Genomic DNA, 72,089 nt, shown 5'->3' with positions numbered 1-72,089 from the left:
TGTGCAGAAGTCACGCTCCTCTGTAATACTAGTCATGCACCAAAGTGTTGATCCACTGAAGGTACCCACTCCTCCCCAAATCTCTCCCTCTCAGTAGAAGAACTGGGAACACTACTGGTGCCACCTTCGGTGCCACCTCCCATGCCACACTGCTGGTAAAAAAAGAAAAAAACACATCTCTTTTTTTCCAAAAACCTATTATGCTGTACTCTTGATCAAGCCATGTATGTATAGTCCCTCGTGCAGGGGCTGTGATCTAAAACCAAATTAAAAACCTCTAACCTTAGTGGCAAATTTCATAAGCATCAGCAAAGACAACAGTACATTAAATATGATCTTAATTTGTGACATGCCTTTGAAGCTATGCTACATGCTGAGAATGCTGACACATGTAAGTGGCATGTTCTATGCCCTTATCGGGACTGCTTTGCATTCAAAATGAACCTCCAATCTGTCTCAGATAGAGAACCCAAATCAAAACCAAGTCATATTGCTGATGCAAATTATCAGGGTAGGAAAGCTTAAAACTGCAAGAGATTTGCCTCAAAGTAAGTAAAACAAATTCCCATTCTTTATTTTTAATGCATTTTGAGCTCTCTTGAAAGATTCCCAACTAGAATTTCCAGACATCTCCTGTTTACTCTCATGTTGCCCATACGCTTGACAATACGAAGTCAAAATTTCTTTCTATGACTCATCACTGCAGCCAAGCTGAACCAAAATCATCAGTTCTAATTATGACAGGTATGTTCTTTGCTGTTGATATGTCTTTTTGTCTATTTGCGTTTCCGTTGAAGCCACTGGTGAGAATGCTATTTATTTAGTTAACTTTCTAGAGATCATTCCATTTGTATAAATGCAATTAACTTCAATCTGGACTGGTTTTACCTACAGAATGTACTAAAACATTATTTATCTAATGACCTTTCTTCATCATGACCAACTTGAGAATGTAATCTGTGTATCATTCTTTATTGTGCTATCATTTCTCTTGAATTCTGCTTATTAAGTTTTATTGCTATGCTTTCATGTTTTCAAGGTTACAAAATAAAATGGTCCTGCACTAACAAACTTCTTTCTAACCTGATGGCTATATACAGAGAAAACAGGATACAATGTTAACCAGACATAAGTATGATATTGATCTCATTGGATTAGTATAAATTTTTACTGCTTTCCTAGGAATTATTTTGGATTTCCACCCATGATAAGTAAAATCTGATCAAGAATATCTGTATAGCCCAACTGTCCTGTATGCTGCCCACACCTCGATGGCAAAAAAATCACTACTTTCGTAAAAGTTAATATAAAAAAAGAAGAAGATGAAGTCTTTTTTTATGTAAGATTAGAAACCTTACACTATAAGGAGATAAATGAAGACTGAAGTGAGCCACTTTCTGTGTGGGAAGGGGATGAGGTGATGCCAAACATGGACCGATTCTAGCAGCCCTAGTCCACTTTTAACACCACTGGGGCAAAGCAGGGCAACTAAAACAAAGCAAAATTTTCAGGATTTCTAGGAAGTTTTAGGACTCAGAACCATACAGACCAGGTGAAAGATTCCCCATAGCCTTCTGCAAAGGAGGCAGCTACTGCAGGATCTCAGTTACACAAACATATCCCTCTTTAAAAAGGCCTGGGGTGGAGCTAGGAAATTATAGACCAGTTTGACCTTGGTGGCAAGATCAAGGACCTTAGGCAAGATCCTAAAGATATTAATAAGAGATGAGATCACAAGGAACACAGTCTGCGCAAAGGGGTTAAAGGACATAATCTACTTGGATTTCCAAAAAGTACTTGACATAAAACTTCAAAGTAGATTAATGCACAACGGTAGCAAGAGAAACAGAGGAGGTGTCATCCTTGAATGAATAATGATACAATCTGCAGCTACACTCTCAGAGGATGTAAGTTACAAAGCCGGATTCATTTGACATATAGGCTGCAGATGTACTACTAACACACATAAAGGCTAATTTGCTGTTCCAATGCTGCTGGTCTCTTAAAGTTACAGTGGGCACATTTTGATCTCAGTTTCACTACTGAAGGAGAAGAACTGCTCAAGGTCCAATGACAAGATCTACCCTAGGCAACTTGCCTTGTCTTAGTGTGTTTCTTGTATTTTGTTAGAGCCAGGTTTTTTTGAATGTTACTCCCCCTCCCTAGTATATTGCACCATTTTTTTACTTTAATGCCTCATCAGCACAGGTGGACTGTTTGCCAGCACAGATTTACTGCGCAAGGCTATATATATTCATATATAATATCATATACTCCTGTTGAACTAAATTATTTTGATTTGTCAGTATTGCTTTGAATTTACAACAGTGTAGATAACAGCACTTTTGCAGCACTAAGTTCTTTCATGGTCACTGTCAGGAATCCAATTCCTTATCCTTTGCATGTTTACATCAATACAAATTCAGGGCAAACCAAAGAAAGCTGTTCCACAAAAATTCTAGCAATAAAAAGGATTAAATATGTTTTTTTTTGGCCAGATCACCTGAAAAGTCAACTGCATCAATCACAAGAGAGAATTTGGCTTATGTAGCTTATTTACTGCTAACCCCTTGTAAAGTCAAAAGGAAGTTCCAACCATTTACAAGCTGACATATATAAAACATGAATCCACTGGGATGTTGTAAATCTGCTTTGGAAACCTTGTCAACATCAACAGCTCAGGCTAATATCAGCAACTGCTGCGATAGTTGTTCAGAACAGTCATTCCTTTTTCCAAGCGTGAATCTGAAATGGCAAGACAAAGCTGATGCTTGCACTCGTGTTGTTCCTTCAGTTGGTTATATTTATCCCATTACTATTGGAGAGCTTGGCAGTTAGCTGAAGCACTGTGATGAACCAGTTATTGATAGCAGGGAAGCCAGCTCTGTTCCAGATTTGTCATGTGGACATGATGCTGTGTGCAGTGGGCTGCAATATCAATGAAAGGATCAGAAACAAGTCAGCTGATCACTGACGATTCAGTCACTAAAAGCTACCACACATCCACTACCTAAACTCTCCTGACAGCAAGGAGCAATCATACTGCATACTTCTGGAATTAGGAGAGACTGCCAGCAGGAAAAGGTCCAGAAGTGTGTATACCAAAGCAATGATGAATCTCCAAGTGCAGCTGGGTAACTGAGAATGAAATTTGACTCAAATCTGTTGACAGCCATGCATGTACAAGTCACGATGCCATTCAGATGTGCTGTGTGGTGAGTTTGTTTTATTTTGGTAATAGTGATGTTGCTTCAAAAAATGGTTTAAATTTGTTTTGGACTCTATCAGTACTTGGCAGTAAAAAAGTTCTACTAAGTTCTCTCTACATCATAGAGAGAATATAAACCCAGGTCTCTGATTTGGCAAACCTGTACAACCTGGGCTGGGAAAAATGCCTGTTTCAGCTATTTACATCTAACTTTTTGCTAATGATGTTCCCCTTTTGTTGTATCTCTGTCAGCTGAGAATTTCACACATCCCTTCCCAAATGGAAGAAAAAGCAAAAGAAATAATGTACAGATCATGTTTCTTGTCCATGCCACAAATTTATTGTAAAACTCATCATAGGCAGCTTTAGGGCTTATAGTCCATGACCCTTTCTCGTGGATGAAAGGCACTATAAAAAAAGAACCTTAGCTTTTATTTTTAATTATGTCTCCAATTTTGTCAGAATAGTCACAAGCTGTTAAAAATCAAAAGAAAAGAATCTAGTTGCCAAGGGACTCCTGGAGATGACAAATAAACACAAAACAATCTTTCCTCCCTGCAAACATTTAAAATCACCAAGGGAGATGTCTCTCTCCCACTATGTATTGGAGGCTGGTATTTCAGCCTCTTCCTTTTCACTGGAAGCCTTAACTAATTTCCTGGCTAAGGAACACCTTCAACCTCAGCGCCTTCTTGACTGATACTTCGAAGTTTCAGGTGGGTTAGAAAGAACATGGAAAGAAATGTGTGCACAAACTAATGTGGCAGGGGAACTTAGAAGATGTAACTATGATACTTAAGGGGGACACAATTGCTTCACTACACTAACAAAAGAAACCCAAATTCATGGATTCCCTAAAGCAGAGAGAAAATTACCACTGGACAAAGAAATGGCACAACATTCATCTATGATGATCTATCCTAAGACAGAAAAAATGAGAAAAGCCAGAAAGAATAAGGATTACTGAAATGATACATGAATATCTAATGTGTGAGGAGTCATCTCACATGCCAGGAGCTGGCATAGAGTGTAAGACATTTTTGGAGAGTCATGGCTGAAACAATTTTGTTTTCCCATGCATGAATGGTCTTTTGTACTCTTCTGGACAACACAGTTCACCTCAACGAGTTATCAAAAATATAACCAAAAGTGATTTTTGACCCCATCATAAAAGCATTTTACATTGGTGCCAAGTTCTGCTGAGTTTTATTTTTTCTCACATGGATTCTGAATTTTATACAGTTATGACTTCAAATCCTTGAACCCTGTGGGCTGGAGCAAGCAGACCAAATCAACCCAGAATCCAGACAGCACAGAGGCAGCATGAAAATACTTCTGTCCACTTTATTCTCTGCTGGAGCCTCACGCAAGTCTAAATACAGAATATGGCCCATCGTTCTACAGGACTTGTATTAGAATTGTTAACAAAACTGATGTTCACTTAGGAAATATGTTCTTACCAAGAATATTTCTGATAAACATGAAGACAGGAACAATGTAAATATGTTACCATGAGAACTACTTTCTTTTCTGCACTCACAATTTTATCAGAAAATGGCTGCTAAATAATTTACTTATAATTTTTTAATTAAAATTATAAAGCTGCATTTTTTTTCTCATGTAACACATTACAACACAGTGGCTGCTCATTATTTAAAATAAGTTCAGCTGAACCAAATCTGCACTCTGATTTAGATTCATGCAGCACCCTGGCAATAAAACTACCACAACTTAAGAGGTGTAGTGAGAGACATTTCTTTTCTTCAAAGAATGTACAGAAGTCCATGATGGGGAAAAGCGTCAATATTCTGTGCTTTCTGTAAAGCCGTGGAAAAAGATACACATGACTAACAGATCCCTCTGTCTTCATGGACATTTGCTTCCTTTTGCTAGGAAGTAATGACCATGGAATTGCTCCCTTTTGGTGTGCTATCCATAAATTGAGGGCTGTGTTGCTGCACTGAAGATTTAGCCCTAAGGGTAATGTGTTTTCTAAGTCCTACAGAGAATTTCGGTGACCAAAGTGTCCTCAAATAAAGCTGTGATTCTCTCTGAATCCATCTGTTTAGCCTTGTGACTAATTGAGCACCTCACAAAATGGAGGCAACTGAGGAAAGGCGGTATGAACTAGGCATGCAAATTAAATTGTTACAAAGATATGTGTTTAACAACTTTAGATAAAATGAATCACATTACTATGAAAAATTATAGGCTGCACAATTACACAGACTAAAGATGCTTCTAATTACCCAGTGTTAATTATCTACTTAAAGTACTTTGTGGAGGATGAAAGAATAGGAGGTCTGTTAGGAACTACATTACCCCTCTTTATTGTTCAAGAAGAAATCATAGTATATGAGCTGTCTGTTTTAAATGAACACTTGGAGAGCAAAACAAAGGTGGTTTGCATCTCAGAGATCAAAAGTCTCAATACAATTATATTTTATCTGTACTGACAAAATCACATGTAAGAAAAAATACAAACTGCCTCACAATTTCTAGGCCAAATTCAGGCCTTGGTGACACGTATTATGAATGCTCTGGTGTCACTGAAGATGCAGAGACATAACTGAGGCAGGTACTTTTCACATTATTATAGGGAAAACACCCTGTGTGGTTATTTTTTAGTGTTAAATGGCTATATAATGCCACTATTGCAGCCCAGAATGTCTCCTATACTTTGACCCTCCTCTTCAGCATTACAAATTATGAAATGTAATGCAAGGCAGTAAGTGCTTACATGCAATCACATGTGCTCCTGGCAGGAACAACAGTTTGCACAGGAGTGGGGATTTCTATACCGTGGCAGTAGTGTAACATAGAAACATAAATGACCAAAGATGAGACACAGAGCAAGTTATACATATAACAAAGAGATTAGACTGGAACTACCATTTTGATTCTAATTACAAAGCTCATTCTGCAAACACTTACCTAAACTGAGCTGACAAAGCTGTCATTTCAGTTAGGACTCTAGGTTATCATACTGCATGCATTATGGCAAAACGACAGTGATCTAAACAGACCTAATTATAGACTTTTCCTGTTCTTTGGCTACATGGAATCAAACTTTAAACAATTTAGCCTTTGGTAACCTTGACCTGGAAAGCAACTGCTGTTTTGGACTATTAACAATCTTTAATGAGTGCATTGCTGCTCTTGTAAGGGATTCTGGGCAGTTGGTTTCAGGAGCATTAGTCTGCAATAGTAAAAATCTAGATAAGACTCTCAGCTTTTACTGACAACTGAGAGAACTGAAATGCAAATGCAAATTGATGGTGTTTCTCTGACGTCTGGGGATCCTGTCATTAACAACTAAAAACCACACAACAGTGAAAATTTGCATTGGAGAAAGCCCAGCAAAAAAAAAAAATCACCTATAGGAAGAAAAATATGCATGCTTAATTCTCTTTCAACTATGCCTTCCTCTTGATTCTCAGATATCAAGGGTCTGAGCCTATGTACACCAACTCAGGGGAAAATCTTCCAGCTACATTAGGTTATAAGTGTGCACCTTAAAAAAAATCTAAAAATAAGACCAGCTGTGGTGGATTAAAGAGTTAATTTCTATACACAACATACTTTTTCTATAATGCCTTGAAAAATAAAAATAATCAATACTGGTTCCATATGAGTATTGCCCCAAAATCTGCCTCATCCTTCAACAAAACCAAACCAAACAACAAATCACACAGATTTGGCAAGTCCTTGCAAGCTTACTGACTTTGGTAACATTTTTGTCTGAGTGAAGCTGCAGGGCTGACAGAATTCAATAGCACAAGCTCACTCCTGGAACCGTACCAGCTCCCTCTACGTACACCTTGGCAGACACATCTTCTGGCTGAAAGGCTGCAACAAGATAGGAAACAGAAGCAGTAAAAATCAGCCTCAGCCTCCCCTGTGCTGATGGGTCCCAGATGATTTATGTCGTTGCTAAGAAAGGCACAGGGCCAGGAGTCCTGCAAACTCTCCACTCTGGGGGATACTAGTGGAGTTTTATCTACACTTTGAATCTGGCTGCCTTCCCATGCAAACGATGCATAAGGATTAGCTTCTGTGCCAAAGTAAGGGCAAATAATTTTGGCTTGACTTGAATGCTAACAAGTAGCAGACCCTCTGTAAGTGACGTTTTGAAGGTAATTTTAAAAAGCAGATATTTCTTTAAATTTCAATGTTCTTTCTAATGATTGTAAAACTGAATGGCTTTCATTTGAAGCCAGATACAATGTAGCCTGCTAACTCTGGGTGACAGTTTTGAAGTGGGGTCCTTTTTTCCAAGGATGAATATTCCAGCTGTTATACTGCTGAAAGTTTATTTCCAAAGACATATGTCGACTCTGAAACAAAACATTTTCTTGGGGACAAGGCAGATGAAAAACACTTTCCATACCTGTAGACTGCTTAAAGCACAGTCTGCAACAGTAATGCTATCAGCCCGTCTGATGTGCATAATGTAACACACATAAAGAACATGGTGTTTTATTGCCATAAAGGATCTTGTGAGTCCCCTGTGGCAACATAAATTAAAAATAGACAGCTATCTGTGTTTAGAAATGCATAGATACATCATTTTACATATCCTTGAAAATGTGTGTAAAGCAAACAATTCTGGGGAGAGCTGAAAAAATAGGCTTCGTTATATGGATACTATCATTCTGATTAATGACAAGAGAAATATTCACCCCAATTTTTTTACTGTGTCACCTAGATCACTGATATTATTTCTCTCAAATATGGACTATTAATTTTTAATTCTCTATTAATCTCAGTGTAATAGTAAACATTTTCCTTCTTTCTAACGTGCACTCACTGTGTTTACTATTATGTTGGCACAGACTTTGACGCAAAGGAAAATACATTGTTTGGAAAGGACATTCCATTTCTCCAGTGGAAAGATGCATGTCAGATGAAATGCTATTTAAAAGGTATTAGTTCCCTGAGTTATGTCTCTCTGCTACTCAGCATTTATCTTATTTTTTCTTTTTTCTCCCTTCTCCCCTGTGAACTTTGCCTGGCTTTTCAAACTACTGGCCTAAAGAAAACCACCCACTCTGATTTTGCCTGGTCATACAACTCAGGAGAATTGTTAAAATTCTCTTTCCTTTCTTCTGCTTGTTCTTATTCTTGCAGTACCTGACAGAAGGTTAATGAGAACTTGTTCCCATGCTCTGCTAACTTGTGTAAAGAAAAATATAACAGCTGAACTGGGACAGCCTTGAATAGTACAGAACAAAAGTACCTAAGTTAAGTCTTACATACAAAACCAACAGCAGTAAGTTCTTCCTTGTCTTCAGTGATTCTACTTTTCATTAAGAAGAATAATGGTGGACTAAGTTTGAGGAATGTTTAGCTTTAAAGAGAGCAGAAGGTGTTGAATCTTTATTACGAGTGTCTCAGTGAAGATGCTTTTCCATAAACTAGTTGAATTTCCTAAAAGTGATCTTATTCAATGTTAATCTAATTCTGCCTTGTGACAGCACTATTTGTTTCCAGTTGTCATATGCTTTAACTACATCCTTTTACTAGCTTTTCCCAAACAAACAGTGGTAGGTGGATCAAACCAGAATCACAGAATCCCAAGGGTTGGAAGGGACCTCGAAAGATCATCTAGTCCATCCCCCCTGCAAGAGCAGGGTAACCTAGAGTACATCACACAGGAACTTGTCCAAACGGGCCTTGAATATCTCCAACGTAGGAGACTCCACAACCCCCCTGGGCAACCTGTTCCAGTGCTCTGTCACTCTTACAATAAAGAAGTTATTCCTGATGTTAACGTGGAACCTCCTATGCTCCAGTTTACACCCATTGTTCCTTGTCCTACCACTGGATATCACTGAAAAAAGCCTAGCTCCATCATCCTGACACCCACCCTTTACCTATTTACATAACTACTTGATGCTATGTGGCTTGATTCATTGATTGCTTTGAAGTTATTATCAAGCAATATGTAATAGCTAGCAAAAGGACTTCAGCAGTGAGACAAATATAAGGAGAAGTAAAGACTTTTTTTTTTTGCATCAGCTGTCGCCACGTTTCACTTCAGTCATGGTAAACCACACTGGAAGTTTTAGAAGCAGCTGCTACTATTGACCACAACATCAGGTAGAAAGAAGGGGCAATATTTTTCAGCTAGCTGGAGATGAAAGAAGTCCTGCTTGGAAACTATTGCAACTCAGCAAATAAGTTTACTAACAACTGAAACATTACATATGACCTGATGTGACTCTGACAAATAGAAGCTATGTGCCCCTGGTCTACATGAGACATATTTGTAGCTAACTCCGCAAAATCTTGTGGTTTCATACAATAGCCTGCAGTGCCATAGTCTGCAGAAGGACACAGTACTACAAGCACTAAAATCATATTGTGCACAGTCCTTGGGAACAACCAATACTGTCTCATGCTCTGCTCTGGCCTTAGATTATCGTTAGACCTTTACAAAATCCACAGATGTCACAGGCTGCTTGCTTCCCCAAAATATTTTAGTAACACTGAAACTAAACATTCCATAATGGGCTATAAAATACAATCAAATCAACCACAGAATGAGATCTGTTGTAGGAGTAGGATCCCATGTAAGTATTTGGCTTTTATTAATATCCTGCAGCATGGTTGCAACTTCCCATAGTATTACAGAATGGTTTGAAAATAATTTTCTATCATAGCTGTGTATCTTCCCAGGAATATAACAAAGATATCAAAAGGAAGTATTTGCATCCCAGTCAAAACACACTGCTCCTCCTCTCTGGAAACACCCAGAGAGTTTTAACACTCTTTATGCTTCTCTTGCCCAACAGATATGAGTTGGAAAGCAAGAAAGAATCTAAGAAATATTTGATCCTGAGACAGTAGTGCTTTTTCTATGCTGTACAGAACTTTAATGCATTCCCTTGAGAACAGGTATTTCATTTTTACAGATGGGTTTTTTCTGACCCAATCATTCTGACTGCTCTTACTAGCAACCATATCTGATGCGATGTGGTAATCTGCTATGTGCCTGTATTCCTGTTCACAGGATAAGCTGGCACTGAGGGATAACTGGGCCGCTGACAGCATGTGATGATGACTTTAGACAAGTAGTCAGTACAGTTCAAAAGTACTAACACCCTTTCAAATGCCACATCTCACTGAAATATCTGGGAACTGGAAATACCATCCTGGTAGATCTGACTATAGGAACTGTGGCAAAAAAATGTTACTCTCATCTTCAACATACTGCAAAACCGAAGTTAAGAAACATGATCTTCTATCAACATACTTTACAAATGTATGTCTTTTACCCCTAAGGTTTTCAAAATCCTTAAAAAGCAATTTTACAAATCACATATCAACCTAGGCATATGTATATAACACATGTAGATGGTAATGGCAAAATGGACTTACACCACAGACATTGTGTCCACTGCGGAAGTAGAGCCACACCTAAGATAAAAAAGGACAGCTAATTTTATAGAATACAGTAGTCCCACACAATAGCACTGGCACAGAAGGAGCAAATGACGTCATTCATTTAAATTCCTGCAACCACAAGGAAACTCCGGGTATTTAGAAACCGGAATTTACCAGAGCACCAAAGGTAATTGTAATAAAAAATACCCAGAAAGGAATCAATTATATTTATCACCCAAAAGATAAATATGGTCTTCATGTTGCTGTAGAAAACAAACCCTATGACAAATACTCTTTGAATTGTATTATTAAAGCCTCTGAATGCTAACAAGAAATATGTATACTCATAAAAGCATACATGCAAGTATGTCTTTTCACTTCCCTCACACCACATATCCCCACTCACTCACACACCACAACACTTACTCTGTATGTTACTAGTGATTTAATTCAGCACTCTTTCAGCACCAAGTAGCTCTACTGACGACTATGCCAGGGCTGCAGCAGTGAAGTTGACTGTGAAGGAGTACTTTAAACTTTCCCTAAGTTTTTAAGGATGCTTATGGAGAACCTGCATGCCTGTAGAATCTAGTTCTTCCAAGTCAAAGCCTAAAGAAGTGTAAAGCAGCAAACTTAGTTACGGAAAATACAAAGAGAAAAATGGGGACTTCTCTATAGCTTTTGTTCCAGGAGAGTGAAAGCCAACGAAAAGATGCATGCCCCATATTAGCTCTACTGCTCTTCCCAGTGTCTGCACTGTACTCTGTGTCAGAAGACCATTCCCCAAAATCAGCAGAGTTCTGTCCCAGCTTGCTAGACAAACTCACAGAACTTGAGAGGTACAAAGGTACACCTTTGAGAACATTCTAGTGTATATACAGATGTGATCATTTTGTTTTATGTCTGAGGAAGTGTCATGGTTTAAGCCCAGGTCATAGATCAGAACCACGCAGTCTTCTCCCCCCCCACCTTTCTTCCCTCCTCCCACTCCCGGAGGAATGGTGAGGAGAACCGAAAGAATGTAACTCCCACAGGTTGAGACAAGAACAGTCCAGTAACTAAGGTATAATACAAATCACTACTGCTACCACCAATAATAATAATGAAAACGGAAATAACAAGGGAAGAGAATACAACACCTCACCACCCACCGACCAATAATACCGAGCCACACCAAGCAGAGAACTGGCTGTTCCAGGTAACTCCCAGTTACATCCTGGGCATGATGTGCTGTGGTATGGAATACCTCTTTGGCTAGTTTGGGTCAGGTGTCCTGTCTCTGCTTCATCCTGTCTTCCCCTCCTCCCTGGCAGGGAATAAGACTCACAAAGTCCTTGGTCAGACTGCACATTTGAGCCACAACTAAAAACATTGGTGTTATCAGCGCTGTTCCCAGACTGAAAGTCAAAACCACAGCACTTCACCAGCTACTAAGAAGGATTAAAAATGACAGCTATTGCTGAACCCAGGACAGGAAGAGAACAGAAAAGATAACAGTGAGGGACAATGCCTTCTCACTACCGGCCCTACATGCATGTTTATTCACACACCAATAGGTTCCTCAGACTACACTAAACAGCCCTTCAGAGGGTGTGACAACTGACAGATGCTTGGAGATGCACTTCAGAAGGCAGAAAACATTCCACCATAAGACAAAAAAAAAATAACATTTTTTGAATGCTCTTACGAGTATTTTCTATTTTCTCAGAGGTTTATTTTGACTTCTCAACTTCAGTATTGCTGTGTTTACCTGCAAGTCCATTGTATTGAAAAATCATGGCAGTCAGGTGAAGTTCCTGACGATGACTGGAAAAAGTGTAATATAACACCCATTTTCAAGAAAGAAAATAGATAACCAAGGGAACTGCAAATCAGTCAATCTCGCCTCTGTGCCTGGCAAAATCTTGCAGCAGATTCTACTGGAAGGCATGCTAAGGCACCTGAAAAACAACAAGGTGCCTGGTGACAGCCAGCATGGCTTCACTAAGGGATGATCAGGGGGCTGGAGCACCTCCCATATGAAGACAGGCTGAGAAAGTTGGGGTTGTTCAGCCTGGAGAAGAGAAGGCTGCGTGGAGACCTCGTAGCAGCCTTCCAGTATTTGAAGGGGGCCTACAGGGATGCTGGGGAGGGACTATTCATTAGGGACTGTAGTGATAGGACAAGGGGTAACGGGTTAAAACTTAAACAGCAGAGGTTTAGATTGGATATAAGAAAGAAATTCTTTACTGTTAGGGTGGTGAGGTACTGGAATGGGTTGCCCACGGAAGTTGTGAATGCTCCATCCCTGTCAGTGTTCAAGGCCAGGTTGGATGAAGCCTTGGGTGACATGGTTTAGTGTGAGGTGTCCCTGCCCATAGCACGGGGGTTGCAACTGGATGATCTTAAGGTTCCTTCCAACCCTAACTATTCTATGATTCCAAGTTCTAAGATATCTTCATTTTGAGCTCAAGTTCTTGATCCATGATACCAGTTAAAGCAATAAACATTTTATACTATTTTCTCAGTCACACACTGACAGTAATTTGGAATTGAAACATAACCAGGATACCCAGTAAAGTCAAACAGCTTTACCGCAAAAGTACAAAGGCTGATGCCCAGGACCAAAAAGTTTTGACTCAATTTGGAATCTAGCAGATGAACTGTGATCTATAAATTGTTTTTTAGGGCACAGAATTTGCCTTAAGATGAGGAAAGGCCAAGAATACATTCCTTACAATATAATGAAAGACAGAGAAATGAGGTGGTCTTATAAATCAGTGGTATAGGAATGATTAAGGAATAGCTAGATGGCTTGAGAATTTTAAACTGATGTATCAGGACTAAAAGTTTCTATTTAATTTTGTAGCCAGAATTAAAATTGTTATACAAAGGATATCCTTCACTGTGAGTTCTATAGGCTTTCACTTAAATAACCCTGCTTAGACCCTTAAGTCTGCAAGTTCTTGTACACAAGTGAACTACGACAGCAGTCCATAGGATTTTGACACTAACACAGGGTATTATCACAGGCCTAGAGGTTACTCTGTTTAGAAGTCATCCCAAGAGAAAATTATCTTCGACATGGAAAATGCTAAGAAAAAAATGGCACCGCTTTACCCTGGGCATACGTTCCTGGCTTTATTACAATTATATCAATTACTTCAAGTACACAAAGACAAAAAAAATGTTACTTCTTTTTGTAACTAAAACTATGACAAATGGATTTATACTCTGTTCTATTTTATGCACCATCAAATAGGTGTATTTCAGTGACAAAACACACATTATTGACCACAGTGTAATAGGGAGAAAGAACTCTGACTTTTTAGATTCAAGACTTAGTTTACAGTGCCTACATTTTAACAAGCTGCACTTTTGATTTCTATCTAGAATTAACTCACTACAGGACCTATTCAGACAGAAAACATACAGACTACCAGAGGGCCGTTTTATCAAGATACTTTCCTGGCTGCAATTCTTAGGAACAAACATGCATAAAATTGCTTTCTTCCAAAATAGGAAACTGGGTCTCTTAGATTGCTGTTCATAAAGAAAAAAGGGGAGCAGAAATAACTACATTTTCATTATGCTTAAAATGAATGTAGCATAAAATTTAAATCTCAACCTGAGGCCTTTTAAAGACAGACAGTAATAACTGCCATGAGCATTAAATTTAAAAAAGTAAAATTTAAAAAAATCACAAAAAAGCCAAGGGCATTTTCATCAAGAAGTTATTACAGAACCAGAGTCAACATTTAATTCCACTCGACTCTGAGATACTGTCTGAGCTGCAAGTACAGAAGTCTAGTTTTCGAGCTTTCCAATTCATATATTGCATTTTTTTTTAATACAGAAAAAAGGGTATTTTAGAGCACTGTCTGATACACTGGCTCCCACACAGCTGTCCAAGAACTGCCCTGATTACTCTGTGCCAGCTCTCCTTGTTTCAGCTGCTAAGTCCCATTAGAATCAGCTAAAAATACCTCAAACACTTTCCTAATACTACTTTTCCATAAAACCAATTGTTGTAGTTGTCATGGATAAGAGAAGAGAGAAGAACTGGATCAGCAATAAAATGAACTCCTTTCAGAGATGTGTTCAGCAAAGTTAAAACACATGCAGTCTTTGATTTCTGGGGTTATCAGGCACCTAATACCCATAGGATTTTCTTCCTAAATTCTTTAGCAGAGCACTGTCTCTGCTGTGATTAACTGTGAAGTTTCAAGACTGCTTAATTTGCCAGAAGCACAATCCTGCTCTCAAATCTGTGACTAGCTAAGGGCAGACAAAAATACGAAGTCCCTGCAATTTCTGTTGCAATGCTCTGCTTTGAAAGTGCAATGAGTGCAGATAAATGAAGCAATTGCTAGATGACAGTCTTCCATTACAGCCTATTGCAGAGGATTACAGTGGAAAAGCATCCTTTCCAAACAAAAGAAACAAAATAAACCAACTGGCTGCTGATGAACTGAAATGGACCCATGGAGCTCACTGACATGATTCTGCACTGGTTAGCCAATACAAGCTGGAGTTGCAGTACAGAGGGTTTAGAGGGAGACAGTGAAAAACAGTAGAGGAAAGCCTTGACTCAGATGTTGATTTGAACGATTTGGAACCAACAAATGCTAGGATAAATTAAGCCAGTAATTGGATAACATGAAACACGCTGAACAAGCCAGGGCCAGTATGTGTAATCCAGGGCACAGAATGTCTCATGTGCATAAGGCTCAAAAGCCATACAAAGGGCTGTTTCTCATATTTTAAGAAAGTGAGAGACTAGAGCTATTGGAACTATTCACTGGGTCTAAAAGCATGCATTTATATTTGGAAATTATGGGGCTTTCCTGGGAATGTGCACTTCGGTATCTTGATATTAATTGCAATCACAGGATAAGAATCAGTCTCTGTTAGATAACAGTATTGTTGAACTGAGATCCTGTTTACTTCTGGTTTTGCATCTTGCCTCTCCAGAAATGCTGGTCATGCTTGGCTTGTTTCTGATATAGGGATTAGGATACAGGAATTCCTTAATTAACTTCACGCAATCCCTGACCCAGGAGCCAAGGCTTCTGCATACAGAAGATGACAGGGAGAGTCAGTAATGGCAATACAAGATCACCCATTCACTTCCCTGTTCTCTACCAGAGAGACTGAAGGTGGTTACAGGATCTCTGCAACTGCTCTGATTAATTTCAGTGCAATGGAGTTCCTATGGTTCTGAAGAACAGCAGTTAAGCGAGAAAATAATCCACGAGACAGGTGCCAGCTAGACAAAAATTTTCGAACACAAAAAAATAGGCAACCTGTGACAGTATTTGACCACTTTCATTATACCAATTTCTTCCTCATGTCCAGCCTGAATCTCCCCTCCTTTCTTTTAAAACCATCACCTCTCATCCTATCGCAACAGACCATAAGAAAGTCTGCTCCCATCTTTCACATGGCTGCTTTTCCAGCATTGGAAGGCGGCAAATGAAGTGTCCGCACAACATACTGCAGATAATAATACTCGGAAGTTTCCGTAACCGCCTAACCACGCTCAGGAGGCGGCTTCTGCCAAGGGGGCAGCCCTCACAAGGGTGCTAGCTCCCGTTCGCTGCCTCTCGCTCCCGGATCCCCGGTGCTCACTTGGTCTCCGAACCTTATTTCCCCACTCGCCAGCACCTCTGCGCAGCACCACGGGAGCCACCCCCTACCTCTCTGAAACCGACTAACGGGAACCTTTATTAAGCGCGCTGAGGAAAAGCTCCCAGTGTAGGAGCTGCTAGAAGAAAGAATACAAGGGACTCCACCGACTCAGCACCGCCTCCTCCCCACACACATACACACTCCCTCACCACAACGCTGCCTCCGTTCCAAACTCCACACCCCCCCCGCCGCCAAGTCTCGCGAGGACGTGGCCAAGCGTCGCTCGCGGGCCGCGCCATATCGGATCCTGGTCGGCGCAGGCCGGGCTCCTCCCCCCGGCGCGCGCCCGGCGGCCTCAGCGCCCCGCACTGAGCGTGCGGCGCAGCCCGGCGATCCCGGAAGCGCTTTTCGGCCGCGCGGCGCGCTCCAGGACCCCCTTCCCCCTGTTCCCTCCCCCCATCCCTTCTCAGAGATCAGGTGCCACACGGGGATCCCCCTCCCCGCTTCCCTTTCCCCTTCCCCCTGCCCCGCTCCAGGCGCCCTCACCGGGGGGGGGGCCCGTTCCCCTCTCCCGTTCCTTTCCCCTCCCTCCCCCCCCCCGCCGGCTTATCGCTCAGGAGGAGCGGGGGGAGCCCGCGCAGGGCGCCTCCTCGCCTGCCGTCCACCACACACACACACACCCTCCCCCCCCCCCCCCCCCCCCCCTTGCCGCCTTCCCTTACGCTCGCCGTCCCGGAGGCCCGGGGCAGAACCGAGGGGCCGGGCGGGCGAGCGGGCATGCAGCCGCCGCCGGAGCCGAGCCCCCAGCGCAGCACGGTGAGGGAGCAGGCCCCGGGACCGGGGGTGGGAAAGCAGCGGGAGAGGTGCAGGGGGGTGAATCTGGGGAACGGGCAGGGCTGCCCCGCTGCCGGTGGTGTCCCATCAGGGACAGACTGTGTGTCGGTGGGGGTGATACCTCCGCCGTGTTCCCCCGCTCCAACCGGCTGTGGGGTGAGCCGTACCCCCCCTGGACAGATGAAGGATGGGCTGGGAGGAGGGAGACGGGCTGGAGACCCCCGGGAGACTGGGGGAGAGTGAGCTGGCGTGGGCCGGGGGTGCCCGCAGGGTCGGCGGGGGCAGGGGTGTGGTGATGGGAAGGTGCTGGTGTTGATCCTGGCGCTTGTTTTGCTGCCGCGCTCCCACGCAGCGAGCAGGGAAAACTTTGGTCTTTGTGTTTTGAAGCCCTGCGGAAAGGGTGTCCGCCCGGGGATCCTGTGCGGGTGTCTGCTTAAGAGGGGTTGTGGTGTGTGCTGGGCTGCAGATGCTGCTCTTGCTGTGTAGCAGACATAAAAACCAAGTAAACTCATAGGTGAAAGAGCTGCCACTGCCTCTTCGGCGTGTTGACTGCGGTATGATGATGCTGCTGATGTGGCTTGGCTTCTGCTTTAGATTTAGAAGGGCCTCAAAGGTAGCAAGGCCTTAGTTATGCTCTGTCCAGAGTCTTGTCTATAGGTCAGATATGAGATCTAATCCGTTGTTTGTGTTGGCTATTGGGAAGAATAGCTTGGGTCTTATTTTGGTTTGTTTTTTAAATATAGGTGGATATGGTGAAAGGAGGCTACTTTTATGGCTTGATATTGTTCCAGTACTAGTGTTTGACTGTGTGATTGGTGTGTTTTCCCCTTGTTCGAAAATGACTTGTAATGTGATATTGGCTGTTCATTCCCTTGCTTTAGCAAGGAGAAAACGAGAGGAAACGCAATTGCTTAGGTGGATTGAGAATAACTGTATTTGGGAGTTTGGTAGAGAATCACTATCACCAAAAATAGGGAATGGCCTGAGTATGTCATAGTGGAAGGTAATGGAAAAACTTGAAAGCAAGGCACTATGTTCAGGTAAATATGTGTAAAACTGTCTTTGAAGTGATAACTAATTTGAAGATGCTATTCGTAGTCTCTTGATATCTTTATATTTGATGAATACAGTAAATATTAGATAAATTAGCTTAAAATATAGCTGTTTGTAGTGCTTTTATGATTGCTTTTATAAGTACATTTTAGGATTTTTTCAGCTTGATGTTGTGCAGTAGGTTTCCTTTCCCCCCTCTTCCATGCCAACCCATCCTGCTGATGTATTGATAGGCGCCTGTTATTTTTAGTGCTGGTGTTCATGTTGCAAAATTGAGTAGTAATTGTATATAGGCTCATGTTCTGTAGCAGGTCCACAACAGAAGAGACAAGTTCTGTTTTCAGAGAGCTTTGCATAAAAGAACTCTTACGATTTACAGGTAGAGCCTGCATGGTCAAAGGTCAGTGTCTGTTCTGTTAGCTTTCATTTTCCAGATCTGGGAGAAGAGCAATGCTTTCTTTTGCCCTTTTTCCAGTTAACATATTTCATGTAAAAAGAAGAAATGTTACATTTGTTTCCTCTTAGTAGTGAGAGACAAACAGGATTCTTAAAAATAAAGTATTTCACAACATTTGTTAAAGCCTGCCCTTTGTCCTGTCTTGTGAATGGTGTTAAGTTGATAGCAGCAATCTGAAGAATGCTGTAACAGCCTGTATTAATGTATGTATAGACTGTCTTAGTTCATCCATAAAATTACTGATGTGTCAGATTTTACACACAGTAGTAAAGAGTAACAAAATCAGCATTTAAGCCTCTCTTTAATCATAAAACCTTGGTTTAGGTACAGTGAGTTGTATAAGTGTGATGGATGTTTAGTATGAGACTATACTTTTATATTGCATTTTTGTCTGGCTTGGGTCATAACATTTACTATAAATGATTGCAGAAAAATGTAAAGAGGGTATGGCGAGATCTGTGTCCATTCTTTTTTGTTGTTTCCTGGATCTCATCAAGGCTTCTTTTTCCCTTCATTAGCTGTCATCTCAAGGAAGGCTAGACAAGTTGAATAGGTGTTGTGAATACGTGTCTTCTCTTCCACCCAGCTCTGGTGGTATTTCTGTGCTGCTGTCTGTCTGCTGAGTTGCAGAGGAGTAATGGTAAACAGTAGTCCTAATGGTAAAGGATTTTGAATAATGGTAAAAGACTTTTAAGTCATTCAGGGCTATACATTAATATGACTCTTAAGATTAGTCAGTAATAGCTTGTCTCTTTCTGTACCCTCTCAGAAATTATGTAGTGCTTAAATGAGGTTAAGTTTTGGTTGCACTGGACTGTATATGCTTCCTCCTGACTTGTGTGATGATTCATTTTGTATGCATTTTTAAAGAACATAACTAGCCTCAAAGTATGACCTGCAAAAGTATTCTTGGCTAGGGTCAGATTTACCTGCTTCTTTATGTACTGTAGTACATAATAAATAAACTTAAGAAGATGTTTTTTTGAGTTATTTTTTAAATGGCTGATTCTTCTAGTGGGATTATAGTTCAGATCTTTACTTGCAGAGCTGCAGTGTTTCAGTAAAATCACTAATACTACAAGCAGAAGCCTTTGATATTTTAGTGCTGATCTAAATGTTGAGTGAATTACCAAATCCAGTAATTTTTGGGTAACATCAACTCTATCGTGTACACTTAGTCATCCAATTCAACTTTGGTATGACACATTCTGCTCTAGGAGTGTCTGTATGATGCCGCTCTTTCTACTGCTGTAAGCTGAAGTAGGTGCAGCACCTGGTAAGTATGTACCTGTTTACACACATAAATGTATGTTCAGTGAGTTATTTTTTGTTACATGGTACCTTTATAAGGCAAATGACAAATGGAGAGTGAAACTAACAGTTTATACAAAGCCTCATGCTTTTTCATAGGCACATTTTGGACTATTTGAATTTACAAGGTAGAAGAAATAACTGTGACTTGTGGTTTTGCAATATTTTTTCCTGTTCCTATTACTGTCTTTTCTCAAACAGAAAAGTAAAGCTAAGCTGCAAATTGTTGCTGCCTAGTGCCTAAAATGATATTAGGGTATTACTTTCAAATCCCTGCCAAACTTTTCTGGTGGTATTTGTCTCCGTTTTTTTGTTCTTGTTTTTGTGTTCCAAGCAGCCTTCCAGTATCTGAAGGGGCCCTATAGGGATGCTGAGCAGGGACTTTTCATTAGGGACTGTAGTGATGGGACAAGGGGTAACGGGTTCAAACTTAAACAGGGGAGGTTTAGATTGGCTGTAAGGAAGAAATGCTTTACTGTGAGGGTGGTGAGGCACTGGAATGGGTTGCCCAGAGAAGTTGTGAATGCTGCATCCCTGGCAGTGTGCAAGGCCAGGTTGGACAAAGCCTTGGGTGATATGGTTTAGTGTGAGATGTCCCTGCCCATGGCAGGGGGGTTGGAACTAGATGATCTTAAGGTCCTTTCCAACCCTAACTATTCTATGATAGCAAGTCGGGGCTATCCTTCAGTTACCTGTATAACGTAAAATGTCCATATATTATTATTTCTGTATGGGCATAGTAGACTAAAATACTGTGTGAAGGGTGGTGTTAGCTGTCTTGTTCTTGTGAAAGACCAAGAATCATTTTGTTGAGGTTGAATGTCTGTTGATGTCATTGTGTAAATTTGCATGTGTGAAACATTCTTTCTAAATGGAAAGATGAGAGTTTTGAAATACTAGTTTAGGCTTATGTATGCAAATATTGAAGGTGTTGGTTGAAAACATTTCTAGAACAGGTTCTTAACTGATATTTAAGGAATGAAAGTTGTCCTTTGAAAGGCTTTCATATTGTGAATATGCTAGTAACACTATAAATTTGTCTCTTCAGCTTTAGAAAAAGACCAAAGTCCCGTTTAGTAGTGTAGATGGTTTTGTAGTACCGAGTACCCATTTGAGTGTCTTATTCTGTGTGATGTGGATAGTTGGTCAGCGTGTTGGTCAGTGCTTAAAAGATGGTACTGTGGTATTAGGGTCTACTAGACTCATGCACAACTATCAGAAAAAACATCACTGGAGCCTTTTTGTTGACCTGAGAAGCTGAAATGTGTCTGGCAGAATTCAGTGTGTAATAAGAAGACAAAGTTACAGTGTTGCTAATAAACCACACAGATCAAGACCGGCAGTGAATTCTTAGTGTTACTGTTTGGGGGGGGGGGGGGGGTTGTACTTTTTGAAGTTTAATTATACTAGATAGGTCCCACCCTGTGTGTGTCTTGGTTTAATGTTGAGTGAAACTAACTTTTCAATATCCTTACACCCCGCTGATTGCTATGTTAAATGTTTCTCCCCCTTAAGGTGCTGTTTCATAGTGGACAGCACAGTACCATAGTCTGAAAGTGAAAAATGTCATCTCGGTTAAGTTTATGTAGAGCTTTGTGTTCTTAAGAAGCATTAATTCTTGAATTCCAGGTGGGCTTTATTTTATTTGTGGCTTGAATTTAAACTGAAGCATCTTCAATGCTTTTAAAATGCTTCAGGTTTTGTCCAATTCTAGCTCTATAGTAAGGAAAATTACTTATGCTTTTGCTCTTTTCAGTGTGTAGTAATAAGCAGGATAGCTTCATAAGCAAACAGTAAAGCTATAGAAGGATATAAAGGTTGTTCTGCTACAGTTAGTTTTTTGTAACCTGACTGTCACAGCTCAAGTATAGATAGATGTTTTCCTACCTGCATGTGGGCTTGCTGTTGGAGAATTAAGAATGTTGTCTTAAAAACACTTTTCAGCAAGTTCAGTCAGTTGTGTTCTGCTTTAATGAAATACTTGGTTTCAGATGAAATTATGTATCCAGTAAAGTGTCTTAATTTGGAAAGCGGATCAATTTCTGTGAAATCATGGGTGATCTATGGATACTTTTAGAAAAAAAAATTAATATTATGAGTATATGTCTTGGATGTTGTGGCAGAAAAAAAATGGATACTTTTCTAAAATGTATTTACTGCCGACTGCTTCTTATCAGACTTGGTAGTGAGATCCACAGCAGCACTAGTATTTTAATCTCATTGCAGCTTTAAGCTTTCAGTTTTGCTTTTCTTGGTTATGTTCTAAGTTAACTTGTCCTAAAGTCTCACCTGTTTGAACAATTCATACTGGTTTAAAACGTCATAACTTTCTGAAGATAGCTGGCAATTGGCTTGCTTTGTTCTATGTATGCCATAGCATTTGTTGCATTGGTATAACTATTTAACTATATTTCTTTTTGTTCTTTAGTCAGTTTGTATACTTTGACTTAACTCAACCTGTAGGCTTTTATTCCTAGCACTTGAAAAAATAATGGATTTGTTTTCTTCTTTGTTTTTTGGCATTGGACATGGGATTGGTAGTAGTTCAGAGCAAGTAGAGGGGTGGATACAGTTTTGCTTGTGTTTTTTTGTTTGTTATGTATTTTTTTCTTTTTTACCTGGATATTGTGCAATATATAATAGAAATATAAAAATTGGCTTTCATGTTGATGTTTTTGAAGATCAGCTTGCAAACTTAGCAAGCCAGGCATTAAGTCTTCTGTGGAGCACTGCTGTTGAAGTGTATCTGCTTTCTTTACGGAAATTCTTAAGATTGTCTTGATGCAATAGTAATTCTCACCCTAATCCTGCTAATGGCAGATCAGAAATGACATGTCCAGATAAGGCAAAGCATTAACTTGGTACAATTTCACTGTGTTGCTTCCTGTTTGCTCCAGAGATGTTAATAGGATATGTTTCTATTAGCAAGCACTTCTATATGACATGTTATCTTTCTTCCTGCTGCTGACTTGGAGGTGTCAGAAACTTTACTATTTTGGGGGTAGTTCTACTGAATGCCACTATATGTCCTTTTCTGGTACAAATCAGGTTTCAGCTGCTGGATGATCTGGCACTGTGCAGATGTGTTTTTAGTTATCTTGAAATTGCCAAGCAACTGAACTCAGAACACTTAAATGAAATTATATGTAAAAATAGACATTTTTGTCAGTGCTTTTGTAGATTAGCGTGGGTTTTGGAACTCATTAGTAAGTCTTAAATGGACAGCATGGGGTAACAGTTATTTTAGTATGGATCTCTGCTTCATTTCCTGCTGTTAGGACAGCATTGTGAAAATGTGACTATAAAAGCTTGCTTGCTGTTCCTTCATGAGCATCAGTGTTTTATACAGGTATTTCAAAACAGATCTCACTGCTGGTCTGGAAATGTTTCATGTGTTGTGAGCTTATGAGCTTTTTGAGTAATTGTTAAGGGTGATGTATGCAGTTTTGTACTCTTGCTTCTGTACTGAAGACGTTAGCCTTTGGTGTGTACTGGTTTTAGTAGCAGGTAGTGACAGTGGAATAAGCTCACATCCACCTTCCTTCTCTGTTGGTTTGAACTTATTAGTACTTTCTATAACAAACATCTTACTGTTGTTTTCTTACAATATCCAGTTTAAAGAAAGAAGGGACAGAAGGGGAAAGTACTTACAACTGTATCTGTTGCAGTGGAGTTAAGTTTGTAAATGACAGAATGTAGCCCCTCTTAAATGAAATCTTCCTCTTTGCTTTTGAAGGCCTCTGTCTAGGTACAGTAACTGCTGCTGTTGCCTTAAAAGTTGCAAGTCAAGCAAATGTTCTACCTGCCAGTCCTTTTCCAGATTTGGGAGTTTAGGTAAATGAGGCTGAAGGCAGCCTTAGGCCTGAGTGAGACCTAAGTAAGATCAGCTTTTTTGGTCTGTCTTGAGAAATGATCTTCTACTATGGTGAAAAAAAGAGAGGGCGGGGGAAGGTGTGAAGAGAAGTCAAAGAGTCACCAAAGTGTTGAAATGGAATTCCGTCATATAAGAGGAAGGGGTCTGTAAGAGGGAAATGAATTAGTGGCTTGTGTAAAAAACAGCTTAAAACTTTCCAGAGACAAGAAAGAAACTTGCTCTCAGCAACTTTATACCACAGCTCCTAATGCTTTTAGTACTGTTAACTGGATGATATTTTTCTTTAGTAGTGTGGACACTGAGGGGTCTTCACTGATCTTTCTGTTGTTACTCAGAAAGGCACTAGTATCAGCAGCACTGACATTGCTGGTACTGTGACAGAACAGTACTTCTATTTCTGGAGGAACATGAAAGCTGCTTTTCCCTAACAGAGACCACTTTCTGTAAAAGTTGTAACAAAAATGCAATGACACGTCTCCTAAGAGCATATGTTACCCAAGATGTGAGCAGGGCATGTTTGTGTTGTTTGTTACTTATCTGTGCAGTTCAGTCTAGGCTTTTCATTTCCAGAAGTCCTGGTGCAGTTTGTTCTCACGTATGTCTGTTAGTGAGAGATCAGAACACAGTGTTAGTGGACAGATGTCTTCAGCGTGATGGAGGATTCCCCTTCTAGAAACAACAGAAAAAACGAGGAAAGAGCTCCTACTTGCTATCATGAGACCTCACTTGAAATATTTTGTACAGTTCTGGTGTCCTCAGCATAAAAAAAGACATGAAACTGTTGGAATAAGTCCAGAGGAGGGCCACAAGGATGATCAGGGGACTGGAGCACCTCCCATATGAAGACAGGGTGAGAAAGTTGGGGCTGTTCAGCCTGGAGAAGAGAAGGCTCTGTGGAGGCCTCATAGCAGCCTTCTAGTATCTGTAGGGGACCTATAAGGAAGCTGGAGGGGGTTCATTACGGACTGTAGTGATAAGACAATGGGTAATGGGTTCAAACAAAGGAAGTTTGGATTGTATATAAGGAGGAAGTTCTTTCCTGTGAGGGTGGTGAGGCACTGGAATGGATTGCCCATGGAGGTTGTGAATGTTCCGTCCCTGGCGGTGTTCAAGGGCATGTTGGACAGAGCCTTGGGTGACATGGTTTAGTGTGAGGTGTCCCTGCCCATGGCAGGGGTATTGGAACTGAATGGTCTTAAGGTCCTTTCCAACCCTAACTTTCTATGATTCTACTCCTCTCATCTTTTAAGGAATCCATACCTTCTCAAAGAGAAAATTCTGCTTTCTCTTCTGGTGCTTGGGGGAGGTAGAGAAAGCTTTTTATTGCCAGACTCACTGAAGCAGTCCCTTTGTGACTGTTGTTCACGCACTTGTTTTCTCCAAGAAGTGTATGAAGGGGAAGTGGTGTTAGGGAACTGTCAGAGAAGGAACAAAACAAGTTTGTCTCTATTATTCTGTGAAATCAGTTTTAAAATAACCACAAAACCAGCCAACAAACCCCCAGTTCTTTTCTGTCCTGTCCTGTGCCTGTCTCCCTCCTGCATTGATTCCTGTTAAAATCTACATCATATGTCATTATTTAGTTCATCTTTCTGTCAGAAGAATTCTCTTAATGTCTCTTAGTTTTTGGAAAGGTCCAAAAGCTCAGGGTTTTCTAAGTCCCTAGAATGCTAGAAGAAGAGTGGGTTGTGCTGGGTCTCTTTTAAGTATTTTTCTTTGATTTATAGTCTTTGATTCAGGAGGGAAAAAAAGTAGCTACTACATTAATGTTTTATTGTCTCTTGTTCTTATGTTTTTATTATGTGATATGACATAGATTCCAGAAAATACATTTGTGCCTCGACTTACGTACAGTGTAAAAGTCTTGTGGCAGTAGCAAATTCCTGCTTTGGGGCTATTCTGAATAAATTGTCTTGAGCATAATCATTGGTCTACTGTATCCACTTGTTCATTCACAGAATATTTGAGTTTAAGCCTTGTTAGCAGTAGTTTGTTGTAAAGTCTACAGGTATTTTGAATTGGTTCCTAAATGCTGCATTCTCAACTGACCATGTTTATGTACTTTTTTTTGCCACTATTAGTTGTATTGCCAACAGTAAAATGGTTAAGATGACTGCCACATGCTTATGTAAGCTGCGCTCATTTTTAAATCAAACTATGGTACAGACTATTTAGTCTGTTCAGAAAATGAAAACTCTTAAATGCATTCCCCCTGAGCATGTAGACTGCTTAGACCTTTCTTATGTCTGACTCCACAAGTATTTTTTTGTTTTCTTACTGTAGTGGGCTTTTTGTGGGGTTTTTCTGAAGGGTTTTTTTTTTTGTTTTGTTTTCTCAGAAAGTGTATGCTACACTTAAAATTGTAGGGCAAGATATTTCTGTGTATAGTAGAATTCGAGAATTATGTAAACATGTTACGTAATTGTGAATAATCTCAATTTTCATTAAACTGCAGTAAATGTCGAACAACCAGAAAAACATAGTGGTTCAGATTATTTGTTCATGAGTAGCGATGATCCCATGTGATGTAGCATGAGCATCCTAGGTCCTTGGTTGACTGATAATATGTACAGCATGACAGGATGCAGTATTATATTTCAGACAGATACTCTAGAAAAGCACTGATGGATTTTTTTTTTTTTTCCCCCCAGTATTCAGGAAATATTGTGGTGGTTATTTCAGGAATGCATTCCTAAAAAGCAGTGAAATATTTGTATTGCAGTTGAATTAAACAGTATTTAACTAGTGTTCTTTCAACAGGTAATTGCATAGCTAGCTATGAAAAAAAGAATGCTTAAACAGTAAATGAGTTTATGATGATCTAAAACTCCAGATTGATTTATAATAGCTTGTTGTTATGGATATATTTGAGTACATGTAATTTGTGTTAGGTTTGTGAATAAAGTTGGATAGTTGGAGATGAGTGGCTTCTGAATGTATCAATGTAATTATAAAACTTTCTGCTGAATAGCTTTTCAGGAGGGATCTGTGAAGTTTTCAAACTTTTTAGGTGTTTAATTCTTTCATGACACTAGGTTAAACTCATATCACTTCTGTACATCTAATATTAAAATACTAAGATATTTAAGCACACTGTAGGTATTTTTATATACTTTGCCCTGCTGTTTGGGTTATTTTCTCTGTTCTGTGATTCATGTTTGCTAATCCCTGAAATTCACAACTAATCTGGACTGATCATTTTTTATTTTCCTGTAGTCAAGGCTAAGAACTCTTCCTGGTTCTTCCAAGTAAAAAGAAAATGAAGACTCAGAAAGGCAGGTTTTCAGGGAACCTGTGGACAATTAACTTCACTAAGGTTTAGTTTCCTGACTTGCTTGAATGTAGATTATTTGGATTTCACAGGGGTGCTCATTATTTTATCATTTAACCTTGAAAATAAGAGTTCTAGAAATGTTACCTGTTTTCCTACACTGGCTAAAACACTAAGTAAACTATGACGAACCAGGTACATTGATTGCAACCAGAACTGATTGCCTTGTTCATTGCAACTGTGAGGTGCCTCTGTGTCCCAGAAGGACATCTGTAAATAGAATCAAAGATTTAAGACTTGGACTGCTTTTGTAATGGACTAATTTATAGTAGTCTTTTCTGTCTTACCTAAAGGGAGAGTCTGATTCTGAAATCTTCCTGGTGAGATCTCATCATGCCATTTTGCTGTTTAACACTTCTGTCTCTCACCCCTGGCTGCCCACTTCTCATTCAGTGTTTTATATCTGATTATAGCACAAGGTTTCATGGGATTTCGAGGTGAATCAGGGAGTTGATCTAGATTGAACTAATATCTAGTTCTACTAGGCTTGTAAATCAAAGTTCAGCTCTAATAATGTTCAGTTCACCATTTGGTCCTTAAACATTTCTGGTGGCGCACTGGGAGGGGCAAGCATTCGAAGGGAGAAGCAAATTATTTTTTCAGAATCATTGTAATTTTGCTGGTTTAAAGTGATTATAAAACAGTCAGGTGAGACTCCCAATGTGATAATTTTCTCTTGTGAAAACACCCAGAGTTTGCATTATAGCTAAGCATTTTGTGTCAAGGAATTCTTCCCTTGACAAAGACATTATTTCCCCCAACCCTCCTTCAAAACTAATTTCCTGCAGTTAAAAGGGTTTTGTGCCTAATGTTCGCTTGTTTCAGTTTTTTAATGTTCTTTGGAGTTCAGCGACAGTACCAAACCCTATATGTCTTTTCTGGGTTTGCTGCTGTTTGTTCAATATTTTTAGTTGTGATACTGTATGCTGGAGAAAAAAAAACAGATACATTTGGATGTTAAGTATTTTTTTTTTTATAAATGTGTATTTCTGTTTCTCTGCATAGAAGGGAAATAAACTGCAGCCTTATGCTCCCTTTTAAAAAAGTTTGTAAGAAGCTTAATATTTGGTGCAATTATGTTTGTAATTTTCGGGTTTGTGGGGGATTTTTTAATTTTTTTTCCTTCTGTTATTTTGAATCTCTAATGTTTAAGAATTCCCCTTCACCCTTTTTTTGGAAATAGCATTCAATAGCACCTTAATCAGAAGTACTAATATTGCAAAATTTACTAGTAAGTTAAATCGTTCTGCTTATTCCCAGGCTAGCCTAGGTTATGTCTATTCTATTGCATAGACTTCTCTAAAGAGACGTAATTGTTTTACACTAGTAATTTAAAAACTGACTTAAAATATGAAATACATTTGAAAGTCCAATTTTATTTAGGTTAAAGCAGTTGTAGGAACAGTTCTATAAATTGCAAAAATATAATTTTGAATTTCAGTAATGAGATTTCTTTTAGTTCTTTGGCTCTTACTTGAAAGTAATAATTTGAATTTTAGAAGTTGCTTTTTGTAGTAAGTTACTAAAAATTCTCACCCTGCATACAATTTAAGCATGCTTTTTATGATTCTTTTATGTTGGTGTTCAGTTGCTGACAGGTTTGGTAAAAGTTATAAGTACTTTGACATAAATTAGTAGATAGTACTACAGTGTTTGAATTTGTAGCATAAGTGTATAACTGTTTTTCTTTATGTGCAGTTTCTGTTTATTCTAGAATCTATTCAGTTGAATTGAGCATGTATAAATAAATAAAAAATGTCTTTACACTCACATACTTGAAAAATTGTTGATTATAGAGGTAGTGTTTCATTAGAAGACTATTTTGTCTGTTTCTGATTAACTTTTCAAATACATAAAAGTTGCTCTTCTAATCAGAGTGATTGAGTGTACATGACAAATTATCAAAATAATAGAACAGAGAGTTGAATATAGGTTTTCTTTTATAAGTGTTCAAATTTGTATGAAATTTATATTTAATTTTAAAATTAGAGAAAATGTGTAATAAAACAGTTGAATTAAGAGTAACTCCATAGGTAAACTATGGGAGAATTGGCGGGACTTGAGTATCCATAGTCTTGTGTATACCTGGAATGGAGCTTAATAATCCTTCTTGGCAGAAAAGTTTGCTAAAATACCATACTATTATGTAAATATGAAAACTGGGGATTCTTTTGAGTATGGTTCTCAGGTAAACATTCTGCTCTTTCTTTCTTATTTTTTTTAGCCAAGTAAAACCCCAGACTTTAGACAGTGCTGGTTTTGATTTGCTACAATGGAAAACTGGTGATGTGAAATACTCATTAGCATGAAGCGATGATTTGTGCATTATATGAGTTCTTGAAAAGAAAACTGTTGTGTTTTTTTTTTAATCTGATGTTGAATCAAAGGAACAGGTATCTCTCAAAAATATCCAGATACTTAATGTACATATTTCTCCAACAATTGGAAGGAACAGAGAACCTGCATCCAATTGTGTAGTCTAACTTAACAGTTCTGGTACAGTATTGCTTAGCTCTTCTGGCCATTCTTTGGAAAACAAATTTTATATACACAGCCTTATTTAGCAGAATTACTCTGAAAACGTGCTTATTCATAGCATGTTAGAAGTATGTTTAGATATAATTTTCAGATAGGTTTGTATTCTATTTCAAAAGTGTTTAATTGTCCAGAAGTGTAACATTGCTTGCCATCCTGTAGGAAAAGAATGACACAGAGAACAAAATAGGCTTGTGCTTAAACAGCAGTATATATGCCAAAGATTTTCAGCTCCTTTCCTCTTATACCCCTCATCTAAAAGCAGAGAAAGCTCAAAGCATACACGTGAGTCCAGGTCATGGAACTGTTTGGAGTTCCAATTTGTTTGTTTAAAGCTTGTGAGAACTGGGAAGAAGTCATTGGGCTGTTCTGTTCTGAGAGTGTGACTACTTGTACTAGGATTTCTGGTGTCCTCAACATAAAAAGGACATGGTACTGTTTGAACAAGTCCAGAGGAGGGCCACGAGGATGATCAGGGGACTGGAGCACCTCTCATATGAAGACAGGCTGAGAAAGTTGGGGCTCTTCGGCCTGGAGAAGAGAAGGCTGCATGGAGACCTCATAGCAGCTTTCCAGTATCTGAAGGGGGCCTACAGGGTTGCTGGTGAGGAACTATTCATTAGCAACTGTAGTGATAGGACAAGGGGTAATGGGTTGAAACTTAAACAGCAGAGGTTTAGATTGGATATAAGGAAGAAATTCTTTCCTGTGAGGGTGGTGAGGTACTGGAATGGGTTGCCCAGGGAGGTAGTGAATGCTCCATCCCTGGCAGTGTTCGAGGCCAGGTTGGATGAAGCCTTGGGTGATATGGTTTAGTGTGAGGTGTCCCTGCCCATGGCATAGGGGTTGGAACTAGATGATCTTAAGGTCCTTTCCAACCCTAACTATTCTATGAACCTATGATTCTATGATTTCAGAATCAAAGCATCAGATTACAGTGTTATTTTAATGTATTTTTGCTTTCAACCTCTTTTTTTGTATTCCAGATGAAAAAGTCTGTCACTTTGTGCTGCTTGTGTCTAGGGCAGACACTGTGTTGCTTATTTGCTTCAGGAAATGCTCTGGTGGCAGTGCATTTGTCTGGCAGGCGGATGGCTGCAAATTTTTAAACTTCAGATTTTTCTGCTGTCTAAACCTCTTGTATAGAAGACTGCATTTGATTTGTGGGAAGATATATGACCCTGATCTTTTTTCCTCTGTGTTCACAGCAAATTATGCTCTTTTAAGATGTCAGGAAGTTAAACCAAAATATGTTTCAGGTTGAAATTCTTAATGTCTGCATGAAGAGCTGGTCCTGGAGCAACCTGGTCTAGTGGGAAGTGTCCCTGCCGAGGCCAGAGGGCTTGGAACAAGATGATTGTAAGATCCTTTCCAACTATAATTTTTCTGGGATTCTGTGCTCCATACCATTACTCTCTACAAAACATATGGACACTGCCACTTCCTAACATAGAAATCAGCATGTCCTTATTTGCTGCAGCATCTAAGCAAAGAAAACACTGTACCATGTGTACTACTACTACTACTGCTAGTAATAATAATGATGAGGGAAATAACAGGAGGAAATAATATAAAAAGGGAAAGGGGAAAAAAACAGTGAACACAAGTGATGCACAATACAATTGCTCACCACCTACTGACATACACACAGCCTGAACCGAGCAGCAGTCTGTCCCTTCCAGGTGACTCCCCCCAGTTTATATACTGGGCATGACTTGGTGTGGTACAAAATATCCCTTTGGCTAGTTTGGGTCAGGTGTCCTGTCTCTACTTCCTCTTGGCTTCTTGTGCCACCTGTCACTGGCAGTGTGTGAGAGACTGAAAAGTCCTTTATTGGGATAAGCATTTCCTAGCAACAGCTAAAACACTGGGGTATGATCAGCATTGGTCTCAGACTAAAGCCGAAACACAGCACTGTCCCAGCTACTAGGAAGGAGAAAAATAAGTTGCAGTTGAACCCAGGACACAGGTGAAAGACATTTATGTTCTTGTACCTTGCATCTGCACCACTCAAACTATTGGATGGATATTGGTTGCACTCTTCAATTCTTGTGAAAGTGAATATCACTGAGCACAATGCAAATAGTAGGGCAATTTTAGTGTAAAGAGTGTTTCAAGCAGTTCTTTTACTGCAGCCTTACCAAATTATCCACAAAATCTTGTATATCCCATAAGAATGGAGATGTTTGTTAAAACAAAAAGGGACGGTGCTTTTGGAGGATGAAGCTACCTTGAGCTGCTGGACAGCATCTTGTTTCAGGGAGATGAAATAATCCAAACCTCTTTAAGAGCAAAATGAGTTAGCAACTATTTGAAGTTGGAGCTGTCTTTGAGCCCTTTTTATTTTTTTTTCTTCTCCTAAAGCAGGATTATGAGGATAGCTTCCTAAAAGGGAAATGAAATCAGTGCAGTTTATCCTACCAGTAGGGCAGATCAGTGTAGAAATAAGAAATACTGATTGCTTTAAGTGTTGTAATATGCATATTTATCTTACATTTGGAAGAATATTTGTCATGTAGAATAAAAATAAAGTATTTTGAAAAAAGAAATTGTGATTACAGACTTCTGTGTGAAATCCTGTGGAAATCCAAATGTGTGCTTCATTCGTCTCGTATTCAGATTTAGACTTTTTGTTCCTGATCAAAGTGAAATTTTGCTTCTAACTTCACTATTAGACAGCCCATGCAATATCAACTGTGGAAAGACTGGGTAGTAGTGAAGAACTTGTTTCACTTTGAGTTGTATACTGTAAGCCTGATTTTTTAATTTTTTTTTTTAGCCATGGAGTTGTTTAATATGTCCCAGCTGTAGCCTGTGATCACAAGCTCTGTGAAAGAGGGCTCTAGCTCCATCAAAACAAAATTGATCTCTTTATGCTCAGCTGTATGTGAAAAGTCATGTGTACTCCAGCCAGGAATTGCATTAATCTCATCACTTGGATCTGAAACTTTCTGGCCTGGTATTAGACCAGGAAAAATAAACAAATGTTATGACTAATGAAGTGAGTACCAACAGCCTGCCTGCAGACAGTGTCACTGAGTAATCAAGGTGTTAGGACCGCAAAACAGTTTTCCTTAACCTACCAAAGTTGTGACTGAAAGAGGGGTAGTGTTCTTTGGAATCAGTTTGTGCTGTTATATGGCTATGAGTGACCTATGAGTGATTGTAATTTATAAAGCTCCTAGTTTAACATTCAGTTGTTAGATAAATCAGTTTCCAATCTCATCCTCTGCTCACAGCACACAGAAGAGCACAAAAGTTATTTGGCAGTGTGAAGCGGAAATTAATATACTTTGGTGCTGGTGGCTGCCCTTTTACAGCTGCTATCTGCAGCTTTTCAGTCTGCCTTTTCTGATGTTAAAACGCAGTTTGGTGCCAGGCTCTCTGTAAGGAAGAGAGCATGCTAAAGCTTTTATAAGTCAAGCTACTGGATACTGTTCAAGTCCTTTGAAGCTGTACAATAATTTTGGCAGGAATGCATCAGTGCATCTTAGGAACAGTTTTATTCATATTCTGGTCTTTCCATTATCTGTTTTGGCTTGTCCTGTTTCTGGCCTAAGATCATGGAACAAGTGGATCTGAAATAATCTAGACTTCCTAATGGAGATAAGCCATTGAAGCAACTGAACAGAGGGTAGCTACAGCTTTATCTGAGTGTTGATGGTTTAAACATTACCTTATATTACCAAGGTTTCCTGCTGCAACAGTTACAAGGTAGACCTTGCTTATGGAAAGAGGGAAACTCACAGCTTTCCTCTCACCAGACTTTTTTTTTATCCTGTTAATGTTCTTTATAGAGAAGGCTGAAGTGAGCGAAGAATGAAAACATTTCAAAATGTTTTCTATATTGTATCTAAGGCACATCTTCCCCAGAAAGTCTGTCTGGGGCTAAGCAGAGATAAAACTTTGTGTCTTAAAATAATGTTAACAGAAGATGAATGTGGCATTAAAGAAAAAAAAACACATTGCAGAAACAAATGTCTAATTTCAATGCACTCTTCCATCCCTGTTCCCAAAAGCAAAAAGAAAAAAAGAGAAAAAGTTTAAGCTATGGCTTATATGGCATCTATATATGCACAAATATATAGCTACATACACATGTGTGTGTATATATATGTAGTTGGCAGATAATGTTTTAATTTAAGGTATCTTTTCTGTTTCACTAGGAAACTTTCTGTTTCACTAGCAAGTCCTCAACTATGGCCCACACTCAAGTGTCTTTAGATGTACACATGATTATAGATAACATCAATGTGCTAATATGTTCTGGAATAAACATGTAGATAAAATACAATCAATATAATGTTATGTGTAACTTAGTAGGACCTCTCTTTGTGATACCTTTGTGGGTAGCTATTCATGCAATGTTTATCAGAAGATACAACAAAATAGGCAAGGTTCATTTTATGGTTTCATAACATGGAATGATAGAAGACTTGTCCAGTGTATTTTATAGCAGTTAGTTATGTCAAAGATACTTACGCAGTCTGGCCACCAAAGCTTAATTCAAAGCTTCAAAAGTGGAAGCTGATGTTTTCTGGTGTGTAGGGAGTGTGTGGTTCATGTTTTTCTGTACTGTCAGTATTTTGCTCTGTATTGACTCCTGTCTGTTCCTTGTTTTTTTCTGTATCTGCTCTCCTAATTTCTGTCTAATTTTTTGTTGCCGTTTATATGCCCCTGTCGACTTCCCTCCTCTGTTTTCTCTGTATGGAGTCATATCCTCCATCAGTATTTTTTGCTGGGGATCTTGAAATCGGTTTTCTTATCCCCTCACTGAACTCCACTTTTTTCTAATCTAGGGTTTTTCTTCTAGTTTAAGGTGGCCAAAGTGAAGAGAGGCTAGTGGTAGTCAAGTCACAAAATGTTGCATAGGTGTTCGTGCTTCCCAGTACATTTTCTTTCTCAATTGTTCATTTTGGGTATAAGAGTTGAAGTGAATACATATATATATAGTTATATATAATTTAAACTAATGCTAGTCAGTATCTCCTTTTATCTCTGCAGGAAAGAGAATACTTCTTTACAGGTGTAATTATGTTTTAGAGTAATCTCGTCACTGAGGCAGAAAAATTAATGTTTAAGACAGGGTGTGTTACAGAAATTGTCTGCATCCTATCCACTCTTTCATATATGTGGTTACCAGCGACACAGAGATCTTTGATTTAGTCAATGTATTCAATCCAGAGTATTTTCAAGGGTTGTCATACAAAAACTCATCAGAGGCTTGACAGACAAATTGTACTGGTCTGGTTATTTTTAACTTGTTTATAGCACTGTTAGCCATCACAGAAGTCTGTCAGGGATATTTCAGAAGCAGGAAACTTGATGTTTAACCAGCTGGTTCTTAACTTTTTTCTCCTCTTTCTGCCATAAGAATGACTTAATTTGAACAGTTTAAATTTTCTTTGGTAGCATAAACAGTTAAATTTTTTAAAGTTTGTGTTGTCATAAATCATTGGCTTTATGGCTAGTTCATAGTATTGTTGACTAAAAGGAATGAATTTACACTTTGTAGTTCTTTCACAGCTTCAGCTGATTCTGAGAGGATGGTCAAGCCTTTACTTCACTGTGAAATTGTTTGCTGAGCCACCCAAGTAAATCAAATAAGTGACTAAAAATTCAAATGGTATAGCCCTTAATGCATGAAGTGCAATAGTGTGCCTTTTATGGAAATACCAGCAGGCTCTGATGACTAATGTGATTGTGTTGCTTTTATTCTGCAAATGGGCAATAGACTCTTTTAGATTTATTGATAGCAATTCATTTACTTGGAGCAAATGTTTTTAATAGGAAGAAGCCCAAATCGAAGTGAGACGGTAAAGAGAAATGAGGGAGACATTTAGGCTAACCATGTGAATAGCCATTTGTATGTGTAACAGTTGATTTATGAACGTAGTTAACTCTGAAATTTCATAAGTTTTGTGTTGGTAAACCAAATCACAGTTTGGTTAATTTTTCTTTTTTTTTTAAATTGTGACTGTTGTCTCCAGACTTATCGAAACTTCTGGCTTTAGTGAATACTTACAGCTATGAACTGCAAAAGTAAGTACAGCGTTTCATTTTGTGGAAGTCTCCTTGAAAGGACTCAGTGTATTTGGACCAGTGTAAATATGTCTTGCAATAAAGCCTGTTCTGGATGTCTTAAAAACAAATTCAAAGTGTAGCAATGAATTTGTGATGCAGAAGCAGGAGCTAATGCTGAGAATCACCTTGTGTAGGAGCTATCAAGCATCTCTTAGGCTGGAACAGTGTTAAATTCCTGTTGAGATGGTTGAGATTCAGACTAGTGACCTGCAGATAAATCTCTGTAGCAATAGGTGGAGACATTTCTTCAAGAAGTGTTAATCTTACACTTCTGAGAGGGAAGCTCACTTTCTGGAACAACTTGTGTATTAAACAATAGTAGTTTTTGGAGTTCGTTAGCTCAGTTTCCCTCTAATATAAACCTCAGGTGCTAGTAGTTGTTTAACTTCTGAGTAAGAATAGCAGACTGTACTTAAAAAGCTGAAGTTTATGATCCACAGATTTGCAGTAGACTTTTTCCCATACTTTATAGTATATACACAGTTTTATGTTTTCTTGGATCCTTTCTTGGCTCATTTTGATTAAAAAAAATGATATAATGGAAAGAAAAAGTTAAAAAGATTTAATCATTATAAGACTGCTTTTAGCAGAGCCAACACTTAGAGTTTACAAATTAAGAAATCTGACTGTGCTGGTTCACTGCCCCAACCCTTATTTCACAAATACTCAGTCATTAATCACGTATTGTATGCCCTAGTAAGAAAGCCAGTTCCTTGTCCTCACAGCTTTTAGTACTAATGTGATACTTGTGATAATCTGGAGATTATCTGTGAGATACAGAAACTCACTTGTGTTTACAACTTTTAGTTGCACTTAGTATTCTTCAGAACTATATTGGAAATTAGTACTTGTTACATAGTAGCATAATTTCTGAAATAGCTCACACTGCCTGGAAAACCTAGGTGTCTTGTAACCTTTATTATGTAGCAAGAGCTGCTTCTAGTTGCTCAGTGGAGTGAGAGAACCATAAAATCCTAATGAAGTATTTACTAGTATCTGTGGTGGCATCTCAGTGTATAAAAGAGACTTATAAGAAAGATGGAAGGAGACTTTTTACCAACGTCTGTAGTGACAGGAGGAGGGACAATGGGTTTAAACTGAATGATGGCAGGCAGGTTTAGATTGAACATAAGGAGGACTTTTCTTACGGTGAGGGTGGGTGAAGCACTGGAGCAGGGTGCTCAGAGAAGTGAATGATCCATTTCGAGAAATGCTCAAGGCATTTGGTTGGGGATTTGAGCAACCTGATCTAAGCAAGAGTGTCCCTGCCCTTGTCAGGGGGGTTTGAACTAAGTGATCTTTAAAGGTCCTTTTCAACCCAAACCGTTCTGGTTGTGATCTACTTAGAGGAATTACTGGCCAAGAACCTGTTAACTACTTGCTAAAATGAGTATCAGTGTCCCAGTTAAGTGGTGTTCTTATTATCATTCAGGTTTTAGTATCTGCTGGTGTAGTGTACCATGTAGCTGTTAAAAATAAATTCTACTTTGTGGAGACTTGTATATATTGTAGAGATGACTTTCACTCCTTTTGCTTCCAAAGCAGTGGGATAAATAAGGTCTCTTATTGTCTAATACTAGTCTTACTTTAAAGGACAGAAATCTAATCATGACCACAGAATAATGTGTGACTTGTTTTGAAAATGTTAGATCTGTGCAAAGCAATACTTCCGACTCCTTTTCCACCTGGCAAATTGGTTTCTTGGTGCCTGATTATTTATATATTTTTTTTGAATCTGTGTAAATACTAAACTGTCTGTATTGTTCCCATAACATTTTTTGGTGTCGTCTGTCACAGATGGGAGAGGGAAAACAGTAAATAGATAACACTAGTCCATTTAGATATTGCTAGCTCACAAGGATGACAGACCATAATGGAAGGGATAAAAGCAAAGTGAATTCCGAAGTACATGAAGCAACACAAAATATGTATCTAAGAGAGAATAGTAATCATGATTTTTTTGAATTTTAGTAGCAACCTGTGTCATTAACATGCTTGTCCACAGACCACAGATGAATCCTCATGATGCTTGAGTCCTATTTCTAGACAGTGTCACTGTTCTAGTTGTACCAAAAATGGATTTCCTCCACCCAGGTTTCTCTTACCTCAGAATTGCATATTGCTTTTGTGGCATGTCTTCATCACACATGATATCCCAATATTCTTCATTTACAGAATCTGTGGAAATAATTTCAAACATGGATAAAACTGATTATTGCTGAGGTTTAAGCTAATAAAACCAAAACTGACCACCAACACCCCCACCAAAAAAACCCATAAACATACAAATAAAGAAAAACCACACAAAACAAAACAACAAAACCCCCAACCAAACAGAAAAAAAAAAACAAGAGAAGGGATGTTTTCGTTTCTTTAGGCTCCCATTTCATCAATGTGATATAAGAGTATTCTCATCATGCTGGCTTTAATGAGTTACATGCTATCTCAGCACTCTCAGCTGCTCCAGGCCATCAAATGATACATCTGTGTAACTACTGTATGGCTGTGTAACTGTTCTATGGCAAAGCGGACAGGGATATCGAACTAAGAATTGTCAGATAACCTTGAATAACTTTATCATATGAGTTTTATTTTGCTCGATACTTCTTTATTATGTACAGTTCTGGTGTCTTCAACATAAAAAGGACATAGAACTGTTGGAACAAGTCCAGAGGAGGGCCACAAGGACAATCAGGGGGCTGGAGCACCTCGTATATGAAGATAGGCTGAGAAAGCTGGGGTTGTTCAGCCTGGAGAAGGCTGCATGGAGACCTTGTAGTAGCCTTCCAGTATCTGGGGGGCCTGTAAGGATGCTGGAGAGGGACTCTTCATTAGGGACTGTAGTGATAAGACAAGGGGGAATGGGTTCAAACTTAAACAGGGGAAGTTTAGACTGGATATAAGGAGGAAGTTCTTTCCTGTGAGGGTGGTGAGGCAGTGGAATGGGTTGCCCAGGGAGGTTGTGAATGCTCCATCCCTGGCGGTGTTCAAGGGCAGGTTGGACAGAGCCTTAGGTGACATGGTTTTGTGTGAGGTGTCCCTTCCCATGGCAGGGGGGTTGGAACTAGATGATCTTAAGCTCCTTTCCAACCCTAACTATTCTATGATTTTATATTCCTGCCATCCAGGAGCTTTATGAATCTGTTGATCTTCTGCACAAGTGAACAGATTTTCACCACGAGATGACTTGCCAAACCATGAAGTGTTTTTAATGATGCAGACATTCATTCAGAGCAGTAAAAGCAGCATGCTGAGCTCAGCTTTCAATATTGACTGCTTTTCTTTTGTTGAATTTAATGTGTCTGTATGAAATGACAAAATGTCTTTGAATTCTGTTGTACGTATCTTTCTTACACTGTGAAACAATACACCCCCAAAGCTGTGGGATGTATCACCCTGTAATAAAAAAGCATCCGTAACAAAAGGTCATTGTGATTTGTGAGGTGGGAGAGTTGTTCTTAGTTATATGTAATCCTAAAAATTCCTTTTCCCTGCAACAGTCCAGCTAAAATATTTCTTGTTTTTTGTTTTTTTTTTTTTTTTTTTTTTGTCATACATCCTGTTTAAACAGTGAGTGTGTGACTGAAGGTAATTGTGAGGGAAAAATTGCTCCCAAGGCATTGTTATAGCAGTTTGGTTTCTTGTATTTCTGAGACTTCAAGGTCTTCCAGCTAGCAAACCTTTTATAAAGGTCTCACATTGCCATAAAAGTATTCACAGGCCTTTGCTGCAAATGCAATCCAAAGTCTTAGCTGGATTGGTGTGTTATTTGTGGGATGAGTTAATTGGTTTCATTTGAATGGTTAAATAGAAACTTAGTGTACTAAATTGTTCTCTTTATTATTCCCAATAGTCTGATGACTTTAAGCCATTTACAGTCAGTTTAATATTTTACTGCAGGCCCCTTTGAATTTAGGCCAACAGTGGTTCCAGAGGCTGCTCAAGGATTAGAGGTGAGATTATGTGATTTCATCTGCAGCCAGGTCATGTGCCAGGCATGTTTACAAGGCTATAATTGGGTTCAGATGCATTAAATAGTAACTATGTGTGGGATGGGATATTAAAAAAACCCATGGTTTTCCTTAGTTAATGCTTCGTGTGAAGCAACTCAGTTTGAATTGGCATCTTCAAAATTCATGATCTTATACAAGCTTATTTACAAAACTGTTGATGTAACAATTTTTCTGCTGTGGGTTTGCAGTCATCATAAGAAGCATCACAGTAATTATATACCTTAGCATCTGCATGTGTATTGAAATACAGAAGTGGCGTAGGGATGTAATCATGACTTTGGCTGAAGTCATTTGTTAAAAGCACTGTGTTAGGTAAAAATCAAAATATATTGATACTTTCTCTAATAAAGTAATTTCTAAATCTGTAAGCTCAGCTAATTCCTTTCTTGTCTTCTTATATTTTACTATTGGCACGCAGTGTATGGAGGATATTCGAGCCTTTGGAAGAATGTAACCAATGTGTCAACAGAGATGTAGAAGGTATCATCATATCAGTGATGAAGAGCTGGCTGCCTGTAATCAGTTGGTCCACCATGGTTTTCAGAAAGAATTTTTGTAGAGAACAGTATTGCATGGACTGTAGGGAAGTGATGTGGAGTTTGAAGTACAGTTTCAGTTCTGACCTCTTGCTCATGTGCCTTCTGGGCACAGCTGACAGCTTTCTTGCAGTACCACAACCATATTCTTTAACTCCAGTATTGACACTTTGCAAAAACCCCATTCCAATTTAATGCTGTTCATACAAGAACAGCTTCAGTTCTTTCATTCTAAATCTGCTTCAGATGAAGAAGGTGCATTTTTGTTACAGCTTTTATTGATCAGTTGTCTTATCTTTGCTAAAAACAGGGAGGTGATATTCCTGGTCCTGTATCCCTTCCTACCTTTTACTCTTTTCCTTTCCACATTTGGTGTGATATTCAGTGGGCATTGATTGTGCAAGGTAAGCTTATTAAAATAGTAAGAAGTGGTCTTAATTGTTTTAGCAGGTTGAGTTAGTTCAGCTGAGATGGCTGGCATGGGAGGAAAGGTGGAGAAAACTGGTGAGTTGTGCCTGAGCTGTAACTCACTACAGCTGACCTCACTGCATTTTCATGCTGCCTCATATACAATAAATCTTTGCATCCTTGGAGGACTGTAGCTGAATCTCTAGATCACTCTGGAGGCAGTGAAAGTTTGTCCACATCTATTCTAGACACTAAATTGATATCTACCCCCTAAGTAGCCCTTGCTTATAGGATAACTTCATTCAAGAAACTTAACAAAAGCATAATTCACCAAATTCAATTCCTATACATGCATATGTAAATAAAAACTTTGAAATCTTTTCCCAGTAAGACAGTTTCTAGCGACTTAAATTGTCCAAATTAGGGGGGGGTTTATTTGAAAATAATATAAATGCTTTGGACTAGTTACTGAATGTGAGTGCTGAAGCTAGAATAGGTGATATTTTACTTTTGTGAGAGGTAGAATGTTTTCACCTATTTTCTTGGGGCATAGGGTTTATAAAGACACTTGTAATAAGGAGGCTAATCTTTTAAATGCAACTTAGATCTTTGTTTATGTTATAGTAATATAATTTTCACAGTTGGGAAAATAATAGACTATTTGGAGGATCTGTTATGCACTGTGCCTGGTAATGGAATACACTGTAGTTCAGTACCTGGGTAACATTTTGGTGGGATTATTTCAATATAGTACAACACCTTTAATTTAGGAATCTAAAAGTAAGTAGTCACAAAACATGAATGTCCTAATATATGTTATTAATAACTAACTTTTTTCAATTATATAAGAAAGTTCTGATCTAGACAAAACTTCTTCCTAAACTCTCTGTGTAGTCTAACTTTGCTGTATACTTTAGTAATGTTACTTTGTAGAGCTAGTCTAGTAATGCTGGGGTTTTTGTGTTGCAGGCATGAATGGTCTGTTCTGTAAGGCTTTTCCAGTGCCTGACCACCCTCACAATAAAGCACTTCTTCCTTATTCTAACGTAGATCACCCCTGTTTATTATTAAATAAATATTTTATCATTAAAATATGTTTATTATTAAATAAATATTTTTATTATTGAAATATGTTTATTATTAAATAAATATTTTTATTATTGAAATATGTTTATTAATAATAAATAATTTTAGAAATGAAGATACAAGATGTCACTCTGATTCAGAACCCGTGCTGTGGAGCCAGTTAGTTAGGATGGCTTTGAAAACAAAATGTCATGTTTTACTAAAATAATTACAAATGAGTGGTAGACTTTTATTATTGTTCTTCCATTTAGGGAACATATTTTTCTTTTGGACATGCTCTCATTTTTTATTTACCCTGCTGTTTTTGGTTAGAGAAACATTCTGTATTAATCCAGATTAATGAAACAGAATTTTAGATTCCTGTATCTTTCTGCTTCCTCAGATCCTGTCGTCTTCACAGTTCTTCCTCTGTTTACTAGCAGAGAAGAAAATAAAATTCATGGAGGATATTCAGACTGTTACTGCTCTTCTGTTTGGCTCAGAACAGTAGCACTGATACCAGTGTTACTCCGAAGTTTAATGCCTAGATGCCAGTAGCAAATACAAACAGGAGGTGCTGCTGTTGAGAAAGAGATAACAATTAGGAACTAATATCATGAGCTTGGATTATGTAACTGTTTATTGGATTTGCTGCTTTATATTTACTACAAATGAGTTTAAATGTCTCTTAAAGTCAAAGTCACTTTTGCTTGGTGAAGATGTTTATATATTTAGCTTTTCTCATAGCTTACTGATTTGTGTTAATTTTGTCCTTTCTATTCTGGAGATTCCGTTTTTAAGAAGTTGTTACACTGTTTTGTCCACCTAAATTTCATGGTATCTTCATACTCCGGTTCCTGTAATTTTTATACAGAATAGAGCATCTAGCATTCCTAACTTTCCCTGAAGCCTTTCCTATCTCTTGGCTAAAAGCCTGTCAGTCCAGTGCAAATGTTTGAAGGAATTGCCCTATGATTGCTCAAGTAAAAATATTTTACAGTATTTATGAATCTGAAGGCCAAAATTCATCTTCAACACTTTGATTTGAGATAAATAAGGAGGAAGAAAGTAGATTTATTTACAAATATTGGGTTGAGTTCATTTGAATGCCATTCAGTAAATCTACTTTTTGTCTGTAGGCATCAACATGCATTTGACCAGAAGTCGGGACAATGAAACTTAATTACATTTGTGTAGTATTCAGAGGAAACCGAGTTTTTTTTAATTGACCCTGCTTAAATCCAGCTGTGTTTTCTCATTCGTGGAATCTAAAGGAGTTTTAAATATTTTAAGATGACAGAATTTATGTAAAAAGTAGGATGCCTCTGAGGTGTTACTTTTATAAACTGACTTTTATTATTGTGTTTTGTCTTAGGGGTTTTTTTCTTCTTTTATCCTTCAAGGCCCAACTGCTACTGTAAGACTCTTAACAATTAACTTTAAATTGATGAGACCTGAAAAACTGTCTTCCAGGTATCCTCTTTTCCGGAAATTCACTCAGGAATTATTTTAGTTGCTCCAAACATTGTAATTGCATAAGTGCATACCAGTACATAATTTATAAATGCCAGATAGTATCTGTTGACCTCATTTATTTTTCACTTCGATCTCATTACTGATGATTCATGTATCTTCAATTTAGGTGATTCAGTGCTTCAAAAATAACAGTAGTGAAATGTATTTTCTTTAGCAATATTTGAACAGGTCTGTGGGGAATATCAATAAAGTAGTAATTCTACTTTTTTTTTTTTTATTCATTCTTTTAGAAAAGAGGCATCAGTTAATTGATTAAACTGTTGACTAGTTCCGTAACTTGCAGGGTACGCAAAGGGTTTAAGGAAAGAAGATAAATTTAAGATAATGTTTTGCTGTATGTATAATTTGGGCATCTAAAAGGTGTGGAAACCCGATTAGTGTACATGTTTAGGGCTCGAGTAATGCTTTGCATAATCCTCAGATTCACTAGTGGCTCACAAGGTCATCTCTGTGTGTTAACACAGCCGGACCAATTCTGCAACAATATCCTTTGGTTCTGTCATTAGAACTGCTGTGTGTGTAGCAGTGTTAATTTAGTCCATCCTAGTGAAATACTTTTCAACTGGAGTTTGGGTATTCTCAGTTCTTTTTTGAAAGTTACAGATGAAGTGTCTTGCTTTTATTGTGACTTTGGATTGTTTTTTGATGTGTTCTGCTCTGTGAACTTTCAGTAATTATAAGGCTGGTAGTGTAATGCACCTCAGCGTGTCCCTTAGCCTGTGCATGCTGTGAAAGAAAGAAGCTTTGAAGGATTGCTTTCTTAGTCTCTTGTGGCTCAGCAGGAGTTCTTCTCTAAGCATGTTAGCTGTGTAGTCTGTGCTGTAAGCTCTTGGCTCTCTGAACAACTTGCTTCTCCACCTGCTGGGTGCTGTGGAGCAACGTGGGAAGCAAGTATTGTATTCCAGCCAGTTTGTGCTTGCTTAGAGTGTTAAATGTGCAGTCAGCTGTAGGCAGGTCAAACAGAATAGGCAGGACAAAATGGTGAATAATGAGTATAACAAAGTGCTGGGCTCCTGGATAAGGCAGTAGTGAATTCTGTGGTACTGGCTGAAAAATAAAAAATTTCCACACTACTGTAAGCATGGAATTCAAAGAGTTCTGAATAAATGTGTGTTCATGCTTCTCAAGATAACTATTTCAGGTTTCTTATAGTCTTTTCAAGGCTGTCTCTGTAACTAGAAGCTTCAACTCTTCAAAGTGAATTTTGTGTGTGTGTGTTTAGAAGAGAATTCTGTGATAAAACTAATAGCTGGCCAGTAGCCCATATTACATTTCCATTTACATTTGAAAAGAGAAGTGATATGAAGGCTTTTGTTCATGCAAATGAAATTATTAAAGTTATTACCTTTTATTTCAGATTTTCGGATATTGTCATTTGTTATTCCACAGGAGTTTTTAACTGCAGTTTATTCTGATAGGATATTCTTCATTACTGCACTTCATTCATTGGGGAACAAAAAAGAGGAATTAGAGGTGTGTGCGCGTCTACGGGGGTATGGTATAATACGCATCACAGAAACATGGACGGATGGCTCCTATGACTGGAGTGTTGGAATAGAAGATTACAGGCTTTTTAGAAAAGACGGGCCTGGCAGGTGGGGAGGGGAGTTGCCCTTTATGTTAGGGATATGCTGGAGAGTATGGAACTTTGGGGACAGGTGAGCAGTCAACAGAGTTTGTGGGTCTGGGTTAAAAGGAGAAAAGCGATGGCAGACATTACTGTGGGGATCTGTTACAGACGGCCTGATCAAGAGGAACCTGTGGATGAAGCACTCTACAGACAGATAGGAACAGCCTCATGCTTGCAGGCCCATGCTCCCATGGGGGACTTCAACAACCCTGACATCTGCTGGGGCGACGGTACGGCCCGCCACAAGCAATCCAGGAGGTTCCTTGATTGTGTGGAAGACAACTTCCTTCTGCAAGCAATAGAGGAGCTGACAAGGAGAGGTGCCCTGCTTGACCTCGTGCTCACCAAAAGGGAAGGGTTCATTTTAAATGTGACACTCCAGGGCAGCCTTGGATGCAACGATCACAGGATGGCCAAATTTGAGATCCTCAGGACAGTGAGAAGAGGGTGCAGCAAGCTCACTGCCATGGACTTCAAGAGAGCAGACTTTGGCCTCTTCAGGAACCTGCTTAGTAAGGTTCCATGGGATATAGCCCTAGAGGGCAAGGGGGCCCAAGACTCGTGGTTGATATTCAAGGATCACCTGCTACAAGCTCAGGAGTGTTGCATCCTGACTAGAATGAAGTGCAGCAGGAGGGCCAGGAGACCTCCTTGGATGGATAAGGAGCTGCTGAGAAAAATTCACAAGAAAAAAGAGGTTTATAAAAGGTGGAAGCAAGGACAGGCAGCCTGAGATGAATACAGGGATGTTGTCCAGAAAGCTAGGGACCAGGTTAAGAAAGCTAAGGCCTAATTAGAATTAAACTTGGCTAGGGATGTGAAAGGTAACAGGAAGGGATTTTATAGGCATGTAGCAGATAAAAAAACAGAGTAGGAACAGTGTAGGCCCCCTCCGAAAGCTATTGGGAGAACTGGCTACCCTGGATTTGGAGAAGGCTGAGGTTCTCAAAGACTTCTTTGCCTTGGTCTTCACTGGCAAAGGCTCTGACCACACCACCCAAGTCTTGGAAGGCGGATGCAGGGACTGTGAGAGTGAAGACCTTAGGCCTACTGTAGGAGACGATCTGGTTCGAGATCATCTTAAGAACTTGAATGTGCACAAGTCCATGTAACCTGATGAAATCCATCCTGCAGTCCTGAAGGAGCTGGCAAATGAAATTGCTAAGCCACTGGCCATCATGTTTGAAAAATCATGGCAGTCAGGTGAAGGTCCTGACGACGGGAAAATGGGAAATATAACCCCCATTTTCCAGAAGGGGAAAATGGATGACCCAGGGAATTACAGACCAGTCAGTCTCACCTCTGTGCCTGGCAAAATCTGGAGCAGATTCTCTTGGAAGGCATGCTAAGGTACACGAAAAACAAGCAGGTGCTTGGTGACAGCCAGCATGGCTTCACTAGGGGAAAATCCTGCCTGACCAATTTGGTGGCCTCCTATGATGGGGCTACGGAATGGATGGACGGGGTGGAGCAGTTGATGTCATCTACCTGCACTTGTGCAAAGTGTTCGACACTGTCCTACATGACATCCTCATCTCTAAATTGGAGAGACATCAATTTGATAGGTGGACCACTTGGTGGATTAAGAACTGACTGGATGGCTGCACGTAAAGAGTTGTGGTCAACAGTTCAATGTCCGGCTGGAGATCAGTAATGAGTGTTGTCCCTCAGGGATCGGTGTTGGGTCGGATCTTTTTTAACATCTTTGTCAGTGACATGGACAGTGGGATTGAGTGCGCCCTCAGCAAGTTTGCCGATGACACCAAGCTGTGTGGTTCTGTTGATACGCTAGAGGGAAGGAATGCCATCCAGAGGAACCTTGACACACTTGTGGTGTGGGCTGATGCCAACCTCATGAAGTTTAACCATGACCGGTACAAGGTCCTACACCTGGGTTGGGTCAATCCCAGGCACAGCTACAGATTAGGTAAAGAAGAGATTCAGAGCAACCCTGTGGAGGAGGACTTGGGGGTGTTGCTTGATGAGAAAATGAACATGAGCCAGCTTCAGTGTGCGCTCACAGCCCAGAAAAGCAACCATACCCTGGTCTTCATCAAAAGGAGCATGACCAGCAGGTCGAAGGAGGTGATCCTGCCCCTCTACTCTGCTCTCGTGAGACCTCACTTGCAGTATTGTGTACAGTTCTGGTGTCCTCAACATCAAAAGGACATAGAACTGTTGGAACAAGTCCAGAGGAGGGCCATGAGGATGATCAGGGAACTGGAGCACCTCCCATAGGAAGACAGGCTGAGAAAGTTGGGGCTGTTCAGTCTGGAGAAGGCTGCGTGGAGACCTCAAAGCAGCCTTCCAGTATTTGAAGGGGGGCTATAAGGATGCTGGTGAGGGACTATTCATTAGGGACTGTAGTGATAGGACAAGGGGGAATGGGTTAAAACTTAAACAGGGGAAATTCAGATGACATATAAGGCGGAAGCTCTTTCCTGTGAGGGTGGTGTGGCAGTGGAATGGGTTGCCCAGGTAGGTTGTGAATGCTCATTCCTGGCAGTGTTCAAGGACGAAGCCCTGGGTGATATGGTTTAGTGTGAGGTGTCCCTGCCCATGGCAGGGGGGTTGGAACTAGATGATCTTAAGGTCCTTTCCAACTCCTATTCTATTCTAGGTTTTTCTTTGAGAGTTCTGGCACTGGTCTGCCTTTCAGAGTATGATGTTTGTCATTTATAAAAAGTAAGTTTTATGAAAAGTCCCCTACTGTGAGTGTAGGTACAAAGTTTCAGCTGGCTTTTGTAGTTAGTGGAAACTTGTTTCCTTTTAAAATAAAAGGGGTCTGCAGGTTTACTGCAGTGAACAGAGCTGCATTGTGATTATACAATGCAAGTTTACTGTAGGATTTCTTAAATCACAGCAGGCTAGCTCACATATCTCGCTGTTCTTTAAATTTGTCTCATCTTGAGAAAGTGAGTGATATGACAGATGTAATACTGAATACTAGAATTTATCAGATATGACAGAGAGGAAGTTGTCCTGTAAGCCTGTGTGTTATTTAATGAATGTTAAAAAGCCAAGAAAAAGGTGTCCACATACAAATTAGCCACATAGTGGAGCGGCCTTGACATCTGCTTTTTTGTGGTTGTGGTTGTGATTTTGCCCCTTTTCAGAGAAAAGAAGTACTATTTTGAAAGGGGTGAAAAAAGAAAGGCATGGTTATTAAATACTCAATAATTAAAAAAAAAAAAAAGAAAAAAAGAAAAAACAAAACAAACACTAAAGCTTTTTTATACTAAAATGACATTTTGTATTTTTTTGAAAATGTAGGAAAGATACAGGGAACTGTTGGAGTTTATTAGTGCTGAAGTTATGTATATGATTGTGCTGATATGTTGTACTGTTCTAGACTGCTATTAGAAGTGGAGCTTAACAGGTGAAAACCTGACTGTAATACATCGAGGCTGAGGTAGCATGATACAAGCATGGGACTTCAAGTAGCTAATACATTACTTGAACACCACGTCTGCTGGTATCTGACTTTCATTTCTGTTCTTGAGCACAGGTACTACTGTCTCTGCAGTTAAGAATTCAATTGAGTAATGTTGGAAAGTCTTTGAATCTTATCAATAATAGATGTGTTGCAGGGGCTGTTGTGCACCACTTTCATGCAAAGTCGTTGTGAATCTTTACTTAGACTTCAGCTACCTTTTGATTACTACTGTGATGATAAGCCAGAAGTGAGAGAAGCATTTGTTAACTCACACTTTGTTTTCCTTCTAGCAGTCCTTGGATATTTAAGCTCAGATAGAATCTTTTTTGCTGTTGAATACAATAATCGTGAAATGGAAGGAGGGGGTTTTGTCACTTAGGTTAGTATGAATATAATAAGTGCTTTGCAAAAATCTGAAATAGATCCTCATCATAACCCTAAAAATGACTCTTTAAAGTCTGTTTAACTTGCAGCTTCTTGGATTTGTAGTGATGTAACAAGGAAGGAGTTTTAAGCCCTGCTACTAGAGGAATATTTTCGGTAATTGTGCTTCTTAGTTTTCCAGCATGTTATTCCTAGCATTTTGCAAATAACAAAGACATTTATGCTTTGTGATAACCTCAGGCTTTCCTACAAACTGTTCAGAATTTCACTGGCAGTAAGTATATAGGAGTTCTATTTCATGTAGGTCAGATTAAGTTATGCTTACATGGTACCACAGGAGGACTGCGTAAATACCTGTACTAGCACATTCCAGGAAAATGTTATATAGGTATACCTATGATATATTAAGTGTTTTAATATCAGATTTTGAGACATGATGATTCCCATTTTTGTGTTTCAGCCATTGTCTCTCTTGATATCTAGATCTAAAAGTGTGATACAGTAATTATTTCCCAGATGCAGCTGGGGAAGGAAGAGAAGTTGTTGTGATGGCTTAGAAGATAATTGATTTTGTGTTCTTTCTTACAGAAAATGCCGGAAGCCTCAGAAGACCATAATCATTGGAAGGCCTGTTGAATTACATTTTTTGGTAATCTGGAACATCATCAGTCTGGCATGGCGCAGAGCAGTCAGCAACTCGACGTTCAGGTACTCCATGATCTACGACAACGTTTCCCTGAGATACCTGAAGGGGTGGTGTCTCAGTGCATGCTTCAGGTATGGGAAAGAGTTTAAAGAGCCTATGTGTTTTATTTTTGAGGTATAAAAATTCTTTTTAGTAGTGTACATGGAGCATAGATTTTCATTCTCCTGCTTTTATTTTTTAACAGTGGAAAACTGCACTACTTGAATTTGTGTACTGTCTTCTATGTAAAAAGATTTTAGAATTCTTCACTTACGGTTGTGGGGGGTTTCCTGCTGACTGTTCTTCCTTGTCTGTCTGACCTGTGACCCTATGCATATAGGAAATAAGGGAAGTGGCTAATAGAATGGTTATTGATGGTGGGTACATAAATAACATACTGGAAAAGATTTTAGCAAATAATGACTCATTCTGCTGAGGTAAGAAATTGCCCTTAGCTAGGAATCTAAAGTTTTTCTGTCTTCATAGTGTCTTTTTGCCATGGCTGTCCATTCATAGATTTATTTTCACTTCTCTGTTTCCAAATCAGGTGGCAGTTCTTTTTTTTTTTCTTTTGTCTTTTTAGTTTCTTTTTTTTCTTCTCTTTTTTTCCCTTTCCTTTTCATTTCTTCCTTCCACCTTCATCTAAAATCACATATTGGAAATGATGGGTAGTGATAATAAGTGACCATACATAATCATTTTCATAGTCTTGGTCATCTGGAGGTACCTTCCATTAATGGGAAGATTTAGGAGAAGAATAGAAACATACAAGATCGTTTGGCTTTGTGGGGCTGTGGCTAATGTAGAATCTAATGTGATAAACTGCTGGAGATGAAAGTAGTGGCACAGGAGTAGATTTACTTATAACTGTGGCTGTAAATTTTGCATTGTGTCTTTTAAACCGTGCAAATACAAATTAATTGATTTCAGCAGGGGAAGCCCTGTAATGTAAATCTTTACTTATCCTGATGTTCACCTCTTCTGTACTGTTAAGTACATTATCCTTTTGATGAACCATGTTTCTCATAGACATCTTTAAACTGGTAAAATGAAACTGCCCCTAATGCTGCAGAAGCATATATATATCTATAATACAGTGATAGAATATATATTATGTATATTATATATTATATGTATAGCTGGGTAATGTTGCAAATATCTGTCATTTTTTTTCCAAACCCACTTTATATTTGTTTTAAGATACATGAGCTGGTTTCCATTAATGTTTTGCAATACGTGTTCTTGATGTAAACCAGTATGTGTTTTGGATCTATCAAAAATTGAGAGTGCTTTGAAATAGCAAATATATTTCTTACTCCGAGAAAATCACATTTAGGCCTGTCCCTATTCTCTCTACCTACACCCTGATGAAGTTACTTTAGGAAGCTGGGGAGTCTATGAAGTTCAGTTTAGAAATCAAGTGGCTTTTCATAGTGGTTAGCTTTTTTGAGATGGCTGTCTTGGAACTGTGGTGCTGGTTATTATTACAGTGCCTGATTCCCACATGTTCTGGTTTTATTTTTTTCTGTGATATGACTGGATATTTTCATTGACCATTGGAGTCTAGAAGGAGGGCTTGGCATGGAGGGAAAGTAGTCAGGGAGAAGTATCTATAGAGTTCATCAAACATAATTGCTGGATTCTTCTGTCTTCTGTCATGTTCAGTAGTAAAGCTTTATCTGAGATGCTTAATATGTATGTTTGCGTGATAGTGGAATCATGAAATTCTGGGAAAGTAATCTTCGCTTTAGCATTAAGGCTGACTAGGTATCAGTAAAGGACTGATATGACTTTTCAACTAGCGAGTAGGCTGTAGAAAATAGTGTTACAAGGTCATGTGAGTATACATGTGATGTATACAAACTTTACAGAGTGATACTATTTGAAACAGAAGTGAAACCATTAGTGGCGTATATTGTTTAGGATGGTAATCTTAGCACACTAAGGAAGGCAAGGGTGTATTCATCTATATATAAATATGTACACACTCGTTCTGGTAGGACGTGCTGTATGTCACAAAAGGTACTGGTCTTAGATCACATGTAACAAAGTTAGGGACCTGAGGGCCAAATGTAGTGGAACTTAGAGTATGGTGTGGTTTTTTTGTTGTTTGGGGTTTTTTTTGTTTGTTTTTTTTTTTTTTAAATTTAACTGCTGTTTAAATTAAAAACTGAGTCACAGCTGATCAGCTGATACAACTGTTGCATGAGAAACTGGGGAGAAAAAAAAACATACAATCTGGATGGCCTTCTAGTGGTCCTGCTCTTAAAGAAGAGCTATCACTTATGTCATTCTTTGGACAAGACTAGATTAAGCTAGGGAAAGATTAAGGGAAAGGGAATTCCCCATTATATTTTTGATTTGCTTCATAATATGTCTGTATAGTTTCAGCTGCTGGCACCGAAGAAGACATGAAACGTTTTCAGGGGTTATTTGGTTTCCTCACTGACGTATCAATAAACTTTTTTTTTTTTTAACCTTGATTCTGAAAGACAGTTGAAATTATGTCAGAATTGTAAGGTGCTTTATGGAATTGCCGTACTTTTTGAGGCAATACTGATACTGACTTTATTTTTAAGGCACTACATTCTGCTGTACCAAGGAAAACTTTTGTGGTTTGTTTCATTTTCTGGTTGCTTGGGGTTTTTTTTATTGTACCAAGAAAATTCAGGGCTTTGAAACTTTCATGTAAAGAGAAATACTCAGGTAAACAGTAAAAAAAGGTGAGAATAGTAAATGCTCAGGTAAACATTAAAATGTCATCCGTATTTTGGGTTCAACTTTACAGAGTTTGCAATTTTGATCTAGTTCAGTTAGATCTGTGTTGCTGCTATTAGAAGTGTAGATACCTGTTCCTAACCATTGCTTTCCCCAAATGTGGACTTGATTTTCTTAATATGTTATACTGTAGCTAGTATAACCATAACATTTTGCTAGATACCATGGTGACTATGTACTACTTACGTACTATGACTTGGTAGGTATTACTTTTATTTCAAAATTTGTGTTTCTGAGATGTTATCTGTAGTTCTGTTCAAGCTGGGCTTGACTGCAGCTTCAGTTGAATGCTTGTTGAATGCTAAGCAGTGGCATTTTCTTTTGCCATTTGACAATATATGTTCATTCTTACTCCTAGAACAACAACAACCTAGATGCCTGTTGTCGAGCCCTCGCACAGGAGAGCAACAAATACTTATATATGGAGTACCATAGCCCTGATGATACCAGAATGAATAGAAATAGCCTTTTGCACATTAATCTGGGTATTCATCCTCATACCAGCTATCATGCAGGGGATGGAGCTCAACTTAATGGTGGTCGTACACTGGTACATAGTTCAAGTGATGGACATATTGATCCACAACGCACAGCAGGTAAACAGCTGATATGCTTAGTCCAAGAACCACATTCTGCTCCCGCTGTTGTGGCAGCTTCTCCTAGTTACAATCCATTTTTCATGAATGACCAGAATAGAAATGCAGCTACTCCTCCTCCACAGCCACCTCCACAGCCATCTTCCATACAAACAGGAATGAACACGTCTGCTATGCAAGGCCCTCCTCCCACGTATATGCACATACCTCGGTACAGTACAAATCCCATTACTGTTACAGTATCACAAAACCTCCCCTCTGGACAGAGTGTACCCAGAGCTCTACAAATTCTTCCACAGATTCCAAGCAATCTTTATGGGACTCCTGGCTCTATTTATATAAGACAAACATCTCAGAGTTCTTCAGGACGACAGACTCCTCAGAATACACAGTGGCATTCATCACCGCAGGGCCCAGTTCCACATTATTCTCCCCGTCCTCTACCTGTGTATCCCCATCAACAGAACTACCAACCTTCTCAGTATTCTCCTAAACAACCCCAGATCCCTCAGTCAGCTTTTCGATCACCACCGGCGTCTCAGTGTCCCTCTCCCTTTGGCTCTCCTCAACACCAAGTTCAACCTCCTCAGCTGAGTCATCAGAGTTCACATGTTTTCATGCCTCCTAGTCCTTCAACTGTCCCACCCCATCCATATCAACAAGCATCCCAGACTTTTCAAAAACAAGGTGGTCACTCTGTATCATATCTTCCTACTTTTGCTGGACCGAGTTTATCCAAAGGTTCCATGAATAAAATAGAAATTACAGTTGAACCACCACAAAGACCTGGGACTGCAATGAACAGAAGTCCTTCACCCATAAGTAATCAACCATCTCAACGAAACCAGCACCCGCTGTATACACCCACTACTCCTCCTTCAAGCTCTCCATCAAGAGGTATGTCGGGTCAACCCAAACCTCCATTTAGTGTTAATCCGGTATATATTACCTACACTCAACCAACTGGACCTACGGGTGCACCAACACAGTCTCCTCGGGTAATGGTATCTCAGCCAAACCCAACCATTTTTAAAATCACAGTAGGTCGAGCACCGACTGAGAATCTTTTAAATTTAGTGGACCAAGAAGAGCGTTCTGCAGCACCAGAACCTATTCAGCCTATTTCTGTAATCCCAGGATCTGGAGGAGAAAAAGGAAGCCATAAGTATCAAAGAAGTTCTAGTTCTGGATCAGACGACTATGCTTACACTCAAGGTAAATGTTTCACCCTACAAATTGTATTAATGTAAAATGCATTTTCAGCTTTATTTTGCTACTTTCTAAGTGAGAATTTTTGAACCTGTTCAAAGAAAAATAGGAGTTGCACCAAAAATCTGTTACTGAGTTTGGTTTGATTTTTTTAGAAAATTTGCCAGGTTTCAATCTAATACATAAAGAATTTCTGAGCTTCTTAAAATTGTTATGCTTTTGATATTGGGTGACTCCTGAAAAGAAAACACTACCACTAACAGGAGTAACTAGTTTGCTCAAATACTGTGTGTTCAGTTTGTAAATTCTGAGCTGTTATTAATTTCTTTTATTTGTTCTGTGCTCGGGCGCTTTATAAAACCTGAAGCACCAACTTCTGCAGGGAATTTGAATTCAATTTATTTGCCTTAGATTGAAGAGTACTAGGTGAAAGTGGAACGTGAGGTAGGATTGCAGCTACAGTTACATCTGGTGTCAATAAAAATATTTTTGTCTTGAAAGCTATTAAAATAATTATTTTTAAGAACTTAATCAAAAGTTCACTTCTTCCACTTAAAATTTTCAAACAGGAGGAAGTGATTGGCAGACAAATTTTAGGATGTGTATTCTGCTGCATAGGGATAGAATGTGGTTAGGTTTGATGCCATGTATAAATGAAGAATTAAGTAATTTAGTAAAAAAAAAAATCTGACCTTTAGCTGAAAACTGTTTTTCTCAGAATAATCAGCTTTGTAGATTTGAACATTTAAAATTAAGGAAAGGAATCAGTCTGCAAGCAAACCAATCATTTGGGGTAATGACAGAATGATAATCAGTAACAATTACTGAAAGAATGTGCTTTGTTTCTTGATTTGTGTTTGGAAAAGAGACTATTCCTTCATTGTTCCTTCTAGCCTTCCTTTCACTTTAGAGTGCTGATATAGTGGTTATAATGCTGTCCTGTAGTTCTTGATTTCTTATTTTGCTTTGTATCTTTTGAGCTATTCTAACTCGTCAACAAGGAACTGTAGTGTACCTGGTAGACCCAATTAGAAGTGTTATTTAGAGAGAATGAATGCTAGCAGGTGTGTAACTCATAGGCCTTATGTTTTGTTTGATGATGTTCCTATTACAGCTTCGTTAAAGATTGTAGATTACATGAGAAAACTGTAAGTAGCATCACATAACTGAGAAAAACATTATGAAATGTAGAAATCTGGTTTTACCTTTGCATCTTTGGTGGGATTTGTGTATTTGGAAAATAAAACCAACAAAACTAATTAGTATGTGCTTTCTGGAGGACATCTGCTTTTGTGGCAATACCTACCACAGCTGGGACTTTATAGAGCCTTTGGTATTATTGCACTCTGAACTTTTGATGGAAATAAATTGTAGAAGAATAAATATGACATTCTTTACTACAACAAAGGACTTCTAAAGGGGAATATATTTAACAGCTTAATATATGGAACAAGTTTGTTTAATTTCCTTTTGAACATGAACCATTGTGAAATGTATTACCAAAATCCATTCTGATGTCAACACTTGCACTGTTTCTTTGTAGTGTGAGTCATGTTTGATGACTTGGTCTAGAGTATAATGCAAAGCTATGCAATGTAGTCACACTGGGTGTTAAGTTGGAAGAGTCACACAAAAACAAGGTTTGATAGCAGTAGTGCAAAATTATACAGCCTGGCATCTGTACTTTTAATTTTGTGATCTCAGACTACTTTGACTTATGCTACTTCAGCAAGTAGGGAACAATTTTGTTCAGTTGTAGTGGTGTCTATACTATAAAAACATCTGATGTTATTCTTTGATAGGATTTTCAGTGCACAGAATACTGGCAAACCCCACTCATTTTTATGCTGCTGGTTGGGTTTAGGGGTTTTTTGGTGGGTTTTTGTTTGGTTTTTTTGTTGTTCTGTTTGATTTGTTTTGGTTGTTTGGGGGTGGTTTTTTGCTCTCCAGTAAACTGTGTTATATTGTTGCTTATTTTTCTAACTTTTTTTTTTTTTTACTGAAAATATCCATGAGGTATGATGTGTTTTTTCTCTCCCTGAGTTGGATAGGGGTGAAGAAAAGAGCAGGTACTGGCCAGTGCTTGTCTGAATACCCACAACAAATGTCTTTTGCTTTTCTCTGTCCTGCTAGACTTTAATCAGGTAAAACCAGCCAGATCAGAAAGTGCTAAGTATCACACTAATTGTCTTTCCCAGTTTTTGCATCATGATGAAATACTGAGAAATGCTCTTCCTGCAGAAACTGAGTAGTATTTTCTAGCTAGTCAGAGTTTGTTCTTTGGCTTCTCTGGGAGTTCAACATCAGGTTGTGACTGAGAGTCATACATTTCAGTATCAAACCAAAAATATCAGAGAATGATTACCAGCAGAGAGAGGTTAAAGGACAGCGAATCAGCTCTAATGTAGAATTGAAGACCCTGAAGCACCTGAGCTGCATCTGCTTTTTATTTTTTGGATTCTCTGTCTGTTTTATTGAAGTTGTATAGATTTGCCTTTGGGCACTGGGAAACAGAGTATTGAGAATTAGTACTCTGAAAAATCTAAGACTACTTTAAAGTTGTAATAGCATAATTTGCAATGCCAGTGAAAAACTGTGTTCAGGACTGGCATTTGGCTACTGTCTTAAGGCTAGTATGTCAGCTGCTGTTGAGCAGCAGATACGAAGTGTGTTACCTTCTGATCTTACCTCTGGTATTTATTTTTTTTTCTTTGCCAGTACAGTATTAATATAACTAGGTTGCTGTTGCATCCCAAGAAGCTGTCTCCTTGTACAGGTGCCTTTGTATTTTTGAGACGAGAAAGACCAAATGCAAAAAAAGAAGCTTTGACCAAAATGGTAATATCAACTTCAAGTTACTGTCTAAAGCGTGTTTTTATTCTGGAAGAATTTTGTTCTAAGTTGTAGTTCATTTGGCATGAAAGCATCTTCACACTGATACTTGGCTGCATGTTTATGATCACGGTTTTTTGTTTTTTTTTTTCTTCCCAGAAGGGTCACTCATGAATATTATGCGTAAGTTAACAATTCAGTTTTCTGCTGTTTTGTGTGTTAGTAACTATTTCTTTTCCATGTACAACATTAGCCTTGCTGTTACATCAGCGAGCAAGGATGGAGAGATTAGCAAAGGAACTGAAGATTGAGAAAGAAGAGCTAGAACGCCTGAAAGCTGAAGTCAATGGTATGGAGCATGATCTAATGCAGAGGCGGCTTCGAAGAGTTAGCTGTACAACTGCAATTCCAACAGTAAGCAGTTTGTTACTATTTTAATTCAAGATACAAGTTTTTTATTTTCATGAACTGCAATATTACAAAAAAAAAAAAAAAAACAACCCAACATTTTGGGGTATAAAATCTTCAATCACTGAAGGTGATTTTTTTGTAACTTCTTGGTTTATTGTAAACCAGTTCTTGTAATTTAGAAGCAGATGTGTGTCCAGCTTTCTCAATGTTCACAAGAGTTTCTGAAACTTGTATACATGTGCTTTTCTGGGCCACAGAACTTGAATAGATAGTTACTTTCCTAGCAGCCTATACACGTATGTGTTCAAGTCTGTTTAAAGAGCCTGTGCCATATACAGCTTGGTGTTCATGAACAAAGTTTCACTTTTTTGAAGTTATTTTGTTGTATTGAAGCATTTTGTTGTTTGAGGAGTTGCATCTTGTATACCGTTCTATTTCCCATTTGGTATTTGCAGATTATGCCAAGTGACTTTGTGGCCAAGTGGCAGCGTTGGCTGAAGTAGTTGGCACCTCTCTCTCACCTTTTCTGTGTTGATATTTTCTATCTATATGACTTCACACCTGCAAGTGACTTTAGCCCAAACACCTGTATGGCTCTGATAAGAGAATTCATTTGACTGAAAAATACCTTCCAGTTTGAGCAGTTGTTAGCCAGATCAGTTCAGACTTACTCTCTGTGTTGATGTGAACAATGCACACAGCTGTAGGCTGGAAGGCATACTACCGGCTTTTAGCTGCTTAACTAGTACAGCTGATGTATGTCTCCCCTGTTTCAGGGCAGCTTTTTGCAGATACATTCCAGGAGGAGTACAGAGGTATTGTTTGGAGTGTGCAGGGAGGAGGTTAGGAAAACCAAAGCCCAACTGGAGTTGAATCTGGTACAGGATGTCAAAGACAAAAGGAAGGCTAGCGTGAATGTGGGCCCATTGCTTAACAATACAGGAAGCCTGGTTACATAGGACATGGAAGAGGCTGAGATTGAATGCCTTCTTTACTTCAGTCTTTACAGGCTTTCAAGAATCCTTACTCCAAGGGAACCCCAGGAAAAGCCCAGAGCAAGAAAGATAAACCTTTCGTGGAAGAGGATTAGGTCAGGGAATACTTAAGCAAAGCAGATACACCCTGAGTTCACGGTCCTGGATGGGATGCTGAGGGAGCTACCATATGTCGTTGCAAGGCCACTCTATATAATCTTTGATTGATAGTGGTGTTTGGGAGAAGTGCCCAAAGACTAGAGGAGAGAAAATGTAACTTCTGTCTTCAAGAAGTAATACCCACGGAACTATAGGCTGGTAAGCCTCACCTTGATGCCTGGGAAAGTGATGGAGCAGCTAATCCTGGAGACCCTTTCCAGAAACATTAAAAGTAATCAGTAGCCAGCATGGATTCACAGAAGGAAAGTCAAGTTTCAGAGTTCAATAAACTTCTAGGATGAAAGTACTTTCCTGGTAGATACGGCGAGAGCAGTGGTTGTTGTTTACCTAGACTTCCTGTAAGGCTTTCAACATAATCTCATTTAAGATCTTCACAGAAAAGCTGATGAAGTGGGGCCTGGATGAGCAGCAACATGGATTGAAAATGGGCTGAATAGCCCGGCCAGGAGTGTGGTAGTCAGTGGCACAAAGTCCGGTTGGAGGCCAGTGCTAGCAGTATACTGCAGGGGTCAGTGGAGGTTAACATCTTCCTTAATGATCTGTGTGATGGGGCAGAGTGTACCTTCAGCAAGTCTGCCGATGATACAAAACTGGGAGTGTTGTGCTGCCATTCAGAGCGATCTCAACAAACTGAAGAAATGGAGTGGCAGGAACCTAACGCCATTCAGCAAGGGGAAGTAGTAAGTCCTGACTTGGTGACAGCCGCATGCACCAGTATAAATTGGAGGCTGGCCAGCTGGAAAACTTCTTTTCAGAAAAGGCCCTAGTGAGACCAAGCTGAAAATGGGCCAGCAATGTAGCAAAAGCTAATGATACCCTGGGCTGCATTAGGAGTGTTGCCAGCAGCAGGGGGGAAGTTACCCTTCCCTTTTATTCAGCACTGGTGAGGCCACACTTGGAGTATGCTGTCCAATAATGGGCTCCCCGGTACAAGAGAGAGGTCATACTGGAGGGTCCAGTGAAGTGCCGCAAAAATGATTTACCATCTCTCCTGTTGCAAGGGCATGCTGAGAGAGCTAGAACTGTTCAGCCTGGGGGAGAGAAAACTTAAGGGGTTATTGGCAATGTATAGAAATACCTGAAAGGAGGGTGCAAAGAGAGCAGAGACAGGCTTTTTCCACTGGTGCCCTCTGGAAGTAGACACACACTGAAACACAGAAGGCAGTAGGCCCAAACTGTGACATAGGAGGGTCCCTCTGAATGTAAGGAACCACTTTGTTACTATGTGGTTGATGGAGCACTGGCACAGGTTCCCTCTGGAGGTGTGGAGTCTTCATCTCTGGAGATACTCAAAAGCTGTTTGTCATCTGGGCAGAGGGGTTGGGCCAGGTGACCTCCAAAGGTCCCTTCTAACCTTGAACTCTCTATGATCTTGAGACTCTGTGATGCTAGAATAATATCCTAGTATAAGATGGTTATTCTTATATATGTGTTAATAATCGCTGCTGCTAGCACTAAGAACTCTTTTTATTGCAGTAACTTTGGGTTTCTTAATAGTATGCAAATATATGGATTTAAGTAACTGATTATTCTGTTAAGAATAATTACTGCCTTGCAGCAATGAACTATTTAAATATACTGAGTTAGAAGGTTTGTCGTGTTGGAGCTCCTTGGGGTGATGCATATAAATAAACCTCTGACCTTACTTGGTTATAATCAAATAATAATTAATGTGAGCTGCAGCTCATATGCTGCTTCCTAATCATCTCAATGTAAGCTCACATAGCAAGTCATCAGTTTACGCAGAATTTTGTAAGGTGCATGGTTTTATAAACTTGAGCCTAGCTGTGTCTTCTTACTCATTAATTTTAATATTAAGTAACTTGTTAATTTTTGACAGTTTGATTTGTTTTCCTCCTCAAATGCCTGCCAGCAGGTAGGAATATTTTTTGAGAGAATAAATTGGGTTAGGGAAACAGGACAGAGAGTGGGCTCTTGGCTTTCTTTTCAGTGTCTTATCCATACTCAGTTTCTAATAAAGCTGTTACAGATATAGCAATGTTATTTCTATGTCAGATAAGATACTAACTTTCCCACAATTACAATTTTGGGTTGTTTCTTTCTAGCCTGAGGAAATGACCAGATTGAGAAGCCTCAACAGACAGCTCCAAATAAATGTTGACTGCACACTGAAAGAAGTTGATCTCCTTCAATCTAGAGGTATACAATTGGTACTTAAAAAAAAAAAAAAACCCACCGTAATTTGTGGGTTTAATAGTAATGACTGGGAGTGTTGATCTCCTTGAGGGTATGAAGGCTATACAGAGGGATCTGGACAGGCTGGATCAATGAGCCAAGGCCTGTTGTATGAGGTTCAGCAATGCTCAGTGCTGGGTCCTGCATCTGGGACACAATAACCCCATGCAACAGGCTTGGGGAAGAGGTTGGTGAGGTAGGTACTGGTCTCTTCTCCGAGGCTGCAGGTGATAGGACAAGAGGAAACTTTTACAGTCCATATACCTCAGGCACAGAAACAGGCTGCCCAGGAAAGTGTTTGAGTCACCATGCCTGGAGGTATTTAAAAGATGTGTGTGGGACTTACAGACATTGTTTAGTGGTGGGCTTTGCAATGCTAGATTAAGGGTTGGACTTGATCATCTGGAAGGTCTTTTCCAACCTAAACTATTCTGTGATTCTAATATAGTATGTGCTCAAATTTGGATACTTGGACTCTTTCAAGTTCACTTTTGTTTATCAATATCAACTTCTTTTTCACTTGCAACCTGATAAACTTGACTTTCCAATATTTCTACTGGCCAAGTTAAATTACGTTATCATGAAAGTGGTGACTTAAAGTGACTTCATCAAGAGCAAATGAAAAAAAAAGCCAGCAAACCAAACACAAACCAACCAAAAAATGACCATTTTTAAGTAAAGGTTCTTTGCTTAAATTTTTACCCGTTTGCTAATGAAAGCTCTGACCATAAAATACAAAACAGAGCTACAGGTTGCAACCAAGAAGCTGGCAAGCAAAAATCTACTTAGGTCTTTTAAAATACTTTTTCTATGACAAAAACTTTGACATAAGTACAGTCAAATGGATTGGAATATGCATACCAGGAATGCCTCCTGCAGAAAAATTTACGTTTTCACATCTTTTTAAAGCAATACACAATGTTGAGCTGGAGTCAATTCTTCAATATGGGATTGTCCTGTAAAAAAAATACTAGAATCAACACAAAACTGAAAATATGTGACAAAAGACTACTCAGGAATAAGCTAATATATAGTGCCATAATAAAAAGAAATTTAAAATCTGAATCTCTAGATGTTCATATTCCTGGCATATGTATATAAATAACCTTCTCACTTGTCTTCTCTGACAGGGAACTTTGATCCAAAAGCTACATGTAACTTCTATGATAACATAGAGCCTGGTCCTGTTGTGCCACCAAAGCCATATAAAAAGGGTAGGTCAACAAACAAGCATCAAGTTACGTAATGTGCATTGAGAGAGCTTTTTTTTTTTCCTCCTTTTTTTTTAAAAATCCCTATGATAACAGGAAGCAATTCTCATGTTTGTTATTTTTCTCTATATATGAACCAAACCAGAATGGTTTTGTGTAAGTACACTAATCCTGGCTACAGCTTTTCCTCAGGCAGCTTGTTGCAATGAATGCTCTGTTAATGTTGTTTCTAAATACTGTTATTCACTATTAGAAAAGGAGCGGAAAGTATATAAATTTTACATGTTAACTTGAGCTTCCTAATTAAGTTTTTTTAAATACTTTGAGTTTGAAATTTCTGTGTCAGGTTTGTTTTGCTGTCCTCTAATATGTGTTAAGTTTTTATAGTTCAGTTGGTTTATTTTATGCAAGTCACAACAGCTTTTAAAATTTGCATTGTATTTTAACTTACCTGGTCACATTTCAGTATTTTTTGTGCAGAGTATGGATTTCACAGTAGCCCTGAATTTTTAGCACAGCAAGGGCATGAGATGTCTTTAAGGGCCAAGACAGAACACATTTCCTCACATAGCTCTAAGGAGATAACAGTGTCCCACTTGCACAGATTCATTACTGGTTTCTAAAACTTTCTGGGCTACTTGTATAGTATTTAGGACTCATATGCATATTAGGACACTTAAGTTTTATGTATGCACAGGAGTTAAGTATTTAGTCTCACTTCTTGTACAGTGGAGATTCAGTTAGTATATCCTGAAGTGACTCAACACCTAGTCACTGTTCAGTAGCTTTCTGAACTCCACTATATTTAGTGGTGATTTTTGCGCAGAATCCTACCCTTTGTCTGAGGTATTTTTTTTGGACCTTGTGGTTTGATTTTGTTGTTTTGGTTTTGGTTTTTATTTTTCTTGCTGGAATCTGTGAAAAGAATGGTTTCAGATGTTAGTGGAAGTTTTTAAACACTTTCTGTCTTTTTCCTGAAATAGCCAGTCTGGGATCCTGTGCCCTGATAAAAACAGTGGTCTCATCACATATACCATTTTTAGATAAAAGATTTATAATATTTGTTGGTTACGTAGTTGATTTAAGGCCTTGCTACTTCATGATATGTAAAGTTTCTCTTTATTGCACTAGCCTATTTGATTTATTATTGCAAAGCAAAATAACGTGCAAAACTTACATGAAATAATTGATTTTATTTGGCAGTTGGAAAGATAATGTATTGTACAGATTTGTACAATTTTCATGACTAGCTTTCTGGTTGTCTGTCAGCTTACTAGAGATCAAATTTAGGGCTAGTGTACTGTCTTCTGAGTTTGGCTTTTAACATGGATTCATCAAAATTGTTTGGTTTGTTTTGGTTTTTCCCCCCCCCTTAAAATTGTGGTCTCCTAATACTCAGTTATTGAAGCTGTGGGCAGGCAGACAGATCTGGGCAGACAATGGTTTGCTTTGTGCTGCACTCTGGCCGGACAGCATGATGCAGTCTAGTGCTCAGCTAGTTGCCTTGCTTAGAAGGAATTTGTTGAGGCCAAGCACTGTTAATGTAACTATACCACTTCTGGACTGGAAGAAGGTTTACATTTAAGCAAGATTACTTTTGTTTTCTTTAAGTATGTCTCTCAAGGCAAATCTAAATACTGTTTCCATTAATGTTGCCATCAGCCACCTACTAGACTTCTTAGCAGATGACAGCAGTGTGTGCACTTTGAATTAAAAATTGCAGTCCTTTTTTTCAACATGAGTTTTCTTTTAATTAGGGTGTTCTACAGATATTTATTTAGCAGATGCATATCTTAACTTTACCCTCTGGGTACGCATGCAAATGTTGTTTTAAACATTAACATTTTATAAAATGTTGTTTCCACATCCTAGGAGTATTTGTCACTTTTAGTTGATTACCTGCAGTCTTGAAGTGGTGGTAGGAGAAATAGGGTAACAAGTCCATGTGTTAATACCTATGTGTGATTTGCATATGTATCGACTTTATGAGTGAAAACACTTAAGTACTGCTTCACATACATACAGCCCTGCTGCAACATCATGAGGAATTAAAACAGTCATCTTGTTTTGGAACAGGCCTTTCATTTTATTTTTATATTGTAGTTTTGTCAGCCCGAATGAATGCTAGATAAAGATGCAGAAAATAGCTCATCTCTCAGACTGTTTGAAGGAACTAAGTTAGAAATAGTCTTTTACTTCAGGTAAAATAGGGTTATTGGAGTTCAGAATTTGGTAAGAGGCTGCTGCATGTAAAGCTGCGAAGTCATTCCTTGACAGGATGGCATTGCAGTGCCAGTAACAAACTTTTAAGCTATTAAACCTTTGGCAATATCAGTGGCCTAAGAGTGGTGACTGCTCTTTTTGTTTTTATTGTAGTATGGTGACTACTTTCTAGAAGTGAAATACTTCAGTATTTCACAAACTGAAACAGAAGTTCATTAACAGAAGACTTGTAATGTTATCTAAGTGGAAAGGTTTCTACCTTCACTTTAAGATAGAATGTTTAATGAGGTGACAAACCATGGTAGTGTGATCTTGCCTATCACCCCTCTCTTCTGGGGGAAAAAAAAATGCATGTTTTCCTTTGGCTTTTTTTAGAGCATCAAAGCAGCTCCAAACAGACTCCACGGACTCATCCGAGAGATGAAGATTTTGAAGGGGCTCCATGGAATTGTGATAGCTGCACCTTTCTAAATCACCCAGCACTAAATCGCTGTGAGCAGTGTGAAATGCCGAGATACACCTGAAAATCAGAAAGGGGCTGCATTGGGTTGAAAACAGGCTCTCAAGCCAACAGCTGTAGGAGAAGGAAACACGGGGAACCTTTCAGTCCATCTGCCCGGCCTTTGCTAGTCAACAGTCTTCATACTGCAAGGGGTGGGAGTAATGTGGTAGGATGTTTCTGTTGGTGCTACACTGAAAATGGAACTAATTAAAGGTGAAATTCTTTCTTATCCCATTGCAGTGAGCAAAGCAGAAAATGAAACCTGAAAATGTAAAAGGGTTAATTTTGGGAAGAATGTATACAGGAAAGCAAATAACTACTGGTGTTTAGTCCTGTGGTTATAGTTACTGCTTAGTGGCTCAAGAAAAAAAAAAAACAAACCTTTTTTTTTTAATATAAAAAATTATAGGATTCTTAGTAATGGTGTGAAATACTACACTTAACCAGAAACTGAAGAGCCAGAGCTGACTTAACCTGGCCACAGCTAGCTGGAAAACAAAGGCTCCCTGTGCTTCTAGATTGTAAGCTACTGAAAAAAGGAGACAGGTAAATGCAATGATAAATTTTACAATGTATAAAAAAAAAAAAAGGAGAAGGGTATTTGTAATGCTGCTTTTTTTTTCAGGGTAACTCATGTCTACAAAAAAAATTGCTGTTTGAAATAGTAACCTAAGGTGACTAAATGAGATACCGTATGAGTGTTACAGAGAGTTTAATCAGAGGTAATTTTTTACAATCCCTTTTGCTTGTACAGTGCTCACCTGGCCGTGTCAACACTGGTAATAAACTAAGAATGAATTCTACCATATTACAGACAAAAATACTGCTGCATGCTTTTATTAGGCCATTGTGTTTCAAAGCTAAAAGTATGCTTTTATATACAACAATCTTCTAAGCCTCTGCTGTGCAGCAGCACAGCTACATATGCCAAACACAGACTACTCCAGATTCAGTCTGGAAGACTTGAGTTCAGCCATGGTTGTGTATGAGAAGAGTTTTACCCAGTTCCTTAGGCCTTTTCAGCTTCCAATTGGTGAAGAATTCTTGATGTTTACAGCACAGAAGGTACTTTGTGCCCCAGTTCAAAGTTAGCTGAAAAATAATTAATTAGCTCTTCAGTAAAGGTTTATTTGCACATTGTTAATAAACCAGCCTGTATAAAATAGCAGATGTCAGATCTTGAAAAATTACACACTGCATTCTTTTTATTTTGTTCAGGAAATACTTGCCATAGGTTGAAGAACACAAGACTTGCAACTGAAAATCACACTGGTACTTTCATGCATACGATATACTGTATTATAAAAGTGATGTTCAATTTGTTTGAATGCTTCAGGTTGCCGTAATAAAGCACTCAATACTTGTGAAATCGAACTTGGGTTTGGGCAGCTGAATGATTATGTTACACTGTGTGACTCAGTAGAATGTTCTTATGTACTGTTGAGAAGCTGGTACAGTGCATTTGAGGTTTTTGCATCTGATTCTTTGTCAAGAGATGCAACCAAGCACGTCAGCTGAATCATGGTAATTGACTTTGCAACTGTGAGGCAAAATGTGCTAGCTAAAATTTAGCAGAAGACTACTTCATTTTAAATAGCTTTTAGCTCATGGCAGCCACATCCATATGGTCAGTTATCACAATTCTCTTGATGTGTGATAAGATGTTAAGCTGTGGTAGAACAATCATGTGTCTGAATCTTTTTTTAAAATAAAGCAGCTATTATAAGGGGTGGGTGGAAGAAAACTCATCTTGACTTCACTGCTCAATCTGGTGTCTTCTCTCCCTGCAATTTATAAAGGTAACATTAAAAAACAAATTGTGATCTTAGATGAGGAACCAATATTTTTATCTAGCATTTCTTTCAGTATGTTCTTGCACTAATTAAATCTTCAGCATAATCTTAAATAAGCTAAGAGAACTCCAGCAATCAGTGTGCACCACTGATGAGCAAAACAAAGTCAAAGGCATCAGAGCTAGTTTTCCTTCCTTCCTAATGATTTATATTACTGTGTGGGGAGCTCATCACGTGTGGAAAGGAGTAAAAAAATCAGTGTCATTTGAAGTTAGAAAGCAAATATTAATTTTGGTCATGTAGGTAGACAGTTTGACAAAACTGAGATAACTAGAAAACAGATTAGCAGAAACATTACACCTAGGATAAGCAGTGCAATTGCTGTTATCAGCTGTATAATGAATTACTCAAAACAATGCCAGGAACTTCATGACTTTTCTATTGTGATGCCTTTGCCTTTGTATTATTTCAATTTTCTGTTCATTTATACTAAAGCTGAAGTTCTAGAAGCATTTGTTTTTGCTGGAAATACAAAATGATAACAAGTGAAATGAGAGTTAGCAAATGAGAATAAGTGTGTCATGTGTCAATACAGTTGTGCCGTTTTAAGGCAGAATAAATGCTACTTTTGAAGGGGGGCAGGGGAGGAATATATGCAGTCCAGTAATTCCCTGAACTGTAATAACCATAAATGGAGACTTGGAGTATCTTAGTTGTAGTTTCACCAGAGCAAGAGAAGGAAGGCTGCCATGACAGAAAAATGCTTTTCAGAAGACTGAGTGCAGTTAAAATTCAAATGAATTTCTTCATACCAATAATATTACTCCAGTTTTCCAATTACTCTCATTTTTTGCTTGTACAAAAAAAAAAACAACAAATGCTTCTGTTATGTTCTTTTCTTGTAAATGCCCATCCTTAAATATTAATAGTAAAGACTATACATGGTGCTTGAATATTTCTAGTTTGTTGGAATGTAAATTGTATTTTGAATATTGGAAGATCCATTTTCCTTCTGAAAGCAGGTGGCGCCGTACACACCCCAACTGAATTGTAGATTATACCAAAAAGATTGGTGTATGTAATATTTATTGAATGCACATAAAACCCTAATGTCAGCTGGCATACAAAATGCACTGTATTGTATAAAATGTGTGTGTGTGTGTGTGTGTGTGAATGGTGGGATGCTGATGCCATTGTGTTGAGTTCATGCACTACTTGTGTTTTGGGGTTTTTTTTCTTAATGACTGAGCTTTCCCTCAACAATGCTACTAGATTGATAGAGTTTGTAACTGACTTGGACATTCAGATATTCAAAATTACTTCACTTTTCATGGAAATTTTATAAAGCTTATTTTGTATTTACTGTGCTATTAAGAATAATTCCCTTTTAATTATAGGCTATTACTGTAGTTCTTTAAAAGTTTATTTAGAGTGGGGCTTGTGGAAAATGATTCAGAATATAGCAAACCAAAAGAAATCCTGAACTTTGGATCTGTTTTTAATTTTATTATTAGCCTTTTTATGGGTGAAGAGGAGGAAAGGGGTGGGAAGTCAAGCAAAAGGAAGTCCTTTGTAAAATGTAGTCTTAGATCAGATTGAATTGTGTATCTGTGTGTCTGTGGTATGTGTGTGTTTCCCTTGAAAAATGGGAGATGTGGTGAAAAGGTGTAATAATTCTTAAAAGAGCTGGTCTCCGTACTTTCTGATTATGATATGCTACTAAATCACATTTAAAGAAAATCCAACAACTTTTCATTCAGTTACTTTATCCCAGTTATACATTTCTCATTTCAATTTCCAAGTACTTTTACATTTAATGTTGATTGTAAAACCCCTTGAAACTGAAATAAAAATACTTGAGTTGAAGCGGGGGCAAAACCAAACCAATAAAGAATGTTTTGAAAAAGAATGTGAGAATATTAAATATGTTGAAAATAAGCTTGTCATCAGGATGATAGTTTTTGTTTTAAAATTCAGTGGTATACCCTAGAATGTGAAAATGACTATCCTGATGAGAAGTGGACAGTTGGACATAAACAATTCATCAGCTTGTTTGGTATCACAGAATTTACATGCTCTGTACTACAGTGACTCTAAATCCCGCAAAGAAAGACAACGTGTACAGGTATCACATCTCATAGTCAGTACTGTTTCTATGTGCTGCTGCATTTGTTTCGTTTCAAAACGTCAATATTATACAAACCCAGACATGACTGAATTCTGCCAGACTTCTTCAGTTTGGGGCTTTCATTGCTGTTTATGTCCATAAATATTAATGCAAATATTTTTCTTTGGTTTGAATTACCAGAAATCAGTGGAGTTAATGCAATATTATAATCCTGGATTTTCACCTTTGAAACTGATTTTAAAAGAAACCTGTGTTCTTGAATCTTATTTATTTATGGTGACACCAGTGTATCTAATCCATATTTCCTTCTGTGTGAAACCCTGTTAAATTTTTTCATTAAAAAAGAAGACACAATCTCGTTTAATCCTGTATATATGGTGTCTACATTCTAGATTTGTGTATGCTGTGAATGAACTTACTACTAAGAGATGAAATTGTATAAAAGCATTCAGAGGCTATGCATGCATGGTACCTCCAGAAAGTGCATACTCCGAGTTGCAGATTTCTGCAAAAATAAATTAATAAAACTAAGCAAACATCACATCCTGCATTTGTCCTTCTATGTAGTAGGAAACATTTAAAAAGTACAGCCTTTCTGCTTTCATAGCCCAGTTATTTCTGGTCTCTCACTAGAGCCCTTAGCAATAGCAAATTTGTTTCAGGGCTTTTGGGGGTTTGTTTTGGTGATTGATATAATTCTCTTTAGGCAATTGCTGAGCATAGAACTGGTGTGCAAATCCTGTGAACATAGACAGCTTTTATAAGCGGAAGTCGTATTTAGGTTATTATATTCTGTGAAGCCCCTGGTGTAGAAGCAGGATGTAGGATGTTCAGTGTGAAAGTGGGCTCATCACTTTCCTCTTACTTTGGAATGGAAAGCCCTCATTAAAGGAAGAGCTTTCCCTGCGCCAGCAGATAGTCACTTTTGGTTTGGAGCCTTCACTGCAGGCATTCATGCTCATGCTTGATTGTAGTATCTGGATTAAAAAATTCCATCTTTTGCTGTAACCTCTTGCAGAAAGGCACTGCTCTGGGAGAGGATGGGGAATTTGAAATGCATATATCAGTTTGCAGGAGATTTCATTAGTGTGTCTTCTCAACTATCTTGATTGCATCAGCTCACTGTAATCTAAAACTTGGAAGCTGTGCCTCAGCTGTGTTTTGTTCACATGCAGTCTCACTCATTAAACACATTCTGGTCTAACAAAACTTCTGCAACTTTGTGTTTGGGCTTTTCTCAGCAAACATATGTAAGGATTTAGTTTTGCATCCTTTTGCAAAATTGAATTTATAAAAAAAATTAGAATAGGTTTGTGTTTTAATCAAGCATTTCATTAACTTTAGAAATTATTGCAGTTGAAACTTAATGTTTTAATGAAAGTTTCAAAGCTTTAAACAAAAGTTAGAAAATGTTAAGGGACCTGTAAAATATATGCTGATGGAGAACACACAAAGGCAAAAATCACTAGGTCTAACAACTGAGTGTCTTCTGTTTTGTTGTTTCCCTCATCTCATGAGGAGTATCTGCCTGGAATAACTGCATAAACCTAGTTGATTTATTTGTAAGAACTGCTTGGTTTTGACAGTACTGTGCCTTATCTTAAACCTGTGGTGCTTAGAGATTTGTCTTACGATCTGGTGAGTACTCAAGCAATGAAGTGCTGCTGCTTCTGATCAGTCACAGTGATCCATAGTGCTGGGTAAGTACTGTGTATTCTTTAACTGCACCCTTTGTGACTAAATGCACTTTTAGGGAAGGAGGTGACTGAGATAAGTGATTTCACTTAACAGCTGGATGCAAATGTTGTATATAAAGTGGGTTACCTGATGTTTAGTGGAAACCTTGGAAAGTTGCTGCAGGAGGGGCTATGTTAATTTTTGGATAGACAGTCTGATTGTGACATGTTAGAGTTTGATGTAAAAATCAGGCCAGACCCATAGAAGCATCTTGGAGGAGTGCCACTATTTGACAAAGTATTTTCTCTCTAGGAACAGCGATGTTTTGATTTAAAAAAAAAAATCATAAAACCTTCACTCTGCAGATTATTTTTTTTTCTAGTTAGGCAAGACTTAAACCCTTGAATGCAAGTGTTTGCTGATTTTGCAGGTTCCAATTTTTAAATATTCTGACAAATTAAGTGTCCTTTATTCCAAAGCTATAGTGATCTTCCTGAAGTTGGGGAGGGCTCGCTTGCTAGTTTTGCTTTTCAAGAACAAGAAGGTAGATACAGTTCTGTTACTGCTTTGGAAACAAGAAGCCTCTGAATGAAGGACATGGAACACGGGTGCTACTTGATTTTAGAATAAAAACTTAAACCTTTTTGGAAGTGTTTTAGGAAAAAAGTTTAGGCATGTGAAGGTGTTTTTTCTTTCTAGGAAAAATACGGAATATTTCAGAAAAAAAAATGCTAGGTGAGGGAGGTTATCATAAGTTTGAAAGTGATATTCTGGTTCCAGACTGGTGCAGCTTGTCTGTATGTTGTATAATGGGTAATGAATTTGGGTATTAGTTATGAAGTCCAGGAGTAGTAGCAGTGTGCCCAAAGCACCTTATATCTTTATGATGATTTGTGCATTCTTTCCCCTGATTAGATTTCTGTACATGCTTTGCTTTTTTCATGCTGTGGTGGTGAAAAGCTTTGGTCATCTCATCACTGCAGATACTGAAGCCTGATGGATTGGCTTAGCTGCTATTCCAGGTAGCTGATTTTTAACTTGATTGTTTTTTTCCTCCACATTTGTCTCAAGTGGTTGTTCATAAGCCAAACAGACATTGTTTTCTCTTTGTTTTTTTCATTGATCATTATATATGATCAGAGATCTGTCACTCATCTTTCAAACTGAAATTTTCAAAGCTCTAGTGAGTAGGTAATGAGCTGCATGTACGTTCACACTATTCTTTACAACACAGATACCTCAGGTCAGTGTTGTACCACAGAGAAGGAGCTTGATAAATACTTTATATATCTATAAAACAAATCTTAAAAAACATAGCATTTTGAAACTTATCTCAGGCTTTACTGATACTTTTTAATGAGTCTGAGAAGCAGGTGGTCTGACTTGATCCTGTAGCCCTTTCAAGAAGCTCAAGCTAGTGCTGCTTGAAGTAAGCATTGTTATCTCTAGTAAAACAGCAACTGCCAGACAAAATGTGCATACCTTGTTTTGTACAAGTGAAGTACTTGAAGCAAGTTTATTCTTTAAATATGTATATTGGCCTTAGTTATCAGATGGTTGTTTAAATAAACAGCCACGTGATTTTCATGCAGAACATTCTCAGCTTGCAGTCCCTGTATTATAGTATCAAAGCCAAGAGCCATCAATCAGATTTTTTTAAGACAGTGACAGCAAGATCCATTTTATTTGCAACTGCAGTAATATTAAATTTAACCGAACGTAGCATGATGTGCCTTTTAAATGTTCTATTGTGATTTGCTAGTCAATTGCCTTTCAGCTCTAGTCCAAGTTGAAATACATCTTGCTTTGGCCAAGGAGGTTCCCCAAGTTTTTGATGGTTCCTTGTCTGAGTTTATTTGATAGCAATTTTTTATCAATTACAACTTTCAGGTCTGTAGCAGTTCTTGGTGCAAATGTTCACCTTGTGAGCATCGCCTTCTCTCCAGCAACACGCTTGTAAATGAAGCAGACTTAGATGTTAAAAAAGTCAAAGCATATTA

General features: G+C 38.6%; 1 protein-coding gene across 3 annotated transcripts; it reads left to right on the top strand.

Annotated features, from left to right (window-relative positions):
* Positions 1-16,917: 16,917 nt before the first annotated feature.
* TAB3 (TGF-beta activated kinase 1 (MAP3K7) binding protein 3) lies at positions 16,918-68,953 on the top strand. 3 transcript variants are annotated; one of them, XM_031045059.2, is made up of 8 exons: positions 16,918-17,023; positions 49,283-49,471; positions 52,516-53,650; positions 53,891-53,968; positions 57,048-57,208; positions 60,426-60,519; positions 61,686-61,769; positions 64,365-68,953. In XM_031045059.2, exons 2-8 carry the CDS (start codon positions 49,370-49,372, stop codon positions 64,511-64,513), a joined length of 1,803 nt encoding a protein of 600 aa, XP_030900919.1. In that variant the 5' UTR covers positions 16,918-17,023; positions 49,283-49,369; the 3' UTR covers positions 64,514-68,953. The 3 variants fall into 3 exon arrangements, with proteins under 3 accessions (XP_030900919.1, XP_005144608.1, XP_030900918.1); XM_005144551.3 differs by having other exon boundaries at positions 52,516-53,968; XM_031045058.2 differs by lacking the exon at positions 16,918-17,023 and adding an exon at positions 35,616-35,644 and having other exon boundaries at positions 52,516-53,968.
* Positions 68,954-72,089: the final 3,136 nt, after the last annotated feature.

Source organism: Melopsittacus undulatus, chromosome 2, assembly GCF_012275295.1.
Source record: "Melopsittacus undulatus isolate bMelUnd1 chromosome 2, bMelUnd1.mat.Z, whole genome shotgun sequence".
NCBI classification, from domain to species: Eukaryota; Metazoa; Chordata; class Aves; order Psittaciformes; family Psittaculidae; genus Melopsittacus; species Melopsittacus undulatus.
Note: the sequence above shows the minus strand (reverse complement) of the source record. Positions and strands in the feature narration are given on the sequence as shown.

Excerpts from the sequence above, each read along its gene's own strand:
- TAB3 (XM_005144551.3), top strand. The coding sequence starts at position 49,370 with ATGGCGCAGAGCAGTCAGCAACTCGACGTTCAGGTACTCCATGATCTA. Across the intron at positions 53,969-57,047 it reads CGACTATGCTTACACTCAAG|CCTTGCTGTTACATCAGCGA; the intron begins GTAAATGTTTCA and ends GTACAACATTAG. Across the intron at positions 57,209-60,425 it reads GTACAACTGCAATTCCAACA|CCTGAGGAAATGACCAGATT; the intron begins GTAAGCAGTTTG and ends GTTTCTTTCTAG.